The 72,089-nt window shown below is 42.5% G+C and overlaps 1 long non-coding RNA gene and 7 other non-coding genes across 9 annotated transcripts; 5 read left to right on the plus strand and 3 right to left on the minus strand.

Moving 5' to 3' along the window:
• Positions 1-1,838: 1,838 nt before the first annotated feature.
• Positions 1,839-1,953, minus strand: LOC124629266 (U5 spliceosomal RNA). The gene has a single exon (XR_006984206.1). It is a non-coding gene; the product is annotated as a U5 spliceosomal RNA (small nuclear RNA).
• Positions 1,954-16,231: 14,278 nt separating this feature from the next.
• Positions 16,232-56,992, minus strand: LOC128635452 (uncharacterized). Of its 2 annotated transcripts, none has more exons than XR_008398426.1 (3): positions 56,880-56,992; positions 16,434-16,485; positions 16,232-16,343 (listed from the first exon to the last, which is right to left on the minus strand). It is a non-coding gene; the product is annotated as an uncharacterized LOC128635452 (long non-coding RNA). The 2 variants fall into 2 exon arrangements; XR_008398427.1 differs by lacking the exons at positions 16,232-16,343; positions 16,434-16,485 and adding exons at positions 45,170-45,302; positions 45,536-45,730 and having other exon boundaries at positions 56,880-56,986.
• On the minus strand, positions 16,902-17,092 carry LOC124629259 (U2 spliceosomal RNA). The gene has a single exon (XR_006984202.1). It is a non-coding gene; the product is annotated as a U2 spliceosomal RNA (small nuclear RNA).
• On the plus strand, positions 21,544-21,735 carry LOC124629263 (U2 spliceosomal RNA). Its single transcript, XR_006984204.1, has one exon. It is a non-coding gene; the product is annotated as a U2 spliceosomal RNA (small nuclear RNA).
• LOC124629258 (U2 spliceosomal RNA) lies at positions 32,155-32,350 on the plus strand. Its single transcript, XR_006984201.1, has one exon. It is a non-coding gene; the product is annotated as a U2 spliceosomal RNA (small nuclear RNA).
• LOC124629270 (U5 spliceosomal RNA) lies at positions 38,631-38,745 on the plus strand. The gene has a single exon (XR_006984210.1). It is a non-coding gene; the product is annotated as a U5 spliceosomal RNA (small nuclear RNA).
• LOC124629261 (U2 spliceosomal RNA) lies at positions 45,119-45,307 on the plus strand. The gene has a single exon (XR_006984203.2). It is a non-coding gene; the product is annotated as a U2 spliceosomal RNA (small nuclear RNA).
• LOC124629271 (U5 spliceosomal RNA) lies at positions 48,169-48,284 on the plus strand. Its single transcript, XR_006984211.1, has one exon. It is a non-coding gene; the product is annotated as a U5 spliceosomal RNA (small nuclear RNA).
• Positions 56,993-72,089: the final 15,097 nt, after the last annotated feature.

Raw genomic sequence — 72,089 nt, forward strand, 5'->3', positions numbered from 1 at the left:
TGTCCACCAGACCTGTTCCCGCCATTACCTGGGCCAGCTCTCTTCCCCCTCTGCTTCTATATTTACATTAAAATCCCCCCACACACCAGCAAGAGCCTGTTGGTGAAGAACAATGGCTCCAACTGCTGGAAAACCCCCCTTCTTTGTTCTCCCTTGCATGGAGCATATACCCCAATTGCTCTGAATTTTTTCCACCTCCCATCCACACATTACCCTCCCCAGCACCACCAAAACTGCTGCCACTACTTTGAAATCAAAAGATCTAAATAACACCCCCACCCCTTCGAAAAATTCTTCCCCACAGCCTCTGAACTTACATCACTTTCCTGCAAAAACATAACATCAAAGGGGACAGAACATAGTCATAAACACTGCTGCCCCCTTTAGGGGCTGCTTAATTCCCCGAACATTCAGGGATGCCACATTTAACTTTACCATTGTGCCCCCAACTCAAGATAAAAAAATAAACTCCCCCTTCCACATGAAACTCTTTCCTCTTGCTCCCCAGTTTTTCCATGAGTCCCCATATCCACATCTCCCATGTTGCAGTTTGCCTCTCTTCTCCCCTTCTCATTTCCCTTCATATTGTTTGCGATCTACTCTTTTCCTGCTGACATTTTTCCTTTTCTGTGCCCTCCCCTGGGGCCAATCCTTTCCTTCCTCCTGTGAGTCTGTCACCAAGGGGGGTCCTTCCCATCCCCTCTGGGCCTCATCACCTTCTGTTTTTCCTGCTCTCCTCATGCCTTCTGCCACGTGAAGATTTAACCCCTGCCCCTTCTCCACACAAAACCTTTTTGCCTTTCTCTCCTCGCCTCCTCCTTTCTATTTTGCCTGCCCCTGGAAGCTCCTGGCTCCTCCTTCTCCTCCACCTTGTCTGGAAGACCCCCGGCTGTCCACTCTGGTTGGGACAGACTCGAAGTTAAGTCTAGGTCAGCATCATCCCAGCTCATGGGGCTTCCAGCGCCCAAGTCACCGCAGGACTCCATTTCCTGCCCGTCCAGAATATCTATACATCTTGCCAGATCCTCGTCTCACCGCCGACAGTAGAGTGGCTGGCCAGGGTAGAAGAGAAACCTGAGGCCCAATGGCAAAACTGCCTGGGGGTGAAGCAGGCCCCCTGGCACTGCTGGGTCCACCCTCAGCCTCACCAGGAGTCTCCTCTTTCCGTTCCAAACACCAAACCAGCCATGTATCTTCTCTCCTGCCGACACTGAAGCACAGTACTTCCCCATGAAGATTTTGACGTCCTCATCTGCCACGACGGGGTTGTATAGGTGCACGGTCAAAGGCACCTCATCCATGGTGAACAAAGGAACCAAGCGAAGCCCCCACAGCACATCCTCAGCTGGGTGTCTGGAACTCTGGGCAAAACAAGCCAAGCAGTCCGAGAAAGTGTGGAAGGTCACATCCCAGAAGCCAGAGGCCGTGAAACCCTGCAGGCACAAGATCTTGGAGACAGTCATTTTGCAGAAGTCCCTCAGAATCCACAGCACCACCCTGTCCCATCCAAATCGCCTCTTGGTCTCTACATCTGCATGAAGCTCCATTCTGACCGTATGTCGAAGCTGCACCACTCGGGCTGGCCATGTCTCATCTTCTCTGGGCATCATGAAAGATCCACTTGATCTTAGCCAAAAAGCCGAGAAGTGATAACCCGTTATGGCCTCTGGCCTAACGAGCACCAGCTGGCAAAGCCTCCACTCCTGGACGACATGCGTTACCACGTGCTTGAGGACCTTGCGCAGCGAGAATTGAGCAGCTAGACTCCACCCCCAACTGACCTTGCATCTGAAAGCCAGACCCCTTCCCTCTCTTACATTAAACTGTAAAACAAATACAGCTTTGCCACAGCAAAGCCCACAAAAATAAACTGAACTCGTCAACATTCCTCTCCACGGAAATCTTTAGTAAAAGGCGAAAGATTTATGCGTGAATGAAGAGAAACCAGAGCCATACATGAAGTCAGCCCAGGCGTCCAAAACTCCATTGGGGGCCTACAAAGCCTGTCTAGGGTAGGTTGGCTTGTGCCAGCCCAATACACCTGCATAGACTTGATAGCTACAGATGTAGGATTGGTCTAGAGCTGGATGTGGGCTGTAGTTTGTATTAAAACCTAATAGGTCCCCTCCCTTTTTCATTAAGTACATCTGAAAGCTTTACGACTGTCCCCTTTTCCATTTTGTACAATTAAATAATAATAATAATAATAATAATAATAATAATAATAATAAAAATAAATTATTATTATTATTTTTTAAGTACCACAGGGTACAGTGCTTGCTCCCTTTCTCTTCACCTTATACACAGCGGCATAACACTAGCAGTTCCCACATGCAGACATTCTATGATGATAGTCACTGTTGAACAAGTATCAGAGGAGAATGATCAGGAATCCGGGGGGGGGTCATCGTTGAATTTGTCAACTGGTGTGAATTAAACCACCTCTGCCTCAATGCCAGCAAGACAAAGGAGATAGTAGTCGACCTCTGCAGGAGGCCACCCCAGTATATGCCGGTGAGAATTCAGGGTGTAGAGGTATATATTCCTGGGTGTTCACCTAAACAGTAAATTGGACTGGTCCATAAACACAGATGTCCTGTATAAAAAGGGTCAAAGTTTTCTCCACCTGCTGTGGAGACTGAGGTCTTTTGGTGTGTGCAGGACCCTGCTAAAATCTTTCTATGACACTGTGGTAACATCTGCTATCTTCTATGCAGTAGTTTCCTGGGGAGTTGGGAGCACAGAGAGGGACAGGAAACGTCTTAACAAACTGGTTAAGAGGGCTAGCTCTGTCCTGGTCTACTGCAGGTCCTTCATCCTAACAGCGGTCAGACTCTAATACAAAAAACAACATAATGTAGCACTATTAGCTGTTTTGCATCATTAACCTGTACATTCACAATAATTCTGCAATATAAACATTTATTCATTTATTATTATTTGTTGCTCACCCTCTATTGTTAACTGTGCAATAATGCATTGATCCATTTATGTATATAAAGAAAGTGTTACTCATCTGTATATATTCATATTCATCTGTACATACATTGGTGTTCAGTGTCCATATTACCATTATTTTATTTTTTATTTACTACTTTTATTCTTATTTTTCTATTCCTGTTGTGTGTGTGTATATATATATATATATATATATATATATATATATATATATATATATATATATATATATATATATATATATATATATATATATACACATATATACATATATACATACATACACACACACACACATCTTAGACATTTTTTCCCCAATTCTAATCCTATTTAATACATATTCTTTCATATCTGTGTTTTTGTGTAACTGAGCTGCTGTAATGAGGGAATTTCCCCAGTGGGGGATCAATAAAGTTTATCGTATCTTATCTTATGAACATTAGCCAATATGAGAGGCCTTTAGTTGCTTAAATATTTCCCTGGGTTCCTTTGTGACCTTGCAGACTCATACAATTTTTTCTCTTGGAGTGATCTTTGTCGGCCCCCACTCATAGAGAGAGGGTAACAATGGCCTTGACTTTCCTCTATTTGTACATAATCTGTCTGACTGTGGATTGGTGTAGTCCAAAATCTTTAAAGATGGTTTTGTAACTTTTCTAGCCTGATGAGCATCAAACAACCTTTTTCTGAGGTCCTCAGAAATATCCTTTGTTCATGCCATGATCCTTTGTTCATACACTTCCACAAACATCACTCCCACACATTAGATCCCCATTCACACCTGAGACCTTGTAACACTAACAAGTCACATGACACCGGGAGGGAAAATGGCTAATTGGCCCCAATTGGGGTGTACTCACTTTCGTTGCCAGCGGTTTAGACATTAATGGCTGTGTGTTGAGTTATTTTGAGGAGACAGAAAATTTACACTGTTATACAAGCTGTACACTCACTACTTTACATTGTAGCAAAGTGTCATTTCTTCAGTGTTGTCACATGAAAAGATATATTCAAATATTTACAAAAATGTGAGGGGTGTACTCACTTTTCTGAGATACTGTATAAGAGAGGTATAAATAAGACTCCATAAATAAGGTTCCATCTGCATTCCCTAAGCAGGTTCTAATCACTGGCACCCAATCTTGAACACCTGATTTAAATTTTATGTATTTAAAAGTATGATGAATGTATGGATGTACTTACTTTTTCCATATGACTGATCTGGTTTTTTTTTTATTATTTAAATTGTGAAAATTACTACAAAATGTCAGTTTTGTGTGTCATTTGATTTAGTGCATCAACTTCATTGATAGGTACTGTTTCAAAGAGCTGTGTGAGCCTGGTGTTATTTGAATGTCCATTCTCTGGGGAGGATAGTGATCAGTGAATGTCCACTGGGCATTTTTGAGCTACTGCTGCTTACGCTGCAGTTTCCACCTCACCTGGAAAAGGACTGTCTGACCTGTCTACAGGAGATTGCATATCTGCTATCATTAACAGTGAAACAGTCTCCATTCCCACCGACATACCCCCTGAGTCCCAAACAGGATTGTGGAAGGTAATTCAGGTTGACAGTAGCAATCAGGCTTAGCATTTGCTGCACTGTCAGGCTCTTGAACTGCAGGCATGCAGATTTCTGAGGCTATCGCTCTGAGGTTATTATGGGACTGTGTAAGCATGGCAGTCTGGGTTACATCCTTGTCCTTTGAAGCAGCCTCATTTAAGTTCTCATGCTCGGCACAATAAACCTAACCCTAACCCTAACCCTAAGTGGAGGCCCACCTTGGAGATCCTGAACTGTGAAGCAGGCTTACCTGTAGGCCCTTCTTCTGTTCCTGATATTGTTGCTATGTGAGTAGAAGGTTTATCTGCTGCCTCTGGTGTGTCTGAGATACCTGGCACCTGTACTTCATCAATTGGAGGTCTGTTCTCCTTTGCTGATATAACGGAAGGATGGTGTTTTGATGTAGGAGCTCCCCAATGTCTTCTCCATCCTTGAATAAATTGATTTTGTCTCAAAGAGCAGTCTCTAAAGAGGTGCCCTCTGCTTCCTCACAAACTGCAGGCCTTGGGGACAGGGAACACTCCTGCCTGGTGGTTTGATGAACCACAGAGTCGGCACTGAGGGGCTTTGCAATCTCTTAATGTGCCAATTTGCACCACACCTTCCTCAATATGCCCAGGAAATTACAAAAGGACTGGGTTGGGTCCTTTTGGCAAAACTCCTTGATGGGTAGATCAAGTCATCAGCGGGGCATTTTTTAATTTAATAACAATTCTTTTGGTATGTGGAATGTTAAAAGAAGATTTGACATTTCTTGCACAGATTTTTAATTTCCAAACAGAAACGTGCCAAAACAGTACAAGGCCTCCAAAACTATAATAGCTTTGATAGCTAGTGCAAAAAGGAAGAGTGTATGGCCAATTACCATGTGACATGGACCTGAAATGAGGAGATGGGAGGCTGGCTTGGGAAAACTCAAAAAGGGGCTTTTTATTTTTCATGGTCTGATGGTTTTTCTCTTAATTCTCATACGGTGTAATTTCACATGGAGGGTGGGAAAAGTTCTCAAGAGTATTTCTATCACACTATACTGCGTCGTCCAGTTCGAGTTGACACTTCAATTATTTGATGCCTCTCCTACACAGTTACATAGGCTGAGAAAGAGTACAGAGTAGATACATTTAACAGTATGTCGTAACAACAAGCTGCATGCTTTATTACTGCTTTTAATCTGTCTATGAATGACAACAAACTCATTTCTGAACACAGCTCTGTTCTTGTAATCTAATACACACCTCCGATTCCCTCCCCGTTTACATTCACTTAAGACATAACCGACAGTGTTTCCATGAATACTCAGCCAGACCTGCATGATGTGTGCATATTTATTTGACCGTCCAAGCATACAAAACCGCTAAAGAGAACTCCGTTCGGTACTCGCATGATGAGGCGGCTTTCTGTGCACGAGTTTCAAGTGTGTGTGTGAACAGAAAGCCCCCTGGTCAGGCAGGGAGACGTTCCTTAATTTCTTGCCATCTTAATTTTATGCTGTAATTTATTTTTTAAAATTTTGTTTTCATGTTACACATGACATGGACTCGACTGTACTCAGAAAAATTTTACAGTCCAAAATGTCCGAGACCATGTCCAGTTCTAGTACAAATTAACTCGAGTGCATGACAAGTGTGAGTTCGTTCATAACTGGACTCGAGTCCGGACTTGAGTCTGAGTCCCGGATTGAGTACCCCAACTCTGGTATTTACTATATTTATTGACTAAGCTTTAGTGTAGTATCTGTGCTTATCTGTTTACTACATTATACTTTGATCATATGATAATCTCATAATGAAGTGCTTCTTCTTTCATTCTATTGATCAGTCATTCAATAATGTTAGTTGTTTACTATTGTGTTTTTGACTAAGATTTAGTTCTTTATCTGCTCTTATCTGTTTACTACATTGTACTTTTTTCATATGATGACAACTATAAGAGGCTGTGCCATCAGACAGCAGAGGGCTCTCTCCAGGAGAACTCAGTTGCCCAGAATTCTCCAGGCTGATTAACCTAAATTGCTTGCACCTGCCAGGCAGAATGCTTAAGGCCATATTTTGGCGCAGCCCTTAGTTGCACTTTTGAAAAGGGGTGGCTAATATGATATGTGAGGGTGATTGCACAGGTGATCATTTTAATTAACTATGTCCTGGTAGCTTGAACCAATCTGGTAATTTTCCTCAGCTTTCTATCAACAACTCTGTGCTTTTTGTCAAACAAATTAGTGCTTCCCAGAAGATGAGCAGTTTCTGAAATACACAGACGTGCCCATCTGGTACAAACAACTGTGCCACAATACTTGGTCACTGATGAGAGAAGCGATTGACTTGTATCTACATGACTTTATGGATTGCACAACTGCTACATAATTGGCTGATCTAGATAATTGTATGAATATGCAGGTGTTTCTAATAAAGGGGACAGTAAGTGTATATAAAATGCGTGTCTAAATATAATTACTGAAATTTGTCCCCTGGATAGTTCTGCATTGCTGATGCCCCTTTACGTTTTGAGGTTTTACTTCTCTATTTTGTAAAAGATTTCTTTGTTCAAAAATGCCATTTTAACCCATACAGGCCCCCCAGTTTTTCAAAGTGCACAAACAGACTCAAACCCTTCCTTAAACACACGTCTTGCATTTATGAAAACATTGCTTGCACATTTATTTATAACCAAGCTCTTTATTCTGCAACCGAGTCCACACAGACCAGTCCTGTAAAAATAGTACATAGATAAGGGTAGATACTACACATGTATCTTAAATACTTATGGAATATAAACACCTATAGAAGTCTGTTTCTGTCAAGAAGGCAAAAATGAAGAGGTAATTGCGACTTTCTATGTTCGTTTTCACAGAATTGCAAGTTAAAGGTTATCATTTACATGCTTTGTTTGTAGCAATGCTAACGCTCTTGGAGTGTGGGAGCACGGAGAGTAAATGGTAGTTAATAAAAAAATAATAGGTCTCATTTAGTCCATTAGACACTCTGATGTAAACACTTAGCTACATGGTGTCTTTATATATAAATGCACATTTGTACACAAATTGCAAACTAATACAGAAACTTTAAGAGCTAGCTAGCTACAACAGCTAAGCTAGCTGACTCCACTGAATGTTGGCAACCACAAATTAGCCCTTCGCTAACCGGGATCCTGTTATTGGTGCCTATACCTAAAGACACATGTAGTATAAAAAGTTTTAGTTGTATTTCATTTATTGTGGCTTTTTAGTGTTACTACAAGGCTAGTTGTTTTATCATAGATAATTGGGTATATGATGTTTTTAATTGTTTATTTTTCATGCAGAACAACATTAACAAACGAATATATACAGAGGATTTACACAATGTACCCATTGTTACAATCGTTATACTGCAAAAAGAAATAAACTGAAAAAAAAAAATACAAAAATGAACAGAATACATTGTATTTAATAGAGTGCTACGGAGCCCCCGTAGTGCCAGGTAAGGGGAAAGAAAAAAGAAAAAAACACAGCCGTGTGTAATCCGTGATCTCGGTTTTGCAATCCGTGTGCGCTTCCTTCTTCACTTCTTTCTGCAGCGAGCAAGAGACCATAGGACTTTGACGGCTTACATCTGCCTGGTAAATCCAATTTATCATGGTTTAAGAGTAAATTTTATGCTATGTTGTGTTTTGAATTGGACATTTCACAGTTTTCATTGTGTAACGTTGTCTTTATATGCTTTGTACTCCAAACCCAGCCATTAGCTTCCCAGGATTTCTTGTTAGCCAAACTTTGTGTTTGAGACCTCCATTAGTGCGAGTGCTTGTCCAGTTATGAAGTTTTGAATTTCCATTTACTCTGTCTGGTAGGTTACCAGATTTTAAAAAACCCAAACTGGAACACTGTGGCGCCATATGTGTTTTCCATGCACACGCGAAGTGTTGTGTCCTGCATCTGTTGGTAATGTAACATGGTGATGGCTAATAACAGTTCAATTCAATTTTATTTGTATAGCGCTTTTTACAATAGACATTGTCTCAAAGCAGCTTTACAGAAATATCAACATGGTATACAGATATTAAAGGTGCGAATTTATCCCAACTGCGCAAGCCACTGAGTGGCGACGGTGGCAAGGAAAAACTCCCTAAGATGTTTTAAGAGGAAGAAACCTTGAGAGGAACCCGACTCAGAAGGGAACCTATCCTCATCTGGGTAACAACAGTTAGTGTGAAAAAGTTCATTATGGATTTATATGAAGTCTGTATGGCGTTAGGAGCAGCCGTAGTCCCAGCAGTCTGGAATTAAAGAAGATTTGAGCTCCATCCAGAGGCAGAAAGGATCTGGATCTCTAGTATCTCCATAAATTCGTGGGGGGTTCGGCGAAAGGAGAGCGGGAGAAAAAAGATAATTATGACTGTGAAGTAGTAGAACAGAATCTAGTCAGGGTAGGCTTGAGTAAACAAATACGTTTTAAGCTTAGACTTAAACACTGAGACTGTGTCTGAGTCCCATAACTGTGGGGCTCGATAAGAGAAAGCTCTTCCCCCTGCTGTAGCCTTCACTATTCGAGGTACCGTCGAATAGCCTGCATCTTTTGACCCAAGTAGGCGTGGCGGATCATATAAAACCAAAAGGTCGCTTAGATATTGTGGCGCGAGACCATTTAGTGCTTTATAGGTTAATAAAAGTATTTTATAATTAATGCGAGATTTTACTGGGAGCCAATGCAGTATTGATAATATCGGTGTGATATGGTCGTATCTTCTAGTTCTAGTTAGGACTCTAGCAGCTGCATTCTGGACTAACTGGAGCTTATTTATATTCCTATTGGAACATCCAGACAGTATGGCATTACAGTAATCTAATCTAGAGGTGACAAATGCATGAACTAGTATTTCCGCATCATGTAGTGACAATATGTTTCTTATTTTAGAAATATTTCTGAGATGAAAGAAGGCTATCCTAGTAATATTATCTACATGAGCATCAAATGATAGGCTGGAGTCAATAATCACTCCAAGGTCTTTAACTGCTGTACATGATGAAACAGAAAGACCATCCAGAGTAACCATGTGATCAGAAAGAATACTTCTAGCTACACGTGGGCCTAATAAAAGTATTTCTGTTTTATCAGAATTAAGTAGAAGGAAGTTAATTAACATCCAATGTCTAATGTCCTTTACACAATCCTCAACTTTACTAAGCTTCTGTCTGTCCTCTGGCTTCGCTGAAACATACAACTGTGTATCATCAGCATAACAGTGGAAGCTAATTCCATGTTTACGAATAATTTGACCTAGGGGTAGCATATATAAAGTAAAGAGCAGTGGGCCTAAAACAGAACCCTGTGGAACTCCAAAAGTAACCTCAGTACGCATGGAGAAATCACCATTTACATCTACGAACTGATAACGATCGGTCAGATAAGACCTGAGCCAGGAGAAGGACTGTTCCCTTAATACCAACATCATTTTCTAATCTATCAAGTAGAATAGTGTGATCTATAGTATCAAAAGCTGCACTAAGGTCGAGTAACACAAGCAGCAAGACAACCCTGATCGTAAGTCAGTAGAAGGTAATTTACTACTTTAACTAACGCTGTCTGTGCTATGATGAGGTCTAAATCCTGACTGATACATTTCATGAATGTTATTCCTATCTAAGTACGAGCATAACTGCTTTGCTACAACCTTTTCTAAAATCTTAGAGATGAAGGGGAGATTTGATATTGGTCTATAGTTGGACAATTGAGACGGGTCAAGATCAGGTTTTTTAATCAAGGGTTTAATAACTGCTAATTTAAGTGATTTAGGTACATAGCCAGTGCTTAGGGAAGAATTGATTATATTTAGAAGTGGTTCAATTACTCCTGGACAAATCTGTTTAAACAAACATGTAGGTACGGGATCTAGTATGCAAGTTGATGAATTGGCTGAAGAGATTAATGTAGCTATTTCGGTCTCTCTAAGCGGAGCAAAACACTCTAAGCATTGATCTGATATTGCTACATTGTCATGTAATGGGTTTGTTACAGTACTGTCCAGTTTTAATTTAATGGCCTGTATTTCACGTCTAATATTTTCAACCTTATCAATGAAAAATTTCATGAAATCTTCACTGCTATGTAATGATTGAGTGTTTCTCTCTGTAGTGGTTTTATTCCCGTGTTGAAAAGGAATCTAGAATTGTTTTTGTTGTCTCCTATTAAGGTGGAGAAATAGATTTTTCTAGCATCGCCAAGAGATTTCCTATATTTCAGTAGGCTCTCCTTCCATGCTGTTTGAAATATCACCAGTTTGGTTTGACGCCATTTACGTTCTAATTGTCGAGTTGTCTGTTTTAAGGTTCGCGTTTGATCGTTATACCAGGGTGCTAATTTTTTCTCTGTAATTATTTTCCTTTTGAGTGGAGCCACTCTATCTAGCGTGTAGCGGAGTGTTGACTCCAAGCTTTCAGTCGCCTGATCGAGTTCTGTGTGATCTGACGGTGATCCAAATCTAATTGATGTTTCTGCAAGGTTATTTATGAAGCTCGGTGCAGTAGCTGATGTGTAGGTACGTTTTATGTGGTAGCGAGGCGAGGTGGAAATATTATGATCAATACATATTATGAACAAGATAAGATAAGGGTCTGAGACAACTTCAGACTGCGGAAAAATGATATTTTCTATACTTAGTCCGTATGTTAGTATGAGGTCAAGAGTGTGACCACCATTATGAGTAGGCCCGATTACGTTCTGATTAATCCTTACTGAATCTAAGATGGACACAACCGCTAATCTTAGAGGGTCTCCCAGGTTATCAAAACGAATATTAAAGTCTCCGACGATTAATGCTTTATCTACAGACACAACCAGGTTTGAGACAAAGTCTGCAAATTCACTAAGAAATTCAGTATATGGCCCTGGGGGTCTGCAAATAATAATTAGAGGAATTGACTTATTTTTTGTGGCTACATAACTTATACTGGTATAAAGAATTTCAAAAGAATTAAATTTATGCTTAGGTTTTTGTGTGACGACTAGATTTTTACTATGGATGAGTCCAACACCTCCTCCTCTACCAGTTGAACGAGGCTGATGTACATAACTGTATCCAGGAGGACTGGCTTCATTTAATGCTATGTACTCGTTTGGTTTAATCCAAGTTTCTGTTAAACACATTAAATTACATTCCTGATCAGTAATGATGTCGTTAACAATAAGAGCCTTAGACGCAAGAGATCTAATGTTTAATAGTCCTAGCCTCAGATCAAAAGTGCTGGCTATGCATTCAATATGATTTAATTTTATGTTAATTAGGTTACGAAGATAGACTTTCCGAGATTTTCTATATATTTGTATAGCTCGGGGAATGCACGTGTGTGTGTGTGTGTGTAACAGTGAAGCCTTGGATTAAGTTTGTTTTACTGCTGGTGCAACATACCTTCAACTCCATTCCATTATTACTTGACTGCAGTGAGTGGACAGGGGAAAATGAATAGGAAACTCAAAATAATAACTAACACTCGAGGAAAATCAATTCAATTGAATTGATCAGTGGGAGAGTTCAGTTCAGTTGTAACTAAAATCAAGCAAATAAAATCTGCTGCTGCCCATCTTAAAAAGTGCTGAAAGTGCTTTTGGATGAACAGAGTATTCCTGGTGAGATTGTAACAAAAACAATGTGTACAATTAGGAGTTGAGTTTATTGATGTCACTAATAATCCTTCTCCTTGTCAGTTTCTGTCTCTAGGGAATGTGTTAGTGAGCAGTAGTCATCCTTGATGTATCCACAATCCACGCATATTCCCATGGATTGACTGGAGTTAATAGAATTTTATTTTAAATTGGGCCTCACATATACAGACATCCTCCATATTTTGAGTGTTAAGCACAGGATTGTTCTCAGTCTGACAACCCTAAAACGAATCCTGAAGAAGAATGGACTGTTTCGCTGGAAAATATTTGACAATTTAGCAGACACTGTTCAATTCATAAGGGAGGAGCTTCAAGGCTCAGGGGCTTTGCATGGCTGCAGGTGGATGTGACCCTGAAAAGGAGTAAGTGGTAGAAGATGGATGGATGGATGGTATATGCATCAATGGAGCTATTGATGGGTTCTCAGGAAGAATACTGTGGTTGAATGCATACTGTACCAGTAGTGACCCCAGAGTTATAGGAGGTTATTTCTTAGAGACAGTAGGGGAACTAGGTGGATGTGCCCATATCGTCAGGACACATATGGGGACGGAAAACAGCTCTATGCGAGATATGCAACGGTACCTTCGTCACAATGATGATGTTTATGGGGGTGGTAAAAGTTTCATTTATGGAAGAAGCACAAGCAATCAGAGAATGGAGAGCTGGTGGGGCTTTCTCCATAGAGTGTGTGGACTTCTGGCTCAACCACTTTCACCAACTTAAAGATGAAGGTGATTTTGTTGGGGACTTCTTGGACCAGAACCTCATGTTATTTTGCTTCCTTGGTTTGATACAGGCAAGTGGCATCAATAGACAATAGATGATGTACATGTCTAGCCTACCCTATAGGCCTGTGTTTTTGCTGCAATCACCAGTTCATCCCAACATCAGAAATGTTTTCCATGACAAGACATTACAATTGGACAGAAAAACTTTTGTGCTTGTTACAAATGTAATTTTATTTTATTTTATTTATATAGCACCATAAACAATTTAAGCTGTCTCAAGGTGCTTTACAGAGCCCTGAGCCTGAATCCCGAACACCCTAGAGCTTAACCAGAGGGGCGTGGAGAGATTGGAAGGGGGGTGCAGATTGTTCCAAAAAACCCTCCACTGGCCCCCTGAGGCTGCTAGAATTAAATTTAAGTCCCTCACTCTTGCCTATAGGGCAGCCACTTGGTCACCACCAGTTTATTCAAACTACTACCTCTTCTCTACTACTTTGCTCCTCTGATGAGCGTCTGTTGGTGTTTCGCTCAGCAACAAGAGATCACAGTCACTGTCACTTTTCATTTGTGGTACCTCATGGTGAATTGACTTACCTAGGGCTGTTGGTTTTTTTATTTGATATTTTATTGTTTATTTACTTGTCGTTCGTGTGTGTGTGTGTGTGTGTATATATATATATATAATATTATAATATATAAGCGTCTGCTAAATACCTAACCGTAGCCGTAAATTGAATGATTTCACACTTTCTACTGTTGTCACCTATGAAGGATGAATTGCATTCAACCAAGGAGGCCTGGAACAGCCGCCTGATACATCCATCAATGAATGAACGTGTTCCCCATAGTCGGCCTGATGTCATGTATACTATTCCAGAATTATATATGTCACAGTGGACTATTTGTGCCAAGTGAACACATCACCCTCTGCACCTACATAATGGCACAAAACAATCTGTGCTCCTTTGGATGCATACACTGCCATTGACCTCTACCTTTCCCTGTGAAAGGAACTGACTACACTATTAAACACCACCCTCCTACTCTCCCCAGAGGATGGACATGCAATACAGAATTTAGACATAGTTTAATATCTATAGTTCCTTTTATAAACATTTACACTGTCATTAGTATGCATTACTTTGCCTGTTTGTTTTCGTGAGTACACTTAACAGCAGGGCCCCTACCCTCTCCCTATTTGTACACAGTTAAATGTCTAGAGTTGCTTTTTCAAAGCTATACACTGTGACATTGGCATTGCTTGTTTGTTTCAATAGTTATGTCTGTAGTTACTTTTATAAGGTGGTAATACTCCCTGCATTTGCTTGCTTAGACGTAGGTCATGTGTGCATATTTAATTTAATTTATTAACCCATACAAAGCAGCAATGTTATTGACTGCCTTTACATACAGGGTCTGAATTTGCATGCTTGTTTAGCAAGAAGAAAGTAAATGTGATTCCTGCTGTGTCTCCAATACATACCATTACTTCTTTGTGAAATTGTACAACCATCGGTCCTTCTCAGTCAGGGCATTTTTAAATGTCATTGTTTATCAGGTGCTTTACACCTTATCCCACAAGTTATTGTAATAAAGACAGACTCTGACACGAACAATGTTCAAAAATGATGGAAGTGTTTTTTGATGAAAGTATATTAAATGTTGCCTGGTAATACACTCCTTTGACTATAGTTTCCATAGGTGACTTCATAGACCTGCTGAAACCATTTGTACTTTCAAACGGGTGTGAAGTGATTTTTTTTTTTTTTTTTTTAAACTGGCCATGTAGTGGCAGATGAAGACATGAATGTTAATAACTCTGAAATCACTAAGATTCAAGTCCAAAATGACAATTGCTAAGTCTTTGAAGTTATCTTGCAAATTTGGCTTGTGAAATAACTCCTCTGGTCTTTTATCCCTGGACAGCTAGAAAAAGAAAAGCATCTGCACACACAGCAAAATTGTATTTATTTTTTGCACAAAAAAAAAAAAACATGGAAGAAGAACAAAGTGAGAACCATCACTCCTAAATATAACAAATTTATCCCTTTTAACATTTATAACATTTACAAACATAGAAAAACACCAATATAAATATGCTGTCCATCTGAGATTCCCCAGGCAGCCAGGCATCAAACCACCTACAACAGACAAACAGGACGTGGATATGAACACACACATGCAAATACAGATGTACGGACTGTCACAGCCCTGCCTAGTTCCTCCTCTTCTCTGTGTGCTACCTGTGTCTCCCGCAGGTGGAGTTTGTGCTGGTATCCTGAGTAATAGATAAGCACTTCCTGGTTTGGAGTTTTGAAGAGGCTCTCCATACATGGCATGGCATCTACTGTCACTGCTGATTGCTTTACACTTTTACCTTACAAATCCAATACTTATACTGAATTCACTTAACTTCAGTTGTTATACTACTTACTTCCCTGACATCCTCATCTAGATCATTGATGTGCCTACTAGACCCCATTCCTACTAAACTACTTATGCACGCACTGCCCTTATAAAAATGAAACAAATTAAAATTGTATGCTCATTTTCAATATTTATAGTTTTATTTGGGGCATCTACTAGAATAGATTTACATGCTTCGGTGTTCCCAAAACACAGTATGTTTCCTCATACTGCATATCTCTATCCGCCCTATGTCTGAAACACTGTTAGTGCTCCTTTTGCATCTGTGTCTTTAAAACCCCACCTCTGATGAGCCCAGTGTGCTCTGATCGGTCAGCTCATCCTAATAGTGTTAAGAGATTGCATCATCATGTCACGGAAGAAGTGGAAGGAAAGACGTTTCAGGCAACTGAGAAAAATAGTTTCTGCAGGAGAGAGCTACGCCCTCTGGAGTGTCCTTTTGGCTTTGTAACTGTGCAGACCGTTTACATGCAACTAAAGGTAAGGAAAAAATACGGAAAAGCATACGATGAGTCCTTTAAAGTATTTAAAAATCCCAGATGTACCACAATTGTCAAATCAGTGATCAAACCATCTCTCAAAAAACCCAACCTCGATCCTTATAACCTGGCAAATTACAAGCCTATATCCAGCCTCCCTTTTGTATGTATCATACCATCTTTTATGTTTCATGAACTCATGCATGTCCTCTATATATATGCCGCACGTATGACAATGTTTTATCCTGATATCCCCTCCACCTCTCTACCAAGCTGGCCACAAGCAGATGGGTTTCCCAATCCAATTTACAAAATGTAATTTTGATTTAAACTCACACCAGTCACTTACCACTAAATAGCGTCCATGATCCACATGTTTGAATCAAGAACATTAATGAACTCTTCAACCAACTCTGGGAATGACGCATAGTTGTTTGGGACTTCCAACACACAGACCCACACATGTGTGGGCCTGGGGTGTTCTAGTAAACATACTCTCCAGCTCCATGAAATCGGACCTGGATATTCTGGCCAACTAGGATGTCTGCACCTGTTGAAGACATGACAAAAATAATGTGGCTATTTAAATGGTAGGTACTTAGTCAGCTATGACTTTTTAGTTTAAAGTTATTAGTCATACCAGTGCCAACCTCAGTTCACTTGGAACCCGAACAGAACTCCGACCAGGGGACCTGTTAAGCAAAAGTAACTCTTATGCATCAACTGTATTACTGGCATTACTACAACATAAACTATATTACTGGCATGTATTTACCACTTAAATGTACAAAAATCCAAATTACCCCTTTAAAAGGACAATAATATAACAAATTTGGATTTATTTGATTAAAAACATTATTGATTAATGAACAAAATTCTATATTAGTAAAGAGTATTTCTTTAGCTCTTAACTATGTTTCTGTTATGTGAAGCCATATGATCAAATATTTGTAACCAATTAAAACGATTACCAGTGCAAAACCTGAGAAATTTCATCAGCCGAAGGTTCACCACAATTCCTTATAAACCTCTTGAGGATGTCATGTTGTACTGACCCCAGTTCTATTTTGTACAATTTAATTATTTATTTAATTATTTGACCCTTTTGAAAAGGTGCACCATTCCTGGAGGTACTGCAATACCAGGTCGATGCGTGGAGCGGACAGAACAAGCCCCTCTTCCAGCTCCTTACTCTAAAAATCTGTTTAATATAAAGTCCTGGAATGGAGGCTGTATCAGGTATTAAACTGATAAGAACAGTTTTTTTTAAAATTTATTTTCTATTAAATGAAACTCATTCACAAAACCATCAACCAAAACACAAATTCATCGTCACACTCAGTCAGTAACCCTGTCCATTGCCCTGGAGACCAAGTCCATGGTACCCGGGGGCTGAACACCTTCCCCTGCTCCTATGGGAGGTGGTTTCCCTCTCCCCTTAGCTCTTTTCCCCATTCCCACTGCCATTTTGAATCCTTCCTCATCCCATCCAGGGAAAGGATGCACCTGCACTGCCCCTGGTGGGGACTCGCCTGCCTTTTCCTCTACCTCTGCTGAAGGTCGAGGCCCCCTCAGCCCCTGCTCCTCTCGGGGGAAGGGCCGCTTCCCCAACACTCTTGCCCACATTGGCACTTTCACTGCTTCACCAGCCGCACTCCTCCGCCTCTTCTTCCTCTTCCCCATTATCCTCTTGCATCTGCTCCTCCCTTCTGCTTGATCCCTCCTCCATCGGGGAATTCTGTTTCTTTCGCTCCTTTTGGGGAACTCTCGCCGTTCCTTCACCATTGCTTTTCCTCTCCTTCTTCTCTTCTCCGCTCTTTCTGCTCTGCTATACTCTCCTACACGTCACTGACTGCCCAGGATAGTACAGAAACCCCCTATTCATACCGATAGCAAACGACACTGGCAACTACACTACATCCCGTCGGAGGCGTACCGCATACTTCCTCCTTCCTGTCCAAATCCCAAACGCATTGTAGACCTTCTCTCCTTTCTCCACCCTACCGCAGTACCTCGGGAGAAACAGTCTGATGTCCAACTCATCCACAAAGGGGTTTTACATATGGACCGTCACCCCCTTATCCTCACCATGAAGACAGCACACCCTTTCCAAGGTAGGGTGCCACTGGTTCTTACACAAATCCTCCCAGAATTCTATGTATTTCTGCCTCATCTCTGTTATATCCAAGAAGCTCGCATCACTGAAATCCAGCAGGCAGAACACCGAAGAAGTCTGCCTCTTTAGCACCCCACACAGCACTTCCATCATGAAAAAACTCCACTCCAAATTGCGCCTTTTCCATCTCACTTGCATCCTCCTCCAGCACCATCCTCACAATATTACTGGGAATCGGTCCATCTGCCATTTTTCCATTCACTCCCCGCATCTTGATCTTTGCCAAAAGGCCAAGAAGCGATAACCCATTATGGCCTCTGAGCCCCCTAATGAGGTTTCCTTCTTGCACCTCCAGTTAAGAACATCGTTGCCAAAGGAGCCACAAGAGGACGCCTCTGTGGCCCGTGAGGCAGCAGACACTTGCCCTCCTGAACCCAGGCCCACTGGGATAAAGGAAGAGCAAGTGTCGCAAGAAATAATGTGCCTTTAATATGATTTTAAGTTTGTCTCTGCAAGTTTAACATTGTCTGATACCTTTTTATCCATACTGTTCATGACCCTCACAATCTCAACAATGTGAGAAGTGTGAGGTCCACCCTGAGAGCACAGAGTGTGCTATCCCTTTTAAAATCTTTTAAGTCAGATGTGTTTTTATTGCAAGAGTGTGCTTTGCCCTTCTTATGCAATTACAGGAAATGGGAAGACCTGTGGACCCCGGGACCCACTGTGTGGAGTGGTTCCAATTTTAATAAATAATCCCAATATCTTGGGGAAAAGCAGCAGAGTGGTGAGGAATGGGCTGGCACTTTTAGCCAGTCTGACCTTTTCAGATAGGGATTTTACTATCCTTAATGTGTATGGTTTACGGAAATGAAAAGGTATGAACTTTTAGAAGACCTGCAGTCCCACATGCTAGGGAGGGTTCCCCTAATTATAGCAGGGGACCTTAATTGTATTTTAACAGTGAAAGACAGGAAAAGGGTAGCGGGGGACTGTACGGTAGATAAAACATCGGTTTTACTTAAGGGTTTAGTTAAAGATTTTAAACTAGTCGACTGTTTTAAAGCATTGCATCAAAGAGAGGAGGGTTTCACCTGGTTCAGTGGTGATGGCACCAGAGCCTTTCGGATCGACTATGTTTTTACACGGGATTGCCGGCCGACCAATGCTACACTGTCCCCCCTCTTCTTTTCTGCCCACATGATGCTGTCTTGCACCCTTTCACTGACCAATGGTGTGATGGTATGAGGAGGGCTGTAGAGGCTGAACTGCTCTGTGTTAGAAGACAGAAGTAGTGATAGAGTATAGGGAGCAGTTCAGCCAATGGCAGACCCTCCAGGATTTTTATGATTCACGAGCACAGTGGTGGGAGATGGTGAAAGAACGGACGAGACAATTTTTTAAGAAGGTAGGAAAAAGAAAATAAGAGCAGGGAAAAAAGACTCATGATGGGACTGCAAAAAAGACTGCAGAGATATTTTAACCTTATTAACTGTGGGATGGATTTTACAGATGAAATCAAAGTAGTAAAAGCAGAAATGCATGTTTTATCAGACATACAAAGCAGGGGCTCATTCTAAGGAGCAGAGAGGGAGAGATTGAGGAAGAGGAAAAATGTACGAGGTATTGTTTTTAAAAAGATTGCATCAAGGGGAAGTGCAACTACTACAATAAAAGATGGAGGGATGGATCTCAAAACAACATGAGATTTTGGGTGGGGTGGAAGAATTTTATGGTAATTTATACACTGAAAAATACATACACAAATACCTTGGAGGAAGTTTTAGCCTTTTTAGACAACAAGGTCAACAGTGAAGCCATGCTTTTATCCCAGGATTTTACGGTTTTAGAAATGCAAAATTCTTAAAAAATGTTGTAAAAAAGGGAAGTCCCCAGGTATGGATGGACTCCCCCTAGAATTTTATCTAACTTTCTGGGACATTTTAGCACAACTTACTCACTGTTTTTAAAGAATTCGAGACCTTGGACAGACTTCCAGACAGCTTCAGAACAGGGATAGTGTCACTTCTGCACAAAAAAGGTGACAAGACAAAGCTCAAAAACTGGAGACCCATCACACTTTTAAACTTTGATTTTAAGTTTTTTAGCAAGATTTTAGCTGTATGTATTTCGACAGTTTTAGAGGACGTGATCCACCTCGATCAAGCATGTGCTGCTGAGTCTCGCACCAGTTCCTGTTTCAGGTATTGGGAAAATGGGGTTTCCTAATAGGTTTATAGCCTGGGTGGGACTGCTGTATAATGGCTTAGTCCGCAAAATTTGGGTTAATGGGCATGTGTCCAAAGTGGTAAATATCCGCAGTGGCATCCGTCAGGGGTGTCCTTTATCTCCCCTTCTGTATGTGGCCTGTATTGAGCCACTGGCACAGATCTTGAGAAGGGATAAATGGATCAAAGGACTGGAAGTGCCTGGGACTGGTGGACTGACGGCAATGTGTGTTTTATATATGGACGACGGAACCCTTTTAGCCACCGACGTTTTATCTAAACGAAGAGCAATGGACTTGTACGGTCAGGCGCTAAGCTCAACAGGAACAAGTCCGAGGCCCAGCTCTTTGGGCTGTGGGGTAACGTGGACACAGGTGGACTGGAATTGGTTTTTAAAACTGACCTATGGATTTTAGGTGTTAAATTTGACAAAGAGGGTGGAGGATGGAGAAACTGGACGGACTTGATAGGGAACATCAGACAAAGACTGGGCTTTTGGGGACTAAGACAGCTGACTCTCGAAGGTAAAATTTCAATTTTTAAAGCAGTGATTTTACCTTTTTATATTACTTGTGTGTTCTGTTTTTATTCCCCCCAGGAACTTTCTGGAGAGGGCGGTTTTTTATTTTGTCTGGGGGTCCAAGTGGGAGATGGTGAAGAGGGAGGTCGTGAAGAAGAGACCAGAGAATGGCAGGAAAGGCCTCCCAGACCCCCACCTGTTTTTAGGCAGCTGTTTTACCGCCCTCCACATCGGATATGCCGTGACTCCATCCAGAGAAAGCAAGACAGCGGCCATGACCCGGTTCTGGATGGGGTCCTACCTATGAAGCCTAAAGATTTTACCAGTAGACCTAAAAACACCAGTGTCTTTTAGAAGGAGCAGATGTCTCCATTTTAACTAACCACAAGGCTCTTCTTTCTCTTGTTCAGCATCGGGAACCAGTAAGTCCCAGGCCCTACTCTACGTGAGACCAAACAAGTTTGGAGGAAAGCCACCCACCCTGCTCTTCAGAACAGGCACAAGGACTTGTCATGGATGGTGGCCCATGAGATTCTCCCACTGACCTTGGCCGTTCAAAGATGCACCCTCACCGACAAAAGCTACGGGAGCAGCAAGCCGGAGGGTAGAGGATCTCCGCTGGGCACAGGAAGTGATGGGCCTTGGCCATGGCTGGAGAGCAGTGTGATGGGCACCTTTGGTAGGGACTCACGCCCGGTCTTGAAAAAGAGAGGACACTTAGTAATTTAGTAGTGTTTGATTTGTTTGTTTTATTTATTTTTAACAACCAAAATGATTGACAAAATGCACACATTTTTTTCTTTTAACAATTTAAAAAAAAGAAATTTGTGTTTTATCCAAGTTTATTTATAAAGGTCACAAATGTTGTTGTCTATGGACTGAAGAAATTTTTTTTTTTTAAATCTGTGGATGTGAAGAAAAAAATGACAAAATCTGTTCTTATCAGTTTAATACCTGATACATCCTCCATTCAAGGACTTTATATTAAATGGACTTTTAGAGCCAGGAGCTGGAAGAGGGGCTTGCTCCGTCCACTCCACACATCGTTCCTGGTATTGCATATCTAAATGTGCCCCTTTTCAAAAAGGTCAAATAAAAGGAGGAAAGAAAGAAATATTCACGTTAAACGATTGTACAACATGGAACAGGGATCAATAGTAAAAGGTTTCAGATGTACTTAATAGGCAAAGACAGGGGCCCTAATAGATTTTTTAATACAAAGTTTAGAAGAAGGTTTAGAAGAAGGAGGGAAAAAAAGGATTTTGTCACAGCTGGCTTTGTGGATTTTACCTTCACTGCTTTTTCCGACTGTGCTTCATTTTTTGATCAGTGCACCCAAAAGTCAGAGGACGAAGCATTGCGGGACTGTGTGTGGTGCCGCTTTTTGCAGTAAAGGAGGTTCCCATCGTAGTGCATCTGTACAACCCTTTCGTAGCTGATGAGGACATCAGAGTATTCCTGGCGCGGTACTGCATTACAGTTTCAGAAGGAGAGAAGATTAGAGGACGCTTTGGGATCTGGAATGGTAAGCATAGGTTTCTGGCAAAGCTCTGGGTGGATCCGGCGGTACCAGGGGGACTGCTACACCCTCCGGGAAGCTTTTCCATCGGCCCTCACCGCAGTTATCTCCATTACCCGGCCAGCCCCTCTACTGCCGAAGATGTGGAGCACTAGGCCTTACAAAGGAGGTCTGCAGGGCAGAGGATCATAATGTAACAGTGTGGAGTCCCAAAAGTCTGCAGTCTGTGTGGAAGTGGGGAACACTTGTACCGCCACTGCCCGGCAAGAAATAGCACTTTCGCCAGCCTCTTTACAGAAGATTCCCAGGCGGGGAAGGTAATGCTAAGAGGGGAGCAGGAGGAGAGGGAGGCTGGACACAGAAAGGCGGAGCCAGTCGGCTAAGGTGGAACAGAGGGCGAGCGAGCAGAAGAGGTGTCAGCAAAGCTTGTTAAGAATGCACAGATGGAGGTGGATGGCGACAGTAAGGTTTTGGGTAAGGGTGTGGCACTCCCACTTGGAGAAGAGGTGCTGACAACCGAGGGGTCGGCAGGAGGAGAGGGGGGTAGGAGAGTCTGAGACCAAGGGATAGGAGGACAGGAGAATGGGGCAGAAGGAGGAAGCCTGGAAGTTCGGCAGAAGGAGCAGGAGTGGCACGACAATAAGGGAGATGAAAAGGAGGTGAAGGAGAAGAGCTCAAGAGCTCAACAGGTGAAGCAACAGATGTGTCTAAGTGGGCGAAAGGGGCGGGAAAATGACCCTACCCCGAGGAGGGGAAGGAACCCTGATGCTCAGTAGAGACTGATGCAAAGGGAGAGAAACTCCAGAGGGGGTCAGGGGAGGCACAACCATACCCAGGGTGGGATGAGGAAGAGTTTAGCAAGACAGCTAGCGTCCCAAAGCGTCCCAAGGACGAAGCGTCCCAAAGAAACAGGGACGACTGTGGAGCCTTTTGGATTTTAAGGATTCGGCTTCTAGGGTAATGGACTTGAAAGGGTTACTGTAAAATTAGTGATCGAGATGATAGATCCAGGAATGAGTTTGGGATGCCAAAATGGGGATTTTAACTGTAGCCTCTCTAAATGTGAGGGGCATTAGACAGCCTCGGAAAAGGGCGGCAGTGTATTTAAGCTTAAAGGCTGTACATTTTGATTTGATCTTTTTACAGGAGTGCCACCTGTGTTCAGAGGGGGAGGAGAAGGAGTTTTCAAAAGGGGTGGGAGATGGGGTAGGAATTCTATTTAAAACGTTCGGCTGGGTGGTAGATTAGATTATTTCAGTGGTCCCGAGAAGGGTGTTGTTCATGGATGGGAAGTGGAGGGGGAGAAATTCAGGGCTATAGGGGTATATGCTCCCTGCAGAAGAGAGATATAAAGGGGTTTTAGCATATGTTGGAGCCTCTACTCTGCACTAATAGGTTGCTATTAGTGGGGGGAGACTTTAATGTGGATTTAGAGGCGGGGGGGGGGTGGCCCAGACGATGATAGGAGCAGGCTTGGTTGACATGTACAGGGTGGTTGAGCCACAGGCTCCGGGTCACACCAGGAGGACTTCGAGGGGCGACGCCTCGTGGCTCGACTTCCTGTTCATAGGGGATGTGGCGATGGTGCAGTCATTCCTGCAGGAGTCCTTGTGGGCCTCCGATCACTGCCTGATTGTTGGATGCATCCAAACAGAATGGAGGAATTGAGGAAGAGGTACATGGAGAATGAATGGAGGCATCCTGCAAGACCAAACCTTTGTAGAGGTCTTCTGCCAACTGTATGTAGGATGGAGGTGCTTAATGATGCTGTTCGACATGCAGATGGAGTGGTGGGAGGCTATAAAGAAGCTGAAGAAGTTGTCATACTATTTCCATGATGGGGACAGAGGAAGGCAAAACAGAAGAGGGAAGGGGCCAGGCAGTGGTCCAGGCAGTTGCAAAGGGCAACTGGGGGTGGCCAGGGCCTTCTGTGGAGATGTCATCAAAAGAAGGGAGTCGAGTGAGGACCTTGCAGCGGGTTTTTAGACGCTATTACCGGCCGGCTGCTGGAGGAGAGCACAGCCGAGTTGGAGGGACAAGTTTGTCTGGAGGAGGTAGAAAGCGGCTACAAAAACTACAGCCCACATCCAGCTCTAGACCAATCCTACATTTTGGACTGTGAATTTTTTCTAAGTACAATTGCGTCCATGTCATGTGTAACATGAAAAAAAGATAAAAAATAAATAAACTACAGCATAAAATTAAGATGCCAAGAAATTAAGGAACATCTCCCTGCCTGACCAGGGGGCTTTCTGTTCGCAGACACTTGAAACACGTGCACAAAAAGCCGCCTCATCATGCAGGTACCGAATTGAGTTCTCTTTAGCGGTTTCTTATGCTTGGACAGTCAAATAAATACAAACACATCATGCGGGTCTGGCAGAGTATTCATGCAAACACTGTCAGTTATGTCTTAAGTAAATGTAAACAGTTGGGGGGGGATCGGAGGTGTGTCAATACAGTATATTGGATCTGTGCTTTAGGTTACAAGAACAGAGCTGTGTTCAGAAATGAGTTTGTAAAACTCAAAAAATAAAAAGCACCTTTTTGAGTTTTCCCAAGCCAGCCTCCCATCTCCTCATTTCAGGTCCATGTCACATGATAATTGGCCATACACTCTTCCTGTTTGCACTAGCTATCAAAGCTATTATAGTTTTGGAGGCCTGGTCCAACTTCATGTATAGCCCAGGTTTCTTTTCATTTGTGCACATTTTTTTTTTTTTTTGTCTTTTAATTTATATATTCATTTTCATGTGATTCATTTACTGATTTGCTTCTCTTTAAATCCAGTTTTAGACTGTGATATTACAAAGGTCTTTCCAGATTATTACTTACCACACTGTATGAGAGAACCTCAGTAAAATTGCCTGAATTCTATAATATAATATGTTCACCACATTAGGTTTAAATCATTTAAAAACAGATTCGCAATTGAATAACATTACTCTGTTCCAATTCACATCCTTCAAAGCATTGGCATGTTTTGTTTACTCTCACAATCCCCCAAACACACACACACCCAAAGTCTCCATAAAACAAATGAGACAGCAGTGTATCCTACAATAACCAAAAATCTAGGCGAAGTAATTCAACGAAAATATTTTCAATAAAAATCTGAATACAAAAGCGCTGGAAGGCCGAGTGCAAAAAATAAAAATAAAAGAAGAGTGAAAAAGATGCCGCTGTGTAGGTGATGCAGTTCACCCCGATATCAAGAGTTTAACATAGTCTCCTGCTTCCTTGGCTGAAATAAAGTCCTTCTGAACACCGTTATATATAATGCGAAGCCGATCTGGGTGAAGTATTGCATAACGAGCACCCTCAATACCACGAAGTTGACGCCGAACCTCGTTAAACATGGCCTGGGCTGTCTTGGCTATGTAGTCAGGGAAAATGGAGATGATCAAATCCCTCACTTTAATCTGATGGATTTCTCTCGCACGGCGTAAAATGCCAACACAGTCACTGTGATAGTGGAATCTGCACACAATAGCTTGTGGTCGTTCACCAGGCTTGGGCTTCGGCTGAAGGGTCCAGTGGGACCGGTCCAAAACCTTCTCCAGACCAATCGCCTCCTTTAACAAGGCCGCTATAGCAGCAATTGTATATGTGTCCAATGCCCTCTAGAACTCCCACTATCCTAACGTTATCGCGCCGTGACCTCGACTCCAAATCCTCACATTTATTCTGTAATTGAGTCACGGTCGCAGTGAGAGACTCGATAGTAGTCTTCATATGAACTATGTCATCGGTGCAACCGGAGAGAGCGTGCTCCATTTCCCCAACAGTACCTTTCAGTGTTGATATGGTAGCCTCAGTAGCAACTTTATCACTAGCCAGCTGTGTTTTCACAGCCTGCAGGTCAAGCTGGATAGTAGACAGCACACCCCAGAGATTCTCCTGGAGCTCCTTTTATAAAATATCAGCAATGTCCTTCCTCAATAAATCCAGGGTCACCGCTCGGCAATGCGGATTCAGGGGAAGAAAGGGACTCGCTCGGGGCACGCACACTAGGCCTCAATCGTGTCTGAATGCTACCACGGGTGTTCGTGTTCATTCCAGACATTTTAACATGCCACAAAGTTAAAAGTAAGCGGAAACAAGGAAACAGAGTAGAATAAGTCAAGATCTATTGTATGACCGAAAAGCGCAAATAAATTACAATTTTAATCGAAATCAGCAGGAGCCTCCAACTTCACGTCCTACTCCATCAAACTCCGAATTCGAATCCACTGGCTTTTTTTTTTTTTTTTATATAAACCATTTACTAAAGATTTCTGTGGTGAGTTATATTGCTAAGTTCAACTTTTTTGTGGGCTTTGCTGTTGCAAAGCTGTATGTGTTTTATGCTTTAACATTAGCAATGGAATGGGTTTTGCTTTTGCATGTCAGGCTTCAGGAGAACTCTGCTGTGGGAGTTTTTTTGGAGTGGAGTCTGGTTGCTCAACTCTCTGTAGCTAATCCTTTTACAACTCCCTGCACAAGGTCCTCAAACATGTATTAACACCTACCATCCTGTAGTCAAAGCTGTGCCATGAGGTGTTCTTCAGACTAGACGACACACTAGATTATTGCTTCTTAGCCAAAATGATAAGACTATTGTTCAAGTAATGGAGACTATATTCTTTTCAGGATCGGCCAGTGAGGCTGCATAATACAGTGCATTTTGTTTTGCAAAATGATGATTCCATCAGGAGTTGTTACATTGGATTATTTGGGGAAGGATGTGCTGCTGGGTATGGTTTCAACACCAATTTCAACCATACAATGCTTACAGGATATTTTTTTTTCCCCTCTGGGTTCCTTGATTTAACCTTCTAGCTTAAAAGATTGCTCCACCATTTTTTTCAAGGTATGGTAATTCATATTAACCATTATGTTGAAGAAAGACATTGTACTGTTTTGGCAAGTTACTGTTTGGAAATTAAAAATCTGTGCTAGAAATGTCTTCATTCTTTTGGTATGTGGAATGGTAAAAGAAGATTTGTTATTAAATTAAAAAATGCCCCACTGATGACTTGATCTACCTATCAAGGAGTTTTACCAAAAGGACCTAACCGAGTCCTTTTATAATTTCCTGGGCATATTGAAGAAGGTGTGGTGCAAATTGGCACATTAAGGGAGATTGCAAAGCCTCATAGTGCCGACTCTGTGGATCATCAAACCAACAGACAGGAGTGTGCCCTGTCCCCAAGGCTTGCAGTTTGTGAGGAAGCAGAGGGCACCTCTTTAGAGACTGCTCTTTGAGACAGAATTGCCAGTTTATTCAAGGATGGAGAGACACTGGGGAGCTCCTACATCAAAACACCATCCTTCAGTTCTATCAGCAAAGGAGAACAGACCTCCCACTGATGAAGTACAGGTGCCTGGTATCTCAGACACACCAGAGACAGCAGATAGACCTACTACTCAAACAGCAACAATATCAAGAACAGAAGAAGGGCCTACAGGTAAGCCTGCTTCACAGTTCAGGATCTCCAAGGTGGGCCTCCACTTGGAAGGTTGTGCCGAGCATGAGAACTTAAATGAGGCTTCTTTACAGGACAAGGATGTAACCAGACTGCCATGCTTGCACAGTCCCATAATAACCTCAGAGCGATGGCCTCAGAAATCTGCATGCCTGCAGTTCAAGGGCCTGACAGTGCAGCAAATGCTAAGGATATCAGGCAGATTGTTTGGCAGAGGAAAATAAATTCCCTCAACCTGAATTACCATCCACAATCCTGTTTGGGAGTCAGGGGGTATGTCAACGGGAATGGAGACTATTTAACCGTTAATGACAGCAGATATGCAATCTACTGTAGACAGGTCAGACAGTCCTTTTCCAGGAGAGGTGGAAACTGCAGAGTAGGCAGCAGTAGCTCAAAAATGCCCACTGGACATTCACCGGACTATGGAGTGAAAAAGCCAATAAGACAAGTCCAAATAACACCAGGCACACACAGCATTGCCTTCCACTGTCATCAATACAGTAATGTGGAAAAAAATAAATACACCCAATAGAAGTTTTTTTTTTTTTTTCAAACATTTCAAACATTTGATCCTCTTTGAAACAATACCTATTAATGAAGTTGATGCACTCTACTACAAAATGTCAGTTTTGTGTGTCATTTGATAACGTTCACAATTTAAGTTAAAAAAAACAAACAAACAAAAAAAAAAACGATCAGTCATATGGAAAAAGTAAGTACATACATACATACATACATATCACACATTCAAATACATAAAATTTAAATCAAGTGTTCAAGATTGGGTGCCAGTGATCAGAACCTGTTTAGGGAGTGCAGATGGAACCTTATTTGTGGAGTCTTATTTATACCCATCTTATATATAGTGTCTGGTGTTCCCTTTATTACTGAGGTGTGTGGTGTCTTCATGGCAAGATCTAAAGTGTTCTGCAAGGTGTTCAGGGTGAGGGATTTTTCTTTTTTTTTTAAAAAAATATATCATATCCCTGTAAGGAAAATAATTTACAAATGGGGCAGATTTCAAAACAACTGCCAATTTGTGCAGAATTGCCCATCTGATGCAAAAAGAATTCTCCAGAAACCCCCAAAATTTTATCACAGGCTCTGCTAGTAAGTCTCACAACTGTTGGTGTCAAAGTGCATATTTCTACAATCAGAAAGATTGTACAACTTTGACCTGCATGGGAGGCACACCAGGAAAAAGCCTTTGCTGTCTAAAAAAGAACAAAGCAAGATTACAGTTTGCCTATGAGCATATAGGCAAAGACCAGGTCTTTTAGAATAAGGTGCTCTGGACAGATGAATCCAAGATGTTTGGTGGTGACCAAAGGCAGCTTTTCAGGAGAAGCACTTCATCCCAACTGTGAAGCACAATGGTGGAAATGCTATGGTTTGGGGTTGCTATGCTGCATGCAAGAAAACCTTCAAACATCTTTCAACTGAAATAATCTTGCAGGAATTTTGTATAATTGGCCAACAGTCTCTGACATCAGCTTGATGGAATTTTTTTTGCCACTCTTCCATGCAATAAGTTATTTCTGCTAAAGGGAGCGATATTAATTTCTGAGGCCAAGGGTGTACTTACTTTTTCCACAGAAGAATATCATATCTATTGATATTTCTGATGAATAAATGATTTAAAAAAGCTATTTTTTCATTGTGGTTTTGAAGTATATCAACTTCATTAATAGGCACTGTTTCAAAAATGATCAAATGTTTGCTGGCAATGTTTTGACATATTTGGACAAAATTTCCATAGGTTGTACTTATTTTTTCACATGACTGTAAATGCTGATGGTCTGGAGAACATTCAGGGGTAAAAGACTGTCATCTCTCCATACCTGTTGGTAGGGTGGGATGAGGAATTTAGGAAAGCAACATTGGGAACAATAGAGCAAAATAAGTCAAAAATGGAGTTAAAAGACAAATGACTTGTGTTGAACCTGTGTAACAAATAAATCAGTGTATGTGTATGAATATTTATGTACATGTGTGCATACACATCCATAACTACAGTGGTGCTTGAAATAATTTTATATATATATATATATATATATATATATATATATATATATATATTTGCATAAATATGAGCTAAAGCATCATCAAATTTTCACACAAGTCCTAAAAGTAGACAAAGAACAAATGAGACAAAAATATTAAACTTGGTCATTTATTTATTGAGGAAAATGATCCAATATTACATATGTGACTGGCAAAAGTATGCAAACATCTTGGGTTAGCAGTTAATTTGAAGGTGAAATTAGAGATTAGAGTCAGGTGTTTTCAATCAATGGAATGACAATCAGGTGTGAGTGAGCACCCTGTTTTATGTAAAGAAAAGGCATCTATTGGAATCTAATGTGTGGGAGGGATGTTTGTGGAAGTGCATGCACAAAGGATCATGGCATGAACAAAGGGTATTTCTGAGGACCTCAGAAAAAGTTTGCTGATGCTCATCAGGCTGGATAAGTTACAAAACCATCTCTAAAGATTTTGGACTACACCAATCCACAGTCAGACATTATGTACAAATAGAAGAAAGTCAAGGCCATTGTTACCCTCTCTAGGAGTGGGGGCCAACAAAGATCACTCCAAGAGAAAGAATTGTAATAGTCTGCAAGGTCACAAAGGAACCCAGGAAAACATCTAAGCAACTAAAGGCCTCTCTGACACTGGCTAATGTTACTGTTCATAAGATAAGAAACTTTATTAATTGCACATTGGGGAAATTCCCTCATTACAGCAGCTCAGTTACACAAAAAAAAGTTATAGGAATGATTACGCATTAAATAGGAATAGAACTGAAAAAAATGTCACACACACACACACACAATGAATAAAACAATAATGTTAATAGGGACACTGGACACCTCAATATATGTACAGATTAATACAAATATTAATGCACAGTTAACATTAGAGGGTGAGCAACAAAATAATAAATGAATAAATGTTCGTATTGCAGAATTATTGTGAATGTATCGGTTGATGATGCAAAACAGCTAATAGTGCTACATTGTTGTTTTTTGAATTAAACAGTCTGACAGCTGTAGGGATGAAGGACCTGCGGTAGACCAGGACAGAGCTAGCCCTCTTAACCAGTTTGTTAAGACATTTTCTCTGTGCTACCAACTCCCCAGGAAACTACTGCATAGAAGATAGATGTTACCACAGTGTCATAGAAAGATTTTAGCAGGGTCCTGCACACACCAAAAGACCTCAGTCTCTTCAGCAGGTGGAGACAACTTTGGCCCTTTTTATACAGGACATCTGTGTTTATGGATCAGTCAAGTTTATTGTTGATGTGAACACCCAGGAATGTATATATCTCCACCCTGTCAACACCCTGGATTCTCACCGGCATAGACTGGGGTGGCCTCCTGCGGAGGTCGACTACCATCTCCTTCGTCTTGCTGGCATTGAGGCAGAGATGGTTTAATTCACACCTGTTGACAAAGTCAGCAATGACCTCCCGGGATTACTGATTGTTCTCCTCCGATACTCGTCCAACAATGACTAGCATAGAACGTCTGCATGTGGTAGCTGCTAGTGTTATGCCTGAAGTCCGCTCTATATAGGATGAAGAGAAAGGGAGCAAGCACTGTACGCTGTGGTGTTCCTGTGCTGCTAACCACCACATCAGACATACAGTCCTGGAGCCTTACATACTCTAGTTTGTCAGTGAGATAGTTGATCAATGCAGCCAGATGGCAGTTAACTCCAGCTCCCAAAAGCTTCCCCCTAAGTAGTGATTGCTGAATTGTATTGAAAGCACTGGGGGAGAAAAAAAAAACCCTGATTCTCACAATGCTCCCAGTTTTCTCCAGGTGATCTGTGCATCAGATAAATAATGGCACCTTTAACCCCAATGCCTGGTCGGTAAGGGAACTGTAGAGTTCCGGAAGGGCAGCTGGTGCTCCAAGAAAGCGGTGGAAAAATGTTGAAGGAGGGAAAACTGCTGGTACAGAGGATAGCAGAGCAGAAAGAGCGCAGAAGAGAAGAAGAGGAAAGCAAGGGAGAAGGAACAGTGGGAGGTCTCCAGAAGGAGCAAAATGAACAGGAGTCTCCGATGGAGGAGGGATCGAGGGGGAAGGAGGAGTGGATGCAGGAGGACAATGGGGAAGGGGAAGAAGAGTTGGGAGGTGTGGGGGATGAGAACGGCCATTGAAGCAGTAAAAGTGCTGGAGTAGGCAACAGTGACGGGGAAATGGTCCTTCCCCGAAGAGGAGTTGGAGCTGAGGAGAACCCGACTCTTAGCGGAGGCAGATGCAAAGGCAGGAGAGGTTTCCACCAGTAGCAGTGCTGGTGTATACTTTACGACGATGGGATGAGGAAGGTTTCAGAATGACAGTGGGGATGGGGAAGAGAGCCAAGGGGAGAGGGAAGCTGCCTCCCTTCCCTCAAGCAGGGGTGATTGTTCAGCCTCCGGATGCCATGGATTAGTATTTCCAGGGCAATGGGCATGGCAATTTAGTGAGTGTGATGATGAATTGATGATTGGTTAATGTTTTTTTAAAAATGAGTTTCGTAATAAAATAAAATAAAAAATCTGTTCTCATCAGTTTAATACCTGATACGTCCTCCATTCGAGGACTTTATATTAAATGGATTTTTAGAGCAAGGAGCTGGGAGAGGGGCTTGCTCCATCTGCTCCACATCCAATCTGGAATTGCAGTACCTCCAGGAATGGTGCACCTTTTCAAAAGGGTCATAAAAGAAGAAGGAAATAAATAAATAAATAAATAAATAAATAAATAAATAAATATACATACAAGTTGAGCAATTGTACAAAATGGAACAGGGGTCAATCGTAAAGGTTTCAGATGTACTTAATGAATAAAAAAGGGATTGGACTTAACAGGTTTTAGTACAAACTACAGCCCACATCCAGCCCTAGACCGATCCTTCATCTACAGCCATCAAGGCTAAGCAGGTCTATGGGGCCGGGGCAAGCCAACGTACCCTAGCCAGAGTTCTAGGCCTCTGATGGAGTTTCAGAGGCCTGGGCTGTCTTCACGGATAGCTCAGGTTTCTCTTCGTTCAGGCATAAATCTTTTGCCTTTTACTAAAGATTTCCATAGAGAGGAACGTGCAGGGTAGAGGTGAGAAAAGCCCTGGCATGAAGTCAAGGAAGCCCCATCCAGATCCAGGGGAACATCCAGAGTTACTGGGGCAGAGAAAGAGGGTGGAAAAACTCTCCCAAGCTCCCAAGTAGGCTCCACAGAACCATGTAGAGAAGACCAGTAGGAAAAGGTAGAAAGCCAGCTGGGACAGAACTTGGACCAGGAGAAGGGTCGGGGGAAAGAAGGCAAAAGTTGGGAGCAACAGAGAGTGACGACAGGAAAGGAGAAGGTGGTAATGAAACAGAGGGAAGGGAGGGGAGGGGGGGGAGCTCCCCCGGTGGCAGTTGGAGGGAGGGCCCAGCATATCTGGCCTGGAGCGGTCCCCAATGAGGGGTCGTGGGAAAAGATTGGGGGTCAGGGGGACCCTGCTGAGCAGAAGGTTTGGGCAAATAGCACTGTAGACGGACCAACAGACACTTCAGAGTGGGCAAAAGTTCTAGGGAAGTGGCCTTTTCCCTAGCAAGGTCATGGATGCAGAGCCGGGGAGAAGGACCCGCTTCCAAGGGACAAAGCATTACAACAACCGAGAGGGTACGGGGGATCCCGAGTCTTCAATGGAAATGGAGGAGCAGGAGTATTCCCCACTAGCAGGAGGCCCTCTGTCACCTCCTGCCCCCTTCCCTGGATGGGACGAGGTGGGCCTCAGAACGACTACAGGGATGAAGTTGGCAGGCAGAGGGAGGGGACCCCCTTGCAAAGGACAGAATGTAAATCTGTTTTCAGTTCTTGTTACTTAAAATTGGACAGTACTGTTGTTTATAAGTATGAAGAAGGGTGTGTTTTTAAAAATAAAATTAAATATAAATATAAAGAACATGAAGAGCTGCACTTTAAATGTGAGGGGGCTGAAGAACCCCACAAAGAGGATAGGGTTGTTTTTGTCCCTAAGGTATGTGGCCTTCAACATTGTTTTTGCAAGAATGTCACCTGAAAGATAGAGAGGATGTGGTTACTTTCAAAAAAGACTGGGAAAAAGGCTTTCAGATTGGGGCACAAGTTATGTGAAAGAAGATGGGGTAGCAATTTTGTTTAAACGGTGGGATGCTATAATAAAGAGATCCAGGCCGACTCAGAGGAGTTGCAGAACCTAGGCTCAAAGCTGGCATCAGGGAAGTCCACGGAGTGGAATCAGTTTGTGGAGACGAAAGCCCAGATTCGTGTTTTTTTTAAGAGGCAGGCCAAAGCCTTTGCTATGATGGCAGGGGCGCGTGAGATGGTAGAGAGGGAGGGCCCGTGCAGATATTTCTTTCAGGCCGTACGGGCAAGTCAGAAGAAGTCTCGTATTGAAGGATTGCTGCATAGAGGCAGGGTAGTGAAAGCCACCACTGCAATGTTGGAAGCAGCCGCAGATTTTTGACACTTTTTTGCAAGAGGGGCCAGGAAGGGGAAGAGCAAAACAGCGTGCTACAAAACCTCACTACTAAGCTCCCTGATAGAGAGCACAATAGTATGGATGCAGACTTGTCACTCCAAGATATTAAGGAGGCCATGCTTTCATTGAAACGTGGTTCAGTGCCAGGGTTAGATGGGCTGCCAGTGTAGTTTTACTCTACCTTCTGGGAAATAATAGGGCCAGACTTGCTGGTGATATTTCGGGAGCAGGTACTTTTCACCCCTCAATGAGGATGGGGTGCATTTCCCTGCTGTATAAGAAAGGGTGTCAGGAAGATATAGCAAATTGGCACCCTATTACACTCCTAATGGTGGATTATAAAATTCTGGCAAAGGCCATGACATTGATGGTGGGAAAAGTGATGAGTCTCATCATCCACCCAGATCCTAGTGCCGGGCCTCTGGAGCTTTAGTGAATTCAGAGAATTCCAGGGTTATGGCATGTGGATCCTGGTGGGACTGGTCGAGTGCTTGGGGTGGCTACCCAGTATGCCCGGATGGAATAAAGATTTAGGTATTAATTTCTTACATTCAGCAAACGGTGCCAGGTGTGCTGAAGAAGACACAGCAGCGCTTTCCTAATGGGAAACAAGAAGACTGTCAATCAATGGCTGAGCTCATGTCAAAAAAAAATGGACATCTTGTCCAGGCTGATCCATACAGCCAATGTTTTTCCATGCCCACCTGCGGGGAGGGTCCAGGTTAGAAAGATCAGTCTTTCATTTTATCTGGGAGGGGGGCAGAGCTGGTGCAGAGAGCTCTTATGTACCGACCGATAGCAAAAGTGGGAAGGGGGGTTCCTAACCTCCTCTGGAAAATGGTGGCTATGCAGATAGCATTCCATGCATAGTGACTCTGCCCCTGAACAAAGGTTATGACGTTAGTTTTAGGAGTGCTTCTCTGCTAAATGATTTCTGGCAAAGGTTTGATGGTTGTAAGGCCCAGTTCCTCATGTTCACTGTGGAGAAACTTTGACAATTCACTAAAAATAGTGATTGTCAGGATGTTTAATGAAACACTGAGTGGGATTGACATTTGTATTTGGCTGGGTAGATATTGCACTGTTCGTGGACAATCAGTCAAAGTGTTGGAAAGGACGGTATCTGAAATTGCTCCTGGCGGATTCCCATTAAACAATGGGAAGATGCTGGGGCTACCAGGGCCTTAGACATCTGACTTCCATGATTGTGTTGGGAGACAACAGAGGTTACATTCATTATCAAGGAATGCCCAAACTCTGCCACAAGTGTGGGAGAATGGGACATCTAGCCGAAGAATGTCAGGAAGTAACATATATTAAGTGTAGAGAAATTGGTCATGTTTTTGAGGAGTGCACCACTGGCAGATGGTGTAATCTGTGTAAGGAAAAAAACCACCTCTACAGAGATTGCCCTAAAAGTTGCGCCAACAAACTGAAAGGTAACAAGTTGGCCGCCCCACCAACTGAGCAAACAAAGCAAGCAATGGAGAAAGAGGCAGGACCTGTGGTTTTGGCAGAAAAGTCAAATTTCCCGACAGCCTCAGGGTTTCAGCAGGAAAGTGGAAGTGGGGTGGAGTCAGACAACCAGAGGGAGGAAGCTACCCCCTCCCCAGAAAAGAAAGGCCAGGAAATGGAGGAAAAGTAAGACGGGACACCTTCCACCATGCAGGTAGTATCCGAAAAAAGTTTAGAATCTGGAGAGAGTGGGACAGACTGTCCACTCCCAAATGCTCAGGTGCAGAATAGACCTGCAGGATCTCCTTTCGTAACAGGAGAAAAAGCTGAGGGCAGAGCAACGGCGAGATAGTTCTTCCTCGGAAGATCTGAACCGTTTGTGGTCCTCAGAGCCCCCAAATGAGGTTTCATCTTGCACTTCCAGCTAAGAACATTGTCACCAAAGTTGCTGCGAGAGAATGCCTCTGTGGCCCATGAGGCAGCAGGCACTTGTCCTTCCGAACTTAGGCCCAATGGGATAAAGGAAGAGCAACTGTCACAAGAAATAATCTGTCTTTAATAGGTTTTCAAATTTGTCTAATTTTTTTAAATACTGTTGCATACCGTTTTAACCATACTGCCCATAACCCTCACAATCTCAACACTCAATGTGAGAAGTGTGAGGTCCACCCTGAGAGCATAGAGTGTTTTATCCCTTTTAAAATCTTAAGTTTGATGTGTTTTTATTGCAAGAGCGTGCTCTGCCCTTTTTATGTAGTTACAGGAATTGGGAAGGCCTGTGGACCCCAGGACCCTCTGTGTGGAGTGGCTCCAATTTTAACAAATCTGATGGTGTTGCTATTTTAATAAATAATCCAAATATCTTGGTAAAGGGCAGCACAGTGGTGAGGGATGGGTGGGAACTTTTAGCCAATCTGACCTTTTTAGATAGAGATTTTATCCTTTTGTGTATGGTTTTATGGAAAAAAATGAAAAGCTATGAACTTTTAGAAGACCTGCAATTCCACATGCTAAGTCGGGTTGCCCTAATTGTGGCAGGGGATTTTAATTGTATTTCAACCGTGAATGATTGGAAAAAGGGTAGCAGGGGAGTGTACAGTAGATAAAACATTGGTTTTACTTCAGAGTTTAGTTAAGGATTTTAAATTAGTCAACTGTTTTAAAGCGAGGAGGGCTTCACCTGGTTCAGTGGTGATGGCACCAGAGCCTCTCAGATTGAGTATGTTTTTACACGGGACTGCCCACCGACCGATGCTACGCTGTCCCTCCTCTTCTTTTCTTACCACATGATGCTGTCTTGCACCCTTTCACTGTCCACTGGTGTGACTGTAGAAGAAGGGCTGTGGAGGCTGAACTGCTCTGTTTTAGAATAAAAAGAAGTAGGTAGAAAGTATAGGGAGCAGTTCAGTCAATGGCAGACCCTCCAGGACTTATGATTCACGAATACAGTGGTGGGAGATGGTGAAAGAACAAACGCAACAAATTAAGAAGGTAGGGAAAGAAAATAAGAACAGGGAAAAAAGACGCATGATGGGACTGCAAAAAAGACTGCAGAGATATTTTAACCTTGTTAAATGTGGGATGGATTTTATAGATGAAATCAAAGTAGTAAAAGCAGAAATGCGTGTTTTATCTGACATACAAAGCAGGGGGGTCATTTTAAGAGAGAGAGAGAGATTGAGGAAGGGGAAAAAGTATACAAAGTATTTTAAAAAAAAGATTTTATCAAGGGGAAGGGCAATTACCTCAATAAAAGATGGAGGGAGGGATCTCAAAACAACAAATGAGATTTTAGGTGGGGTGGAAGAATTTTATGGTAATTTATCCAGTGAAAAATACATACACAAAGATACCTTGTAGGAAGTTTTAGCCTTTTTAGACAACAAGGTCAACACCAAAGCCATGCTTTTATGCCAGGATTTTATGGTTTTAAAAGGGGGAAGTCCCCAGGAATGGATGGACTCCCCCTAGAATTTTATCTGACTTTCTGGGACATTTTAGCACATGACTTACTGTTTTTAAAGAATTTGAGACCTTGGATAGACTTCCAGACAGCTTCAGAACAGGGATAGTGTCATTTCTGCACAAAAATGGTGACAGGACTGTCACCAAAAAACTGGAGACCCCTCACGCTTTTAAACTTTGATTGTAAGCTTTTTAGCAAGATTTTAGCTGCACATATGTTGACCGTTTTAGAGGACGTGATCGATCCAGATCAAGCATGTGCTGTGCTTGGGAGGAAGATCACAGACAGCCTAGTGCTGATTAGAGAGGTCATCTGTTACGCGAGAGACAGAAATAAATCTACTGGTAGTCCTAAATCTAGATTTCGAAAAAGCAATTGACTGAGTCTCGCACCAGTTCCTGTTTCAGGTATTGGGAAAAAAATTGGGTTTTCTAATAGGCTGATAGCCTGGGTGGGACTGCTGTATAATGGCTTAGTCAGGAAAATGTTGGTTAATGGGCATGTGTCCCAAGCGGTAAATATCAGCAGTTGCGTTCGTGGGGTAACGTGGACACAGGTGGATTGGGATTGGTTTTTAAAACTGACCTATGGATTTTAGGTGTTATATTTGACAAAGAGGGTTTAGTACAGGGAAAATGGGCTGACTTGATGGGGAAAGTCAGTCAAAGACTGGACTTTTGGGGACCAAGACAGCTGACTATCAAAGGTAAAAATTTTAATATGTAAAGCAGGAATTTTTCCTTTAATATTACTTGTGTGTTCTGTTTTTAGTTCCCCTAGAAAATTTCTTTTAGACCTGGAGAGGGCAGTTTTGGAGCTGGAAGGAGCTGGAAGAGGGGCTTGCTCTGTCTGCTCCACGTATCGAACTGGTATTGCAGTACCTTGAGGAACGGTGCACTTTTTCAAAAGGGTCAAATAAAAGACCAAGGAAATAAGTAAAACCAATCCTACATCTGTAGCTATCAAAGCTATGCAGGTGTAAGGGGCCGGCGCAAGCCAACCTACCCTAGACTGGATTTCTAGGCCTCCGATGGAGTTTCGGTGGCCTGGACTGACTTCATCTATAGTTCGGGTTTCTCTTCATTTACGCGTAAATCTTTTGCCTTTTACTAAAGATTTCCGTGGAGCGGAACGTTGACGAGTCCAGCTTATTCTTGTTGGCTTTACTGTGGCAAAGCTGTATCTGCTTAACAGTTTAATATAAGAGAGGGAAGGGGTTTGGCTTTGAGATGCAAGGTCAGTTGGGGGTGGAGTCTAGCTGCTCAATCCTCTCTATACAAGGTCCTCAAGTGCATGGTAACGCATGTCGTCCAGGAGTGGAGGCTTTGCCAGCTAGTGCTCGTTAGGCCTGAGGCCATAACAGGTTATCGCTTCTCTGCCTTTTGGCTAAGATCAAGTGTGATGCTGAGAGACAACGATCATCAGCCAGCCCAAGTGGTGCAGCTTTGCAACACAGTACGAGTGGAATTAGTGCACAATGCAATGGTTGAAGTGGCGCAACGTTTTGGAAGAGAGTGGGTCATCCTAAAGATTCTCAGGGACCTGTGTGGTGTGGATCTGTCTTCAGTGTTTTGCCTCCAGGATTTCTCTGCGTTGGGCTTTGTGGATATTACCTTAGCATCTTTGAGGCAGTGCACGGACCTATTCGAGAAGTGTAGCAGCAATCCTGGAAGAGGCACCTATAGTCATTCATATGTATAATCCGTTTATCGTTGAGGAGGATGTCAGGGCTTTTTTCAGGCGATATTGCTCTAGTATGTCAGCAGCTGAAAAGTTGAGAGACCGTTTTGGTATTTGGACTGGCAGGCGAAGATTTATGGTACGGCTAAAGGTGGATCCGGCAGCTCCTGGGGGCCTTCGTCATCCTCCAGGCAGTTTTGACTTAGGGTCACATAAGGGGTTTTTGCACTATCCTGGGCAGCCCATCTATTGTCGGCGATGTCAGGCCCCGGGCCACACGAACAAAGTGTGTACAGGTTTGAGGTGCCGATCCTGCAGTGGCGAAGGGCATGTGGCTACTGAGTGCAAAGCCCTGAAAACCTGCAGCTTGTGCAGGTGTGAGGCCCACCTGTACCACAACTGTCCAAACCAGAAAGGGGCTTTTGCCAACCTTTTCACAGAAGAACTGGAACAGATGGGTCAAGAGGGAGGTCCCACAGAGGAGGAGCAGCTACTAAAGCAGGCTAGGGACAGTGAAGAGGAGGACAGCAGCATCAGTACAGAGCAGGAGGAGGCTGACGACAGCAGTATACAAGAGTCTGCTGAAATGAATCTGGATGTAGCGGAGGAGGATTTGGAGAAACAGATCTGCCCCCAAGTAGAAGACGGCACCTGGGAGGAGAAAGTAGAGAATAATCAGCCCTGGGAAACGCAGCTAGGTGGCCAAGACGCAGTATGGGAGGAAAAGATGGAAGATGGGGAACAGCAGCCCAAAAAGGGAAGATGCAGGACCCCAAGCGGTGGAATGGACACAGAAAGGAAGCAAGAGAGAAAGAGGAGCAGAAAAGAGACTGGTAAGGACACAGCGGAGGAGCAGGAAGAGCCAGGGAGATGGAATCCTCACAAGCAGAAAGCCTCTATGCATCACGGGTGGAATGGGACATGGCCCCATTAGCGGAGTTTTAGGATAGCTACATTGAACGTGAGGGGTTGTAGGCAGGCAGAAAAGCAGACAGCAGTCTTCAGGTCGCTGGAGGCAGTGCCCTTTGAGGTCTTGTTCATGCAGGAGTGCCATCTGCACTCAGCAGCTGATGTGGCTTTGTTTTCTGGAAGGTGGAGGGCAGGACCTTCAGTATGGGGCATTGGAAAAGGTTTGGCAGATGGGGTGGGTATCTTGTTCAAGTCATGGGAGTTTGAATTGGGATCTGAAGAGGCAGTGGTGCCTGGAAGGGTGTTAAGTGTAGATGGGACCTGGAGGGGCATAGTGTTTAGGGTTATCTGTGTATATGCTTTAACTAGGGTGGGGGAGAGGGCAGGTTTCTTCAAGATACTGGAGCCCCTCTTGTATACTAATAAGACCTGTTACATGGGGTGACCGACGTTAACCTCGAGAGGTTGATGATGGAAAAGATTTCGGGGGTCGGGCTATGTGGAGGAATAGTAGGGGGAATGCCTCTCAGCTGGACTACATCCTGGTACCCAGAAGGGTGAAGGTGACCCGCTACCAGGTACAGACTTTTTGGGCATCTTACCACTGTTTGGTGAGGGCAGAAATAGAAGTGAGGGCGGGGGCAAGAGGCCCAGGGTTTTGGAAGTTGAATGTAACTTATTTGTAGGATCCGTCCTTCTTAAGCACTATACAAATGCTCTATTTGGGGTGGCAGTCTCTGAAAGTGCTCTATAGCACCGAAGTAGAGTGGTGGGAGGACACAAAGGGCAAAGTGGCCAAGTTCTGCCAGTGGTGGAGCCGCAAGGCGGCAAAGGAGAAAAGACAGAAGATAGCTCAGTGGTCAAGGACCTTGCCAGCCTCCTGGGCTAAGCAAGCTAGTGGAGTGTTGCAAGACCATTTTTACACTGAAGCCAGAAGTTACAGTGTGCAGGCAGGGCGGCAGCATTTGCTGCAGGATGAGAGGCCAACACTGTTCTTTTTTGATAGAGTTAGGGTCCGGCAACATAGGTCCCATATAGAAGGCCTGAGGGAGGGAGAACTTTTGAGCACCTCCAGGGGAGGGATGTTAGAGAGGGTGGCGGCCTACTACAAAGACCTTTTCCAGCTAAGGAGAATGGGTGAGGTGGAGGCTGAGGACTTTTTGAAGGCCGTCGACTGGAGGGTATCTCAGGAGGACCTGAAGGACCTCGAAGCTGAGCTGACTCAGGAGGAGGTGGAGGAGGCTATGCGCTCACTCAAGGGTGGGGAAGGTCTCCCCATTGAGTGTACAAAGCGATTTGGCCACAGGCCAGTAAAGACATCATGGCAGTGTATGAAGAGGTAATCAAGAAGGAGTTACTGCCTCAGTCTGCCAGGACAGGGTACATCACGCTCTTACTTAAGAAGGGAGAGAGAGCAGAACTAGCAAACTGGCGACCAATCACTCTTCTCTGTAGTGATTATAAAATCTTGGCTAAGGTGCTGACTCGGAGCCTAAAGAAGGTGATTGGCACAGTAGTGCACACGGACCAGATGTGGGGTGTGCCTGGACGATCAAGTAGCATGAATCTTGTGCTGATAAGGGATGCGATAGCGTGGACACAAACATAGGCTGCCCGTAGCCCTACTGGGGTTAGATCAGGAAAAGGCGTTTGACAGGGTAAACCATAGTTTTTTGTTTGCAGACAGTATCAGAGAAAAGTTTAGTATCTGGGGGGAGTGAGACAGACAGTCCATTCCCAAATGCTCAGGTGCAGAAAAGACCTGTGGGAACCCAGGCCTACTGGGATAAAGGAAGAACAAGTGAGGGTCCATACTGCTCATGATCCTCACAATCTCAGCAATCAATGTGAGAAGTGCGAGGTCCACCCTGAGAGCACAGAGTGTATTATCCCTTTTAAAATCTTTTAAGTCAGATGTGTTTTTATTGCAAGAGTGTGCTTTGCCCTTCTTATGCAATTACAGGAAATGGGAAGACCTGTGGACCCTGGGACCCTCCGTGTGGAGTGGTTCCAATTTTAATAAATGTGAAGGTGTCGCTATTTTAATATATAATCCCAACATCTTGGCAAATGGTAGCACAGTGGTGAGGGATGGGCGGGCACTTTTAGCCAATCTGACCTTTTTAGATAGGGATTTTACTATCCTTAATGTGTATGGTTTTACGGACAAAAATGAAAAGGTATGAACTTTTAGAAGACCTGCAGTCCAACATGCTAGGGAGGGTTCCTCTAATTGTAGCAGGGGATTTTCATTGTATTTTAACACTGAAAGATAGGAAAAGGGTAGCGGGGGAGTGTACAGTAGATAAAACACCGGTTTTACTTAAGGGTTTAGTTAAGGATTTTAAACTAGTCAACTGTTTTAACGCATTGCATCAAAGAGAGGAACCTGGTTCATAGATGATGGCCTCTCGGATCGATTATGTTTTTATACGGGATTGTCCGCCGACCGATGCAACACTGTCCCCCCTCTTCTTTTCTGACCACATGATGGTGTATTGCACCCTTTCACTGACCAATGGTGTGACTGTATGAGGAGGGCTGTGGAGGCTGAACTGCTCTGTTTTAGAAGACAAAGAAGTATTTAGAGAGTATAGTTAGCAGTTCAGCCAATAGCAGACCCTCCAGGACTTTTATGATTCATGAGCACAGTGATGGGAGATGGTGTAAGAACAGACGAGACAATTTAATAAAGTAGGAAAAAGAAAATAAGAACAGGGAAAAAAGATGCATGATGGGACTGCAAAAAAGACTGCAGAGATATTTTAACCTGTTTAACTGTGGGACAGATTTTAGAGATGAAATCAAAGAAGTAAAGGCAGAAATGTGTGTTTTATCAGACCTACAAAGCAAGGGGGGGTCATTCTAAGAAGCAGAGAGGGAGAGATTGAGGAAGGGGAAAAAACGTAGGAGGTGGGGTGGAAGAATTTTATGGTAATTTATACACTGAAATATACATACACAAAGATACCATGGAGGAAGTTTTAGCCTTTTTAGACAACAAGGTCAACAGTGAAGCTGTGCTTTTATCCCAGGATTTTACTGTTTTAGAAATGCAAAATTCTTTAAAAATGTTTTAAAAAGGGGAAGTCCCCAGGAATGGATGGACTCCCCCTAGAATTTTATCTGACTTTCTGGGACATTTTAGCACATGACTTACTCACTGTTTTTAAAGAATTCGAGACCTTGGACAGACTTCCAGACAGCTTCAGAACAGGGATAGTGTCACTACTACACAAAAAAGGTGACAGGACAGACCTCAAAAACTGGAGACCCATCACACTTTTAAACTTAAAATCAAAGCTCTTTAGCAAGATTTTAGATGCATGTATTTTGACCGTTTTAGAGGACGTGATCCACCCGGATCACGCATGTGCTGCTGAGTCTCGCACCAGGTCCTGATTCAGGTACTGGGAAAAATGGGGTTTCCGAATAAGTTCATAGCCTGGGTGGGACTGCTGTATAATGGCCTGGTCAGCAAAATGTTGGTTAATGGGCATGTGTTGGAAGCGGTAAATATCCGCAGTGGCGTCAGTCATCTCCCCTTTTCTATGTGGCCTGTATTGAGCCACTGGCACAGATCTTGAGAAGGGATAAATGGATCAAAGGACTGGAAGTGCCTGGGACTGGTGGACTCACAGCAACTTGTGTTTTACATATGGACGACGTAACCCTTTAAGCCACCGAAGTTTTATCTAAACGAAGAGCAATGGACTTCGCTGACTGGTACAGTCAGGCCTCCGGCGCAAAGCTCAACAGGAGCAAGTCCAAGGCCCAGCTCTTCGGGTCATGGGGTAACATGGACACAGGTGGACTGGAATTGGTTTTTAAAACTGACCTACAGATTTTAGGTGTTAAATTTGACAAAGAGGGTGGAGGACGGGGAAACTGGACTGACTTGATAGGGAAAGTCAGACAAAGACTGGGCTTTTGGGGACTTAAAAAAAAAAAAAAACCACAGCTGACTCTCGAAGGTAAAATTTCAATTTTTAAAGCAGTGATTTTACCTCTTATATTACTTGTGTGTTCTGTTTTTAGTCCCCGTAAGGAACTTTCTTTTAGACTTGGAGACGGCGGTTTTTTACTTTGTCTGGGGGTCCAAGTGGGAGAGGGTGAAGAGGGAGGTCGTGAAAAAGAGACCAGAGAATGGAGGGAAAGGCCTCCCAGACCCCCACCTGTTTTTAGACAGCCGTTTTACCGCCTTCCACTTCGGATAAGCCGTGACTCCATCCAGAGAAAGCAAGACAGCAGCCATGACCCAATTCTGGATGGGGTCCTACCTATGAAGCCTAAAGATTTTACCAGTAGACCTAAAAACACCAGTGTCTTTTAGAAGGAGCAGATGTCTCCATTTTAACTAACCACAAGGCTCTTCTTTCTCTTGTTCAGCATCGGGAACCAGTAAGTCCAGTCCCAGGCCCTACTCTACGTGAGGCCAGACAAGTTTGGAGGAAAGCCACCCACCCTGCTCTTCAGAACAGGCACAAGGACTTGTCATGGATGGTGGCCCATGAGATTCTCCCACCGACCCTGGCTGTTCATAGATGCACCCTCACCGACAAAGGCTACGGGAGCAGCGAGCCGGAGGCTAGAGGATCGCTGCTGGGCACAGGGAGTGATGGGCCTTGGCCGTGGCTGGAGAGCAGCGTGATGGGCACCTTTTGGTAGGGACTCATGCCTGGTCTTGAAAAAGAGGAGAGGACACTTAGTAATTTAGTGGTTTTTGATTTGTTTGTTTTATATATTTATTTTTTAACAACTGAAATGATTTTATGGACACTAACATTCATGGATTTTATGACAACATACACACTTTTTTCTTTTAACAATTTAAAAAAAAAAAAAGAAGTGTGTGTGTTTTATCTAAGTTTATTTATAAATCACAAATGTTGTCTATGGACTGAAGGAAAAAAAAAAAAAGTAAAATCTGTTTAAATTGTGGATTTGAAGAAAAAAAGTGACAATTGTTTTGAAAGAAAAAAAAAAAAAAAAAAAAAAAAACACACTGTTCTTATCAGTTTAATACCTGATACGTCCTCCATTCGAGGACTTTATATTAAATGGATTTTTAGAGCCAGGAACTGGAAGAGGGGCTTGCTCCGTCCGCTCCATGCATCGACCTGGTACTGCAGTACCTAAAGGTGCCCCTTTTCAAAAGGGTCAAATAAAAGGAGGAAATAAATAAATAAATAAATAAATAAATAAATAAATAAATAAATAAATATTCACGTTAAACAACTGTACAAAATGGATCAATCGTAAAAGGTTTCAGATGTACTTGATAGGAAAAGGAAGGGGACCTAATAGATTTAATACAAAGTAGGGTTAGAAGAAGGAGGAAAAAAAAGGATTTTGGCTCAGCTGGCTTTGTGGATATTACCTTCATGGCTTTTTTCCGACTGTGCTGCATTTTTTGATCAGTGCACCCAAAAGTCAGAGGACGAAGCATTGCGGGGACTGTGTGTGGTGCCACTTTTTGCAGTGGAGGGGGTTCCCATCGTAGTGCATCTGTACAACCCTTTCGTAGCTGATGAGGACATCAGAGTATTCCTGGCGTGGTACTGCATTACAGTTTCTGAAGGAGAGAAGGTTAGAGGATGGTTTGGGATCTGGAATGGTAAGCATAGGTTTCTGGCAAATCTCTGGGTGGATCCGGCAGTACCAGGGGGGACTGCTACACCCTCCGGGAAGCTTTTCCATCGGCCCTCACCGCAGTTCTCCATTACCCGGGCCAGCCCCTCTACTGCCGAAGATGTGGAGCGCTAGGCCATAAAAAGGAAGTCTGCACTGGGCAGCGATGCCAGACCTGCGGTGCAGAGGATCATAATGTAACAGTGTGGAGTCCCAAAAGTCTGCAGTCTGTGTGGAAGTGGGGAACACTTGTACCGCCACTGCCCGGCAAGAAATAGCACTTTCGCCAGCCTCTTTACAGAAGATTCCCAGGCGGGGAAGGTAATGCTAAGAGGGGAGCAGGAGGAGAAGGAGGCTGGACACAGAAGCGGAGCCAGTCGGCTAAGGTGGAACAGAGGGCGAGCGAGCAGAAGAGGTGTCGGCAAAGGTGGATGGCGACAGTAAGGTTTTGGGAGAGGACGTGGCACTCCCACTTGGAAAAGAGGTGCTGACAACCGAGGGGTCGGCAGGAGGACAGGAGGGGAGGGGGTAGGAGAGTTTGAGACCAAGGGATAGGAGGACATGAGAACGGGGCAGAAGAAGGAGGAAGCCTGGAAAGTTGGCAGAAGGAGCAGTTTTCAGGGAAGGAGTGGCACGACAATAAGGGAGATGAAAACGAGGTGAAGGAGTGGGGGAAGAGCTCAACAGGCGAAGCAACAGATATGTCGGAGCAGGCGAAAGGGGGCGGGAAAATGACCCTACCCCGAAGAGAAGTCGTCGTCAGAGGAGGGGAAGGAACCCCGATGCTCAGTAGAGACAAATGCAAAGGGAGAGAAACTCAAGACTGGGTCAGGGGAGGCAAACCATACCCAGGGTGGGATGAGGAAGAGTTTAGCAAGACAGCTGGGATGGAGAAGCGAATTAAGGGGAGGGGGCGAAGCTTCCCAAAGAAACAGGGACGACTGTGGAGCCATTGGATTTTAAGGATTCGGCCTCTAGGGTAATGGGTTACTGTAAAATTAGTGATAGAGATGATCGATGCAGGAATGAGTTTGTGATGCCAAAATGGAGATTTTAACTGTAGCCTCTCTAAATGTGAGGGGCATTAGACAGCCTCGGAAAAGGGCGGCAGTGTATTTAAGCTTAAAGGCTGTACATTTTGATTTGATCTTTTTACAGGAGTGCCACCTGTGTTCAGAGGGGGAGGAGAAGGAGTTTTCAAAAGGGGTGGGAGATGGGGTAGGAATTCTATTTAAAACGTTCGGCTGGGTGGTAGATTAGATTACTTCGGTGGTCCCGAGAAGGGTGTCGTTCATGGATGGGAAGTGGAGGGGGAGAAATTCATATAGGGGTATATGCTCATTGCAGAGGAGAGCAAAGAAAGGGGTTTTACCTTTTGTTGGAGCCTCTACTCTGCACTAATAGATTGCTATTAGTCGGGGGAGACTTTAATGTGGATTTAGAGGCGGCGGGGGGGGTTGGCCCAGACGATGATGGGAACAGGCTTGGTTGACATGTACAGGGTGGTCGAGCCACAGGCTCCGGGTCACACCTGGAGGAATTCAAGGGGTGACGCCTCTTTGCTCGACTTCCTGTTCGTAGGGGATGGGGCGATAGTGCAGTCATTCCTGCAGGAGTCCTTGTGGGCCTCCGATCACTGCCTGATTGTTGGATGCATCCAAACAGAAGGGAGGAATAGAGGAAAAAGGTACATGGAGAATGAATGGAGGCATCCTGCAAGAGCCAACCTTTGTAGAGGTCTTCCACCAACTGTATGTAGGATGGCGGTGCTTAAGGATGTTGTTCGACATGCAGATGGAGTGGTGGGAGGCAATAAAGAAGCTGAAAAAGTTGTCATACTATTTCCATGGTGGGGACAGAGGCAAAACAGTAGAGGGAAAGGGCCAGGCAGTGGTCCAGGCAGTCACAAAGGGCCAGGCAAGACGGAGATCAGGGACGGCTCAGGGACGCTAGTGAAGCCCTACAGGCTCACTACAAGGCTGAGGCCCGTAGCTACTTGGTCCAGGCAGGAAGGCAAGCGACCGAACAAGACAAGCGCCCAACGTGCCATTTCTTCAGTAGAGGGAAAGCTGGGTGTGGCCAGGGCCTTCTATGGAGACGTCATCAAAAGAAGGGAGTCGAGTGAAGACCTTGCAGCAGGTTTTTAGACGCTATTACCGGCCGGCTACTGGAAGCGAGCGCAGTCGAGTTGGAGGGACGAGTTTCCCTGGAGGAGGTAGAAAGCAGCTACAAAAACTACAGCCCACATCCAGCTCTAGACCAATCCTACATTTGTAGCCATCAAGGCTGTGCAGGTGTAAGGGGCCGGCGCAAGCCAACCTACCCTAGACCGGCTTTCTAGGCCTCCGATGGAGTTTCGGAGGCCTGGGTTAACTTCATGTATAGCTCGGGTTTCTCTTCATTCACGCATAAATCTTTTGCCTTTTACTAAAGAGTTTCATGGAGAGGAACACTGGGGGTTTCAGCTTATTTTTGTGGGCCTTGCTTTCAGCATAGCTGTACTTGTCGTAGGGTGGTTTCATATAAGAGAGCTGGGGTTACACTTTGGAACACAAGATCTGTTGAGGGTGGAGTCTGACTGCTCAATCCTACCTGCAGCTGATCCTTTCCCAGCTCAAGGTAATGCCTACCATCGCAGCTCTGAAGCTGTGCTGGTGGTGCATTTCAGGCCAGAGGACATAACAGGTTATTGCATTTCTGCCTTTTGGCCAAGTTTCTTGTCCTGCTGGGCATGTTCTCAATGCCTGTTTCAGCTATATATGGCTTACAATACTTCTTTGGCTGGGTTCTTTGATGTGACCATTTGCTAGCTCAAGGATTGCTCCACCTTTTTCCAAGATTTAATGAGCAGAAGTGCCATCAGGCCTTGAGTGGAAGGGAGCTAATTGCTCCGTTTGTCTTAGCCAAGTGCCTTTGGTAAGACAAATGTACAATCCTTTTATCAAAGAAAAGAACATTGTGTTGTTTTTGGCACGGTACAACTCAAATTAAGAAAGGCAAGAAATGCCTTAGCGCATTTGGCATGTGGAATGGCAAAGATGATTCATTGTTAAATTTAAAAAAGAGACACCACTGGTGACCTGATTTGTCTGCCAGGAAGCTTTGCTATTGGACCCAACAGGGGCTTTCTGCATTTTCCTGGGCAACAAACTTACTGCCGAAGATGTGGTCTGGGCACATTAAGGCGGACTGCAGAGGCACTCAGTGCCAGCTCTGTGGCTCGTATAGAGTGTATATATATAAAAAAAAAGCATAATTAAAAACTACAGAGTATACTCTTGATATTATTATAAGTGTGTACCGAGTTCAAAAAATCCTGTGGTAATCTGTGTCCCATTGTGCTCCTCTGCACAACACTTAAGTCAGCATCTAGACACGTTGTGTGCATACATGTGCAAGTTAGAGATCCCTCTATGGTATGGAGTTTTGGGGCCTCATGGTAACTTAAAGAGAAAGAAAAAATTAAGGCAACATCTAGACTGGAGTAATAAATAAGTGGAGAAAACCCTGCCTAAGACTTAGGGTGGAGAGATTTTCCACAACCTATTTGGTGACCCCGACATGGTGGAGAAGAAAGCCAGTAGGGTTTCCCTGCTTTGGGCTAACCAAGAGCTGACTGCACAAACAAGCTGCCACTAATGAAGGTAAGCATTTTTGCTTTTAAATTGTTTGTGTGGATCACTGAAGATCAGCCTGTGGTGGTAAGAACACTCTTAAGGCTTCTCCAAAAATAACTAAATTAAGGAGGAGTTTTGGATCTCAAAAAGTGTAACTGCATGAAAAAAAATATATGTATGCTGTTGTTAATATGAAGTATTTGGTAACCAGTGAGACTGCATCCTGCTGTTTTAGTGGATATGGAGAAACTAGGCAGAGGTGAGTGGATAGTACCGTGTATTGTGATTATTAGTAAAGGTACAGAGGGGAAAAAAGGATAAGAGTACAGAAACAAGAAGAATGAGCGTGCAAAGCCCTGCTAGAATTGTTGTGTAGTTTACAGTGAGCTTGTGAGCTGCTGTGCTAGAGGAAACGAGGAGAGAATCTAGACAGAGTTAAACAAGTAGCACTAAGATTTCTGTAAGCAGGTCACATAGGAGACGTGTAGCGAGTAGATAAGTGAAATAATAAGGGGCGTACTTCTTGCGAGTCTTGCAAGTAAAATTTATTTATATAGCACGTTTCACACAGCAAAGCTGACCAAAGTGCTGAACAGAGTAAGGAAAGTAAAATAGAAACAGAATTAGATCAAATATAAGCAGACAATAAACAAAATGTATTAAAAATTTGATCAAAAAGCCTGGCAGAAGAGATGTTTTAAGCCTATTTTTAAAAGTGGTAATAGAAGGTGCAAGGCGGATGTCCAGTGGCAGTTGATTCCATAGACAGGGGGCAGCAAAAGTTCTATACCCCTTTGTTTTTAACCAGGATCGAGGGACATGCAAAAGAAACCTATCAGAAGATCTTAGACATCTGTTTGATGAATGTGGTTTAAGAAGATCCACAAGATAGGAAGGAGATTGATTATTAAGAGTTTTAAAAACAAACATCAGAACCTTAAAGTGAATCCTAAAACAGACCGGGAGCCAGTGAAGCGATGCTAAAATTGGGGTGACACAATCAAACTTCTTTGCCCTGGTCAACAGCCTTGCAACTGCATTCTGAACCATTGAAGACAAGCCAGAGATGACTGAGGAAGACCCAAGTATAATGAATTACAGTAATCTAAGCGAGAAGTAATAAAAGCATGAATAACCTTCTCCAAATCCTGGAAAGACAAAAATGTTTTGAGTTTCGAAATAATCCGTAGTTAATAAAAACTAGTCTTAACGACCAAATTTATCTGCTTGGTTAAGCATAATTCTGAGTCCAGAATGAAGCCAAGGTTCCGAACCTGGGAAGAAATTGAGGGAAAGTGATTATGGAGCTCGTTAATGAGACCATCTTTCAATCTCAGGGGGCCAAAAACAATTATTTCAGTTTTGTCTTCATTAAGTCGGAGGAAATTTGTCAACCATTTTTTAATGTCATCCAGACAGTCCAACAATGGCTGAATGGAGTCACCAGCTTTCGAAGGAATGTACAACTGGGTATCATCAGCATATAAATGAAAAGAGACATTGGGTGCCCTAATAATATTCCCCAACGGCCGTATATATAAATTAAGAAGTGGGCCCAGAATGGAGCCTTGAGGAACACCATTAATAATAGGACTAGAAGAGCAGCAGAAATTACCCAACGCTACCGAGAAAGACCTGTCCTTAAGATATGAGCTGAGCCATTGTAGGGCAGTGCCCTTGATACCAAACAGATGCTCTAAGCACCAGAGAAGTATGTAATGGCCCACAGTATCAAAGGCAGCTGTAAGATCTTGTAGCATCAACATAATACTTTTTCCAGCATCCACTGTGAGTAAAATGTCATTGGACACTTAAAGCAAACTATTCAGCAGTATAAAGCAGTGAAACCAGATTGTAAAGGTTAAAATAACATAGCTGAGTTTAAAAACAGGAGCAATTGAGATTGTACTACTTTCTCAAGCAGCTTTGACAAACAGTAGCTTAGAGACAGGCCGATAATTAAGGCAACCTTCATCCAAACCCTGTTTCTTAAGCAAAGGTTGAATAGCATGCTTAAAACAATTTGGGACCACCCCTGCATCCAAAGAAGAATTTATCAACACTTGGATACTGGGGCCAATTTCAGAAAAGGTTGCTTTCATAAGCACAGCGGGAACGATATTTTCATCTGGTTAACCAGATCACACAGTTCCTTTAGAGAAACGTGTTCAAATTGATCAAATGAAACCGGTAAAGCCAGTGAATTCAGGGACAGGTCTGAGAACTGTGAAGTGAAGGAAGAACGAATGGTAATTACTTAATCAGCAAAAAACTTCACAAAGTTCAGCCGAGGGTTCCCCATGGAATTGGCAACTCGGATTAATAATTGAATTTATCGTGGTGAATAAGATCTTTGGTCTATGACAGTGTGTAGCAATTAAGTCAGAGAAATACCTAGACCCAGCTGACTTTGCTGCACTCAAACTTAAACAATCTTTAAAAATCTGGAAGGACACAGTAATAAGATTTCCGATTTGGTTGCTTCAGCTTAAAAGGGGCAATGGAGTTTAAAATATTGGAGCAAAATGTGTAAAATAAGGCAATCAAATCAGGGCCAGAAGAAGACTCTGCAGCACTCAGGATAGATGTTTCAACAGCATTAGCTAGAAAACTTTCACTAAACTGAGAGGCAGTGAGTGAATTAATACGAGAATAATATCCTGAAGGCCTAGTCATGATGGCGACTCGAACACAACACACTGCACCTCAAACGACGAGTAACTCCCAACAGAAACTCTGAATGTTCAGTGACTTATTAAAAACCATAGCAACCCCACCGCCCTTACCAGAAGGCCTTGGAGTAGTAATAAAACAGTTCGGTGGACAGAGTTCCTCGAAGACGGAATTTATTTATTGTGTCTCTAATAAAATGTTCTTTTTGCTGATTAAGATATTTATTTTCTCCTCATTTTGCCTCATTGTATGCTTTTATGTTTATTTATTGTTTAAATAAGTGTGACAGAGCTCCCTAAATAAGCAGACAAAGTGTGATTGATGAGATCTAGAAGTTAGTTCTGGAGACAGGATGGATGAGCCAGTGTGTGCAAGAGGGCTCTGTGCGTGTGTGAGAGAGAGAGAGAGAGAGACGCTGGTGTGAGCAAGTGTGTGTGTGTTCCAGAATGAGTGCATGTGAATTTTGAAAAGTGAAAATTATTCATGGAAAGTTGGAAAATACTAGAACAAGAAATATTCCAAGATATTGGTTTTGTAAATTGTTTAGTCATTCTCCTGGTTGTGCCATCATGAAACAGAAAGGGAGAATAAGCTTTTGTTGAGAACTTAATGAGTAAGGCACTCAAGAGAAAGCCTTAATTTATGGGATATAAATTATCCACACTCTGTTATAACTCGTAAGCATAGAGATAAAAAGAAAAGAAAAAAAAATCTAGGTCAACTAAAGAAGAGCTGTTAACGTCTGTTTAAATATTTTTGTATACAAGGAAATCTTAGCCCAGATTTCTGTATTATATTATAAATTCTTTATTCTAATAATTTGAGATACTGGATTTTTTTATTTCTATAAACTGTAAGCTTTAATCAAGATTAAAACAAGACATTTTGTTTGAAATATTTCCTTTTATGTGGAATGAATCTAGAATGTATAAGTTCCCCTTTTTGAAGTAAATTACTGGAAAAATTTGACTTGTCCCCGATATTCAAATTTGAGATGCACCTGTATCTTGCCCAGTCATTATATCAGTCACATATTATTGAATACAATTAAAATAAGCCATCTTTCAAATGTACGAGATCTACTAAATATAATTTGGTAAATAATTATATTTAAATATAAAAGTATCACCACACCGGCAGATTTACTGCTAGGACAAGAAAGGAAAATATTGTTTCCCCATTGATTTTCCCCCAAAGATTAAGATGTGTTTTTTGCACAAAATTTTTGTAGGTAAAAACAGATTAAAAAAAAAAAAAAAAAAAAAAAAAAAAAAAAAAAACACAACAGCTTTACATTTCCCACAGTCTCTAATACCCCTGACATTATAGAAAAAGACAAAGTAAGCGCTGAACAGAAATAAAAATAACCACTCGTAAGCCTGCATTTAAGGTTGGTTGTAAACTTTGTTTAGCTAATTAAGGGTGTATGCCCACAACATTAACTGTACCAGTCTTCGGTCATCAATATTTAACAGTGCAATGAACAAGAAACATTTTTGAACAGTTCAACAGAACAACTGTGTATAAAAGCTCTGTTACTGTCTTTTGGCTTGGTAAAAGAAGAGTTACAATTTGGAGGTGTATTAAAATTGGTAACTGTGGTAGTAATCCGTTTAAGGTCAGAGATTGTTCTTAACTACAATATTGCTTGGGGCATGGTTGGTATCATTTTTATCCATATTTCATGGTGAACAATGTGGTGATATAAATATCATATAGGTTTAGGAAATAACATTCACAATATACATTGCAATATGTGCCCTTTCTTCACACACACACCCTGGATTGCATGGGTGACATTTTTCCTTTTGATCCTTATACACTATATATTTCAAAGAGGCTCAGGGATATAAGAGGGTATGCCTGGTTGAATACATTATGCTACTATGTCAGACGTTGGGCAACATTCTTGTAAGTTACATTTGTCTCTGTTAATAAGTATGCCGCCTTTTGTGATTGTTTAATAAATTCATTTGCCATTTCTATCTCTAAATATTCAGTGGTTCTTCCGTAAGAAAGTATGTTACACATTAAAAGCGACCTCTGACAAGTTAATATAAAAGGCTAATACAACTTGCAAGAAACCTCTGACAAGTAAATAGAAATTGCCTAGGCTTGCATGTCGATATAAACCTCCGAGCTAACAAAATAATTGTTTATTATAGGCTATATAAAAGCCTGAGTCTTTTATATGAGAATGTCTTTTTATAATGAAAGCTTGGCATGAAATTGTTTGACTAAATATAATCAGAACTATTATACTGGGGTATTATACTTCTAGCAGTAACTAGAAAATTATTAATTAGAGTCAGATAATTAATTAAATGAGTCAGATATCTAAATTATAAAGTGAAAACACGCATTTAACCATCGGCTGCACTTATTTCCATCTTTGGTTATAGGAGAGCAGTGGGCTAAGTAATAAACCCTTTATATTTTAGACCTACGGAGGATCGATGCCAGCTACTATATTGATGATCATCTTCACTCCAGCAAAGAATGCCACCTAGCTCTGCTTGAGAATTGGATTGTCACTCTGCGGCCTCTGTTCGGTTCCTTTGGTCCTAGAGGATTAACTATGTATACATCCTTTGTCAGTCTGGCCTTTTCTTCTGGAATGTTGGCTTCGCATATTTCTATCATATGTTGCTTAAATGTTATCATCTGCCCTTTCTTGAATTCCAGAAATACAACAATTCCACCTACAACAATATTGTTCAGCATTATTCAGTAGGTTTTCTAATTCCTTTATGTACATGTCTCACAGCTTTCATATCAGCTTTTAGGTCACTGACTTCTTTAAAGACAAATTCAATTGAACGTTTTACGGTATCAATATTCAGTAGTGTTCTTGACAATTTCCTCCAGACTAGATCATTAGAAGACTCACTATATTGATTTGAATTTCAAGTAGTGTACATAAGTTCCTTTTAGGTCCATTTCAATTCTAGGCTCATCAATGGCATGTCAACTGTTCACCCTCTGTGCCTGGATAAGAGTGATCCATCTCAACAGCCTTTACCATATCCTCCATATAAAACATTAGCTGTTGCTGAGTGGTTCTCTATGTTTTAGAGGTGGAAACCCACTTTAACCATGCTGCAGTAGACTAATCCATGATAGTAACAGGCATTTCACTAGTTGATTAGAAAATGAAATTACACAGCTTGCGCCATGATTTAGTACAGTAAAAAAAATTTGGACATAAAAGCTTTGAAGTAGTGATGTGATTTGTGAGCAGTACAAAAAGTACAGTATGGTACCCATATGAAAACAGTGTAGCAGTATATTTGTAGTGTAGTCAAAAGTAAGGTCAAGGGAGGGGGTGGCTAAGTGTTGTACAGCCTGATGGCTGTTGGCACAAAGGAACATCTGAAGCCAGGTACACAATATGGCACTGCACAACTTTCCTTTTCTGACACCTGCTCATCACTGAAGAAGAGAGCCAGTATTTACGTCTTTGCAAAAAGATATTCACACATTTTGTGAACTGGCTAAAGCACGTATGCACTTTTGCAAAATGTAAGGTCTTTGAATTAGCCACAGCAACAAGTACTTCTTTAAAGCTAAATTCTTAAAGTTCTCATTTTAAACAGTAGTCTCTTTGGTCAATATGTTAAAACAACGATGCAATAATGGGGCACTTTGCTATTTCAATAAGAGGTTACGAATACTTATATGCATATATATGCCAGGTGCAAAATAAAGGCAATAGACTATCAATCAGTGGATTATAATTAGCATATTTCCAGGGAAGAGAGAAAGAAAAACAATGCTTTTTAATATAGAAAGAATTCATTAAGTTATTACACTGAAAAAATTTAATAGATCACTTAGAATATACAGTGGGGGAAAAAAGTAATGGATGCATCAACTTTTTTTTTCCAGTAAATATATTTCCAATGAGGCTCTTCACATGAAATTTTCACCAGAAAAAGTAGCTAAAAAAATGAGTGAGAAATGTTTTGGTAAACAAAATAAAAACTGAAATCAAAGATACCACCTTTGTGGCAATACTTGTGGGTGCGACAACAGACGCTTCAAACTTTGCAAAGCTGTCAACAGTTTGGAGGTACGTTACCAAGGAGGGCATGGCAGAAGAAAGATTTGTGGGGTTGTTGTGAGCACTGACCAATCAGCCGTTACTTTAGCAGAACATATTTTTGCTGCCATAGCAGGGATGGGATGCAGTTCTGAGCTTGTCTGCCAAACATATGATGGCGTGGAAGTCACATCCAGTGAACTAAATGGCTTGCAGGCAAAAGTTCAGGAACAACACCCCTGTGCAAGTTTTGTGCATTGCTGTGGTCATGTTCTCAATTTGGTGCTTTCACAAGCTTGCAGCACCCTGATAGACTGCAAGGTGTCCCCACCTCAATTTGAACGACCTAGCCTCCAAAGTGCACTCAGGCCTTGGATAACATCATGAAGAGGCGATTTCCCAAAGCTGCACCTACACGATAGAACTATACATCTTGTTTTTTCAACACTGCCAAAGAGAAACACGAATCCTTGATAGAGCTCTTTGACAACATAGTGCAACAACGACCCATTGGACTGGGATGAAAAATACATTCGGTCAGCTGGGGATTTTCAAGATCCCAAATTTATTATTCTTTTGGAGCTTTCTGATGTTTTTTCCCCCCTCATACAGGGGGAAATGAAGAAAACAGCTGAGCACTTTCAAAACCAACAAGGAGCATCTTGACTCTTCAAAGAGGAACAAAGGTGCTGACAAAATGGAACAATAACATCTTTTTAATTTTAGACACCATTGATTTACATATGAAGAGGCTTTCCTACCTTGAAAAATTGGACTTTTCTAAATTTGTGGAGTATGATAAGACCTTTCCAGACACTGCATTCATCTCTTTGAAAGAAACATATGCATGTTTTTTTACTACGATGTCCTTTTGTGCCGCAAGCTGAAAGTATTAAATGCATCTCATTAACTTGCAAAGAGACACATCTACTATCTACTGTGTTTAGTTATGTCATGTGAAAAATGGGGTGGGTTGCATCACAGCATACCTGGTTATAGAGGTCACCGCTCGCCACTGAAACACACACACACACACACACACACACACACACACACACAATAGTCTCGTGTCAAAAACAAACACCACACGGCATCAATGATCAATCTATTTTCCAGTTTAGTGGTGTTTAAATAAAGATTGAATGAGTTGTCAGAGGCTTAGTAGTGGTGACTGAGGTCATGTGACCATGTTGTAGTTTATTTATAGCCTACATTTAGCTTTTTACTTCTCCTGATTGTATTTAGGCTTCAAACATCATGGAAATTGTATTAATTTGTGAAGATTATCTTGATGAAAAATAAATACGTAAACTTTTGCTGGTCACAGAATCCATTTTCTTTATTAATCCAAAAGCCAATGCAAAAATACTATTAGCTTTTTTCGGGAACCAGGGTGATGCTAACTTTCAGGTTCGCCTACAAAAATGTGTCCTACCAGCAGCACTCTATTAAATACAATGTATTAGTTTAATTTTTGTATTTTTCTTTTATTTCAGTTTATTTATTTTTGCAGTATAACGATTGTAACAATGGGTACATTTTGAAAATCCTCTGTATATATTGTTTGTGAATGTTGTTCTGCAAGAAAAATAAAAAACTATTAAATACATCATATACCCAACCATTCTGAATGTAGACAGCTAGCTATGATAACAACTGGCTTGTAATAACAATAAGCCACAATAAATTAAATATAACTAAAACTATTTTATACTACTACATGTGTCTTTAGGTATAGGCAGCAATAACAGGATCCCGATTAGCGAAGGGCTAATTTGTGGTAGCCAACATTCAGTGGAGTCAGCTAGCTTAGCTGTGGTAGCTAGCTAGTGCTTAGCACAGTTTCTGTACTAGTTAACTTATAAATTCACATTTGTACACAAATTGCAAAGACACCATTTAGCTAACTGTTTATATAAGAGTGTCTAATGGACTAAATGAGACCTATTATTTTTAATAACTACCGTTTACACTCGGTACTCCCATACTCCAAGAGCGTTAGCATTGCTACAAACAAAGCATGTAAATGCTAACCTTTAACTCGCAATTCTCTGAAAACGACCATAGAAAGTCACAATTACCTCTATTTTTTGCCTCCTTGTCAGAAACAGTCTTCTATAGGTGTTTATAATCCATAAATATTTAAGATACACGTGTAGTATCTGCTCTTATCCATGTACTATTTTTACAGGACTGCTCTGTGTGGACTCGGTTGCAGAATAAAAAGCTTGGTTATAAATAAATGCGCAAGCAGTGTTTTCATAAATGTAAGACGCGTGTTTAAGGAAGCGTTTGGCTCAGTTTGTGCATTTTGAAAAACTTGGGGGCCTGTATGGGTTAAAATGGTGTGTTTGAACAAAGAAATCTTTTACAAAATAGAGACAAATAAAACCCTCAAAACGTAAAGGGGCATTAGCAACGCAGAACTAACCAGGGGGCAAATTTCACTAGTTGTATTTAGACACGCATTTTATATACACTTACTGTCCACTTTATTGGAAACACCTGCATATTCATACAATTATCTAGATCAGCCAATTATGTAGCAGTTGTGCAAGCCATAATGTCATGTAAATACAAGTCAAGAACTTCTCTGATCAGTGACTAAGTATTGTGGCATGATCGTTTGTGTCACATGGGTAGGTCTGTGTATTTCAGAAACTGCTCATCTTCTGGGAAGCTCTAATTTGCTTGACAAAAAACACAGAGTTGATGATAGAAATCTGAGAAAATTCACCAGATAGGTTCAAGTTACCAGGAAATAGTTAATTCAAATAAGCACACGTACAATCACTCTCACATATCATACTGGCCACCCCTTTTCAAAAGTGTGACTAAGAGTTGCGCCAAAAGCTGGCCTTAAGTATTCTGCCTGGCAGGTGCAAGCAATTTAGGTTAATCAGCCTGGAGAATTCTGGGCAACTGAGTTCTCCTGGACATCTGCCCTCTGCTGTCTGATGGCACAGCCTCTTATAGACGTCATCATATGAAAAAGTACAATGTAGTAAACAGATAAGAGCAGATAAAGAACTAAATCTTAGTAAAAAAAACAAAAATACAAATAAGCATAGTGAACACCTAACATTATTGAATGACTGATCAATAGAATGAAAGAAGAAACACTTCATTATGAGATTATCATATGATCAAAGTATAATGTAGTAAACAGATAAGAGCAGATACTACACTAAAGCTTAGTCAATCAACCATTAAACATAGTAAATACTAGAGTTGGGGTACTCAATCCAGGACTCAGACTCAAGTCCGGACTCGAGTCCAGTTATGAACAAACTCACACTTGTCATGCACTCAAGTTAATTTGTACTTGAACTTGACACAGACGCGGACATTTTGGACTGTGAATTTTTTCTGAGTACAGTCGAGTCCATGTCATGTGTAACATGAAAAGAAAGATAAAAAAAATAAAAAATTACAGCATAAAATTAAGATGGCAAGAAATTACGGAATGTCTCCCTGCCTGACCAGGGGGCTTTCTCTTCGCACACACTTGAAATACGTTCGCAAAAAGACGCCTCATCATGTGAGTAGAGAATTGAGTTCTCTTTAGCGGTTTCTTATGCTTGGACGGTCAAATAAATACACACACATCATGCAGGTCTGGCAGAGTATTCATGCAAACACTGTCAATTATGACTTAAGTGAATGTAAACAGTTGGGGGGGAAATCAGAGGTGTGTCAATACAGGATATTAGGTTACAAGAACAGAGCTGTGTTCAGAAATGAGTTTGTAAAACTCATAAAAAATAAAAAGCCCCTTTTTGAGTTTTCCCAGGCCAGCCTTCCATCTCCTCATTTCAGGTCCATGTCACATGGTAATTGGCCAAACACTCCTGTTTGCACTAGCTATCAAAGCTATTATAGTTTTGGAGGCCTGGTCCAACTTCACATATAGCACAGATTTCTCTTAATTTATGCACTTTTTTTTTTTTTTAACCTTTTACTAAGGTTACCTTTTCTATGGTGAGTTATATTGCTAAGTTCAACTTTTTTGTTGGCTTTGCTGTTGCAAAGCTGTATGTGTTTTATGCTTTAACATTAGCAATTGAATGGGTTTTGCTTTTGAACACAGCACCAAACAATCCTTTGTTTTTGCATGTCAGGCTTCAGGCGGACTCTGCTGTAGGAGTTTTTTGGAGTGGAGTCTGGTTGCTCAACTCTCTGTGCTTTGTTTTGCAAAATGATGATTCCGTCAACTGTGTCACATTGGATTATTTGGTGAATTATGTTGGGTATATTTTCAACACCCATTTCAACCATACAATGCTTACAGGATGTTTTTTTACACTCTGGGTTTGTTGATTTAACCTTCTTCCAGCTTAAAGATTGCTCCACCATTTTTTCAAGGTATGGTAATTCGTATTAACCATTATGTTGAAGAAAGAGACATTGTACTGTTTTGGAAAGTTACTGTTTGGAAATTAAAAATCTGTGCTAGAAATGTCTTCATTCTTTTGGTATGGAATGGTAAAAGAAGATTTGTTATTAAATTAAAAAATGCCCCACTGATGACTTGATCTACCTATCGAGGAGTTTTGCCATTGGACCCAACCGAGTCCTTTTGTAATTTCCTGCGCATATTGAAGAAGGTGTGGTGTAAATTGGCACATTAAGGCAGATTGCAAAGCCCCTCATTGCCGACTCTGCGGTTCATCAAACCAACAGACAGGAGTGTGCCCTGTCCCCAAGGCTTGCAGTTTGTGAGGAAGCAGAGGGCACCTCTTTAGAGACTGCTCTTTGAGACAGAATCATTTGCCAATTTATTCAAGGATGGAGAGACATTGGGGAGCTCCTACATCAAAACACGTTCCTTCAGTTCTATCAGCAAAGGAGAACAGACCTCCCACTGATGATATACAAGTGCCGGGTATCTCAGACACACCAGAGGCAGCAGATAAACCTACTATTCACAGCAACAATATCAGGAACAGAAGAAGGGCCTACAGGTAAGCCTGCTTCACAGTTCAGGATTTCCAAGGTGGGCTTCCACTTGGAAGGTTGTGCCGAGCATGAGAACTTAAATGAGGCTGCTTCACAGGACAAGGATGTAACCAGACTGCCATGCTTGCACAGTCCCATAATAACCTCAGAGTGATAGTCTCCGAAGTCTGCATTCCTGCAGTTCAGGAGCCTGACAGTGCAGCAAATGCTAAGGATATCAGGCAGATGGTCTTGGCAGAGGAAAATAAATTCCTTGAACCTGAATTACCTTTCACAATCCTGTTTGGGAGTCAGGGGGTATGCCAATGGGAATGGAGGGGGTATGTCAATGGGAATGGAGACTGTTTCACTGTTAATGACAGCAGATATGCAATCTCCTGTAGACAGGTCAGACAGTCCTTTTCCAGGAGAGGTGGAAACTGCAGAGTAGGCAGCAGTAGCTCAAAAATGCCCACTGGACATTCACTGGACTATGGAGTGAAAAAGCCAATAAGACAAGTCCAAATAACACCAGGCACACACAGCATTGCCTTCCACTGTCAGACATACAGTAATATGAAAAGAAAGAAAAAAAAGTACACCCAATAGAAATGGTTGTACTTGGTTTTGTTTTATACATATTTGACAAGCAAACATTTGATCTTCTTTGAAACAGTACCTATTAATGAAGTTGATGCACTCTATCAAATGACACACAAAATTGACACTTTGTAGTAATTTTCACAATTTAAAAAAACAAACAAACAAACAAAAAAAAAAACCCTGATCAGTCATATGGAAAAAGTAAGTACATCCATACATTTATCACACATTCAAATACATAAAAATTTAAATCAGGTGTTCAAGATTGGGTGCCAGTGATTAGAAGCTGCTTAGGGAGTGCAGATGGAACCTTATTTATGGAGTCTTATTTATACCTCTCTTATATATAGTGTCTGGTGTTCCCTTTATTATTGAGGTGTTTGGTATTTTCATGGCAAGATCTAAAGAGTTCTGTAAGGTGTTCACAAACAAGATTGTGGGTGAGTCTCACAAGGGATTTAAAAACATCCCCATTTAAAAAAAAATATATATATATATGTATTATTTCCCTGTAAGGAAAATCATTTACAAATGGGGCAGAATTCAAACAACTGCCAATTCATTCAGAATTGGCCATCCCAGCAAAGTCAGCCAAAGAGCAGATCATCTGATGCAAAAAGAATTTTCCAGAAAACCCCAAATTTCATCACAGGCTCTGCTAAGTCTCCCAACTGTTGGTGTCAAAGTGCATACTTCTACAATTAGAAAGAGATTACACAACTTTGACCTGCATGGGAGACACACCAGGAACAAGCATTTGCTGTCTAAAAAAAGAACAGAGCAAGACTACAGGTTGCCAATGAGCATATAGGCAAAGACCAGGCCTTTGGGAATAAGGTGCTCTGGACAGATGAATCCAAGATGTTTGGTGGCAACCAAAGGCAGCTTTTCAGGAGAAGCACAGTGGTGGAAATGTTATGGTTTGCGGTTGCTATGCTACATGCAAGAAAACCTTCAAACATCTTTCAACTGAAAGAATATTGCTTGCAAGAGTGGTAAAAAAAAAAAATTCCATTAAGCTGATGTCAGAGACTGGTGGACAATTATACAAAATTCCTGCAAGAAGTTATTTCTGCTAAAGCGGGCAATATTAATTTCTGAGGCCAAGGGTGTACTTACTTTTTCCACAGAAGAATATCATAGCTATTGATTGAAAAAGCTATTTTATTTTACTATTTTATGTACTTATTTTTTCACATGACTGTAAATGCTGATGGTCTAGAGAACATTCAGGGGTAAAAGACTGTCATCTCTCCATACCCGTTGGTAGGGTGGGATGAGGAATTCAGGAAAGCATATCTGCGTATGAATATTTATGTACATATGTGTGCATACACATCCATAACTACAGTGGTGCTTGAAATAATTTTCTATATATCTTCAAAAATATGAACTAAAACATCAGATTTTCACACAAATCCTAAAAGTTGACAGAGAACAAATGAGACAAAAATATTATTCTTGTATATTATTCTATAATTTATTTATTGAGGAAAATGATCCAATATTACATATGTGACTGGCAAAAGTATGCAAACCTCTTGGGTTAGCAGTTGATTTGAAGGTGAAATTAGAGTCAGGTGTTTTCAATCAATGGAATGACAATCAGGTGTGAGTGAGCACCCTGTTTTATGTAAAGAAAAGGGATCTATTGGAATCTGATGTGTGGCAGCGATGTTTGTGGAAGCGCATGAACAAAGGAGCATGGCATGAACAAAGGATATTTCTGAGGACCTCAGAAAAATCTCAGGTTGTCTCAGGTTGTTGATGCTCATCAGGCTAGAAAAGTTACAAAAACATCTCTAAAGATTTTGGACTACACCAATCCACAGTCAGACAGATTATGTACAAATAAAGGAAAGTCAAGGCCATTGTTACCCTCTCTAGGAGTGGGGGCCAACAAAGATCACTCCAAGAGAAAGAATTGTAATAGTCTGCAAGGTCACAAAGGAACCCAGGAAACATCTAAGCACCTAAAGGCCTCTTTCACATTGGCTAATGTTAATGTTCATAAGATAAGATAAGATATGCTAAACTTTATTGATCCTACATTGGGGAAATTCCCTCATTTCAACAACTCAGTTACACAGAAAACAGATCAGAAAGAATATGCATTAAATAGGAATAGAATTGGGGAAAAAATGTCTAAATTATATATACAATAGGGATAGAAATGTACATAAATGGATAAATGGATTATTGCACAGTTAACATTAGAGGGTGAGCAACAAATAATAATGAATAAATGTTCATATTGCATTATTATTGTGAATGTATAGGTTGATGATGCAAAACAGCTAATAGTGCTACATTATGTTGTTTTTTGTATTAAAGAGTCTGACCACTGTAAGGATAAAGGACTGGTGGTAGACCAGGACAGAGCTAGCCCTCTTAACCAGTTTGTTAAGACGTTTAATGTCCCTCTCTGTGCTCCCAACTCCCCAGGAAACTACTCCATAGAAGATAGCAGATGTTACCACAGAGTCATAGAAAGATTTTAGCAGGGTCCTGCACACACCAAAAGACCTCAGACTCCTCAGCAGGTGGAGACAATTTGGGAGGAGTTCTTCAGGGCCCTGGAGCATGTCTGCTTTACCAACAGATTGGTGCTCCTGGGTGGGGACTTCACTGTTTCCCTAGATAGAGCCGTGGCAACAGCGGGGGGTCTGGAGCTACGGACGCTCTGCAACGCTTTCCACCTTGTTGATGCCAACAGAGTGGCAGGACCAAGCGGGCTGAGTTTCATGTGGAGCAACTCCCAAGGATTTCGGTCTAGGCTTAACTACCTGTTCGTTCCCAGAGGGCAGGAGGTGAGGGAGTTTGTAAATCGTCCGACATGGGCCTTTGACCACAACGTTGTTGGGGTCACGGTGGTCCTAAGCGAGCAGAGCAGAGGCTGGAATTTTTGGTGGCTCAACGCAAGCCTGCTGCAGGATAAGGCCTTTTGCGAGGCTTTCTGTGCAGCTTTTTAACTATGGCAAGCCATGAGGGTAGGGAGGTCCACTTGGGGTGATTGGTGGGAAGGGGTGAAGGCTGTAGTGTTTTGTAGGGAATGGGCAAAGGAGAAAGCCAGGGGTGAGCGGGAAAACATCCAGGCTGCCTCAGAGGAGTTGCAAAACCTGGGCTCAAAGCACGCATCAGGGAAGTCCAGTGGAACCAGTTTGTGGAGACGAAGGTCCAGATTCATGGGTTTTTTGAGAGGCAGGCCAAAGCCTTTGCTATAATGGCAGGGGCGCATGGGATGGTAGAGGGGGAGCGCCCATCCAGGTATTTCTTTCAGGCAGTACAGGTAAGCCAGAAGAAGTCTCGTATCGAAGGATTGCTGCATAGAGGCAGGGTAGTGAAAGCCACCACTGCAGATTTTTACGAGACACTTTTTTGCAGCAGGGGCCAGGAAGGGGAAGAGGAAGACAGTATGCTACAAAACCTCATTACTAAGCTCCCTGAAAGAGAGCGCAAGAGTCTGGAAGCAGACTTTTCACTCCAAGAGATTGAGGAGGCCATTTTTCATTGAAACATGGTTCAGCACCAGGGCTAGATGGGTTGCCAGTGGAGGTTTACTCTGCCTTTTGGGAAATAATAGGCCAGACTTGCTGGCAGTATATTGGGAATGGGTAGAGCAGGGACTTCTCACCCCCTCATTGAGCATGGGGTGCATTTCCCTGCTGTATAAGAAGGGTGATCAGACCGATCTGGCAAATTGTCATCCTATTATACTCCTTATGGCAAATTACAAAATTCTGGCAAAGGCCATCACTTTGAGGGTGGAAAAAGTGATGAGTCTCATCTTGCACCCGGACCGGACACCCCAAGTGCTTGGGGTGGCTACCCAGTATGCCCAGATAGAATAAAGATTTTAGATATTAATTTCTTCCATTCAGCCAGCAGTGCCAGGTGTGCTGAAGAAGGTACAGCAGCGCTTGCCCTATGGGAAACAAGAAGGCTATCAATCAGTGGCTGAGCTCATGTCATAAAAATGGACAGCTTGTCCAGGCTGATCCATACAGCCAATGTTTTTCCATGTCCACCTGTGGGGAGTGTTAGAAAGATCAGTCTTTAATTATATCTGGGAGGGAGGGCAGAGCTGGTGCAGAGAACTCTAATGTACCAGCCGATAGCAAAAGTGGGAAGGGGGGTTCCTAACCTCCTCTGGAAAATGGTGGCTATGCTGATAGCATTCCATGCAGAGCTGGTTAACCATCCTTTGAATCACCTTGCTTCATGCTTTGCCAGGTACTGGCTGGGCTTCCCCTTGAGGAGCCTAGCTCTTCTAGAGCGTTTAAGCCCATGGACGTTCGAAAGACCATGGCACTATAAGCACATGGCGCAGGTCTTGGACAGAACCCAGGGTGCCTCAAAGTTGGCCTGGTATGAGCCAGCCAGGAGAGCTACAGCAGGCGAATTGATCCCATCCGGTGGAACTTCACCCCTCAGTGGACAGCAGATACTGGCCATATAGGAAAAAAGGTAAGCAGACACCTGTTTTATTCAAAGCTCTGCTGTAGTGAACCTGTTGTCTGGGAGGGAGAGGCCCTGGGGAGGGGGGAGGGGCCGGTCCCCTCTGCACAAGCCTAGAGGTACCTCAAAGATAAATAATTGGATAAAATAACTGAAACCTCTGGGAGAGCAGTGGATGGGAGAAGTCAAATAAATTAAGTTTGGGCCTCTGGTAAAAAAGAACCAGATGACTATGTGAATGTTTTTAATGTGTACGTCTGTGGTAATGAATAAGTGAATAAGAAATTCCTGTAATACCGCTGTTGAGACGAGGGTTTGGAACCCCCTCAACAGGGCTGCTTGGAGACAGGAAGCGTGAGGCCTCACTCCCTTGAATACAGCTGCCAGGGTAAGGCAGGGCTTCATGGTGAGGGAAAATATCCTGGGCCCAGGTCTGGGTATTTGCTGAAAAGGGGTAAGAGCAATAAGAGCCAACCCTTTTTGTGAAACCAGACCCAGTGTGTGTATGAGTGTGATGTGTGTGCATAGCAGATGAATGTGTGTGTAAATAAACAAATAAATACCTAACAGAGTGGATATAATATTAGATTATTGGGCAAATGGTGAAGACATGAAAACATATTAGATAGTAGAAATAACATGAGTAATGTGTAAAAGGTGTGGTCATTCTTTTGGAAGGTTATGTGGATAATTAGTGAATATTGTTGAGCCCCTAGGAAACAGGCAGTGCTGAGAGGCAGAGGGGAGGAGAGACCTACCATACCTCTACGCACCGGAAAAGAGAAAAAAAGAGCGTGAGAATCATAAAAAACAGACAAAAAGGGAAAAAGGTAAGGGGAGTAAATATTTATAATTACGAACACCAGTCATATGAGCATTGAAGAAGGCTTAGAGGAAATTCACATTATAGTCAGTTCAGACAACACTGTAGTATAATTATTATTGCTATTGCTAGGAGTTGATCGGTTAGTCTATCGGCAGATGAGGTGTGGGTCACGAGGTACAGCCTCAGGAAAATATCTAATTGATATATTTTGGTGATAAGCCACATCATAAGTAACCTAGGAGTAACTAGGGAGTAGGCATGATTCATAGAGTATGGAGTCTCCAATAGAGATAATAATAAGAAAACATAAAAATGAAAAGTATATAAGGCATTGTTGCAAGAAATGGCATGACAGGACAGCTGGAGAGTTGCAATGGCCAACAGAGAAAACATTTGATGAACGGATGTGCCAAAAAATTATGCAGTGGTTAGCTTGCTAGAATGAAAAGAAAAAGGGAGATAAAGCCAAGGCCAGGCTAGAGAAAAAGGAGGAGATAGTGGGGTGGTTTGAGCTAGAAGGAAGGACAGATAGGAAAAGGAAAGAACAAGCAAGGAAAGAACAGGAGAAGAAACGGCAGGAGGATGCTAAGGAAATGGAAGTTAAGGAACACAAAGCGAAACTGAAGGAAGCTGAGGGGGAGAGTGAAAACTCAGAAAAGGATAGGGGAAAAGGGACAGCGCCACCATACGGGATGCAGCAGGGACCCAGCATCCCACCGCCATACAACATGCAGTATACTCCCCGACCACCTCCACGCACGGTGGGAATATACCCATCACTGTCAAGGCGACATACCACACATCGAAGGATGGGAACCTGCTAGGATGAAATTGCATGGAACATTTGATGGGATGTGCAGGCCACTAGACGTAGAAGCTAGGGGAGACGATGTCTACATCTCACAGAGACAGAGAAGTACACTCTGTACCCGGTATGAACACAAGCACTGAGGACAAAGAGGTGCAAGCATACTGGGAAGAGGCACATCGGTTCCAACATACTACCACCCCCATATGGGAAACAACCAGCAGGATGGCTCTTCTGGAGTGTGTATGCCAAGAAAAGGATGGGGAGCTACAAAGACAGGAAGGAAACAGAAAAAGGAAAAAGACACTCAAAAAAGAAGCGACGGTAAATCCCCCTCCCAAAATAAGCGAAGGGTTGAAAGATGCGGCAAATGGACAACAAGAACCACACAGGCAGATCATAATTGTAAGAACTAATGATGCAAATACACAAACAGAACAACTGGACTCACAAGTCACCAGAGGCCAGATCGTTCACATGGAAGGGGATGTGACAATAACTGCACCGAGAAACAAGGAAGAGGAATGGTTGAAGACAAGACTAGGGAATCTGGAGGGTTTGGTAAGGAAAAAGGAAGAGAATTCCACCAAGTGAGAGAATTGGCCAGAAGTGCATGCGAGGCTGCTGCGGAAAGTCACAATGTAGGTCACGCACAATTGGATAGTATGCAATTAACAGATGGACCACGCCATAAAAGATCAGACGGAATTATTAGAGCTAACTAGACAAAGGTTGCGTGAACTAGAAGGGAAGGAGACCTCAGTGGAGGAGGAAGATGAAATATTGGAAAGAGGGGAAGCTGATATGGATTTTACTAATTTAAATGATGTAAATGCCCAACACAATTTGAGAAGTGGCTCTGGCCAATATGAGACGATGGCATTACGTGACCGAAATTCACGCCAAGCTCCAATTCGATTTACAAATGAGGGCACTAGCAAGAGATCTCCTTCAAGAACCATGCAGAAAGGGAAAAAGAATGGGAACCCTGCCACCTTTTAACCACTGATGATGAAGGGTAAGGCAGTGCAATATGTACCATGGACCTTTATGGACTTAACAGGCTTGGTACAGAAACTTCCAAATCTGTGCGATGGAGGTCAAAGGTGGATAATCAAGTTTGAGGGGAAAACAATAGGACAACTGTTGGCCATTGGAGACATAAAAGCCATATTGTGTCAGACTGTGGGCAAAAGTCAAACTGAAGAAATAATGGAGATGGCCGACTTGAAGAAAGAGATGGATGACCCCAGATGTGATCCAATGCCGTTTGGCCTGAGGAGGAATATTGTGTGGGGAGCAATACGAAAAATGTATCCCACAAAGTTAGATCCAGGACAGCTAGAAACTATCAAACTGAAAGAGGAAGAAAATATAATGAAATTTGTGCAAGAGTTTCAGGACAAATGGAGAGACGAGACAGGAGGCAAATGGGACGAGTCCTCTGCCAGTGCAGGACTCTTCAGGATGATGCTAAAGAAGGCCCTACCTGAGGACGTACAAGAAAAATTAGAAGGCGTAGTGGGACTGAATACAATGGAATGGAGCTCATTCATAGCACATGTAACACATCATGTAGGTCAGTACAGGAAAAACAAAAAAGGAAACTAAAGAAGTAGCCGAGGCATTGATGACCCAACTGTACAAGGCACAACTGGGAGAGATAGTAAGAGCAAAGCAAGAAGAGAAAGAAAAGAAGAAGGAGAGTGCCAAACAAGCTGCGCTGATGGTGACACCACAAGCCACGGCACCTCAGGAACATTCAATAGTGGCCACTGTCCCAGTGGCAGGACCGACACAAGCACAAGAAACATATGCTCCTGTACAGATACCTGCAATGCAGCTGGCACCTGTTGAATACCTGTATGCAGGAAGGCCCTAAGCCCCACAGAATTACAGATTCCAAAGACTGATGCCTCAGCAAAGGCAGAGGGTTCTTTTGTGGAGGTCCAATGCAAGGACCTACCTGACGGAGCATGTCTGCTGAAGGATGTTGGACATGTGGAGACCCAAATCACCTCAGGAGAAATTGTCCACAGGCAATGGCCAGGTACACATGGGGAGATCAAGTGGATAGGGCTGAGAGGAGAGGTCAGACCCTAGGGCCACAAGCCATGGGACAGGGACGAGGGAACCAATGGATGGAACAATGATGGCAGCCCCCAGTGCCTCCTGGAGGGTCGATGTTTGGCCCCAGTGGAGGGCCAAACCCACAACAGTGTTGAAGAGGCCTAGAGAACTCAGAGGGGGAACTGATGCAGTACGTCACCACACTGCACCCGGAACAAGGCCAACAGTACTGGTGTCGGTCTGGAAGGGATTAAAGGTACCTTTCATAATTGATACAGGGGCTACTTATTCAAGCATTGGAAGGAAGTCTCACAGCTCCCCCTTACCCATAAAGCGATTCAAACTATGGGCTTCTCGGGAAAAATACAGACTTTATGCTTTACAGAGCCTCAGGAACTTACACTCGATGGTGTTACTATACAGACACCCCTGCTATATTCTCCAGGGGCACCAGTGAACATACTAGGCCAAGATGCACTGTGTAAACTAGGGGCAAAAATACAATGTGACCTGACTGGGCTGTGGGTTACCTTTCCGACGCCCATAGCTACACAGTACTTGCTCTTCCAAGAACAAGACACGGCCCCACCAGTTACTGACAAAATGTACTGGTTGGAAGTGGAGGACATGGAGAAATCAAAATTATGCGAGAAGTTTGAAGAATGGAAACTCTGGCTGAAGTGTATATGTGCCCGGACTGCCATGAAACACCAACTCCATTACACTGTACAATCAAGTATGACAAGGGAGGACAGGATGAGGAGTTTGCCCAGTTGTAGGAAGAACTCAAAGAAGGATGTAAAGTAGCAGTAAAGACTTTGGATGTAATAAGTGGGCCCCAAGGGATAGCAGCCATGGTACAACTGCCAGAAAGACTGAAAAATTGGTACCAGGTGGAGGATGCAGTCCCCCATGTCTCTCTTATGTTCGCAAATAAGTTTGAACCTAAAATTTTAGGACCAATGGTTAAGTAGGCTAGGGAAGTGAGGGAATGGAAACCAATTGAGAACCCATACTTACACAGGTCACCTGATGGGCAGTTCATACGAATCTCTGTAACAGCAGGAGACCCAATGGTAGCAACATGCGTTATGATTTATAAGGTAGCTGCAGGGCAAAAGCAGATGGTAATGGTAGAGGAAGGAAAAGATCCAGATGAGGAAGAACTGCTAAGAAAAGTGTCAGAAAAGTTATGGACAAAACACCCAACAGATCTAGGGTTAGTTGAATCAGGAGTGCTAGCAAACAAAGTGGTATACAGTAATTGATCTGTGCTCTGCATTTTTTAGTGTACCTCTCCACCCAGATTCATAACATCTATTTGTGTTCACTTATGCTGGAAAACAAAACAGATGTACAAGACTTCCCCAGGGATATTGTGAAAGCCCCTCTATATTCAACCATGTTCTAGCCCATGACCTTGACACTCTGAATTGTCGTAGTACATTGTTACAATACGTGGTAGACCTCTTACTCTGTAGCCCGACCAAAGAACAATGTCAGGAAGACTCGGTAAAGGTGTTAACTATGCTAGCCGAAAACGGCCACAAAGTGAGTAAAGAAAAACTCCAGTTTTGTAAACCTAAAGTAGAGTACTTGGCATGTGTCCTAGAAGGGGCAAGCCGCAAAATTTCGCCTAAGCACGTGGAAGCCATTAGGAAAGCACCCCAACTGCAAACCATACGACAAATGCATTCTTAGGAATGGCAGGTTTTAGCCGACCATAGTCTGTGACTTTGCGCTAATAGTTCAACCTCTCCATGATTTAATCAAAAAGTGCAGACCAAACACAGCCAAATGCTCCTCTTACCTGGACCCCTGAGGCGTTAGCTGCATTTGAATCACTCAAAGCCACATTGATGTCAGCATCTGCATTGGCAAACCCTGATTATGGTAAACCCTTTCACTTGTATATTTCAGAAAAATGGGGCTTTGCATCTGCTGTATTGACACAACAGCAACAAGGTGTAGGTAAACAACCTATAGCGTACTACAGTACCGCATTGGATAACGTTGAGAAGGGAATGCCACCATGTTATTGCGTCTTGGCAGCTGCTGCATTTGCATATCAAAAGGCATCCTCCATTATGATGGGGCATCCTGTCACACTGTACACAACACATGCATTGCATGCATTATTGACCAGTCAATCTTCTGCTATTACCAACTCACGATGCATAGGGTACGATGTCATTCTGTCGGCCCCAGAGTTAACCATAGAAATGTGTAACACAGTAAACCCCGCTGACAAAATGGTTACTCCACAAG

This window comes from Ictalurus punctatus, chromosome 19 (genome assembly GCF_001660625.3).
Source record: "Ictalurus punctatus breed USDA103 chromosome 19, Coco_2.0, whole genome shotgun sequence".
Classification (NCBI taxonomy): domain Eukaryota; kingdom Metazoa; phylum Chordata; class Actinopteri; order Siluriformes; family Ictaluridae; genus Ictalurus; species Ictalurus punctatus.